The 70,328-nt window shown below is 38.4% G+C and overlaps 2 protein-coding genes across 9 annotated transcripts in view; both read left to right on the top strand.

Annotated features, from left to right (window-relative positions):
• LOC135711336 (DNA repair protein complementing XP-C cells homolog) overlaps positions 1 to 1,512 on the top strand; it is a 3,934-nt gene extending 2,422 nt beyond the window's left edge. For both annotated transcript variants that reach the window (XM_065234127.1, XM_065234128.1), the window contains exons 3-5: positions 1 to 741; positions 805 to 973; positions 1,170 to 1,512. The exon at positions 1 to 741 is cut by the window's left edge and continues 342 nt beyond it. In XM_065234127.1, the coding sequence (XP_065090199.1) occupies positions 1 to 741; positions 805 to 973; positions 1,170 to 1,462 (1,203 nt within the window). In that variant the 3' untranslated portion in view covers positions 1,463 to 1,512. The remainder of the gene's footprint in view (positions 742 to 804; positions 974 to 1,169) is intronic.
• A 13,127-nt stretch (positions 1,513 to 14,639) lies between these two features.
• On the top strand, positions 14,640 to 58,568 carry BuGZ (Bub3 interacting GLEBS and Zinc finger domain protein). 7 transcript variants are annotated; one of them, XR_010518480.1, is made up of 8 exons: positions 14,640 to 14,966; positions 15,159 to 15,472; positions 15,608 to 15,842; positions 15,908 to 16,304; positions 25,586 to 25,756; positions 25,939 to 26,077; positions 43,110 to 43,384; positions 57,993 to 58,083. XR_010518480.1 is itself a non-coding variant. In XM_065234251.1 (7 exons), exons 1-7 carry the CDS (start codon positions 14,926 to 14,928, stop codon positions 58,085 to 58,087), a joined length of 1,374 nt encoding a protein of 457 aa, XP_065090323.1. In that variant the 5' UTR covers positions 14,679 to 14,925; the 3' UTR covers positions 58,088 to 58,567. The 7 variants fall into 7 exon arrangements, 6 of the variants coding, with proteins under 6 accessions (XP_065090325.1, XP_065090323.1, XP_065090320.1 ...); XM_065234251.1 differs by lacking the exon at positions 43,110 to 43,384 and having other exon boundaries at positions 14,679 to 14,966; positions 15,911 to 16,304; positions 25,586 to 25,741; positions 57,993 to 58,567; XM_065234248.1 differs by lacking the exon at positions 43,110 to 43,384 and having other exon boundaries at positions 14,680 to 14,966; positions 57,993 to 58,567.
• The last annotated feature ends 11,760 nt before the right edge of the window (positions 58,569 to 70,328 follow it).

The raw sequence follows: 70,328 nt of genomic DNA on the forward strand, positions 1-70,328 counted from the left end.
GAACCGGTCAAAGCACCGACAGTGGAAAAATCTAAATCCAAATGTAAAGAAAGTCCCAAAGTTCTTAAGGTGGAAATCTTTGACAAGAAACTCAAAAAACGGCTGGACCGTCGAGTGCTTTCAACGGACGACGAATTTCGCAAAGATCCAGACAACAAAACCAAGCTCAAATCCGGCGTCAATCTGTGGATCGAGGTGTACGCCGAGGAGGAGGAACAATGGGTCCCACTCGATGCCGTGGGTAGCAAGGTCCACTGCCTGGAACACATTGTGAAGCAGGCTTCGTCTCCACTGGTCTACATCCTCGCATGGAACAACGACGGCACAATCAAAGACGTTTCCCCGCGTTACTGTCCGAACTATGCTACCAGCACCAAAAAGCTACGTATCGAGCAGGAGTGGTTGGACGAAACGTTGGCCAAGTTCAAGGGGAAGCGAACGGCCAAGGATATCGAAGAGGACCGTTCTCTGAATCAGGCACTGATGGAGCAGCCTCTACCAACGACCATCAGCGAGTTCAAGAATAATCCGCTCTACGCTTTGAAGCGACACCTGCTGAAGTTTGAAGGAATCTACCCGCCGGATGCTCCGACACTTGGATTCATCAAGGATGAACCCGTTTACGCGAGGGAATGCGTACAGACGCTACACTCGCGGGAAATTTGGCTGAAGCAGGCGCGAACGGTGAAGATGTTCGAAACGGCGTACAAGGTGGTCAATGCCAGGCCCAAATACGATCGGGTAAGTTTGTTCCGGGTCACGAACCAAACGGTAATAGTTTGACTCTTCTGACTTTTTCTTCAGGCCTCCAGTCAAATGCTTCCGGCTCAGCCGCTGGAACTTTTCGGCTACTGGCAAACTCAGGACTACGAACCTCCTACGGCGGAAGACGGCATCGTTCCGAGGAATGCCTACGGCAACGTGGAACTTTTCAAACCGTGCATGCTCCCGAAGAAAACCGTTCATCTGCAATGTGAGTATTTTAATCCTGGAGTAACGCGGTGTGCTTCATATTTGCATATGAATCATTTGTTTTTAATGCCATAAAAAAACTTCCCCAGCGAAGAGTGAAGATTTTCTTTTGAACTGTCTCGCACACTGGTTACATGTTCGGCTTGCACTGGAATATGACCGCCTTGCAATAAACCAATTCGATTTTTGTTTTTCAGTGCCCAGTTTGAACCGAATTTGCAAGAAGCTGGGCATCGATTGCGCTCAAGCCGTGACCGGGTTCGATTTCCACGGCGGATGCAGCCATCCAGTGTACGACGGGTTCGTAGTTTGCGAGGAGTTCAAGGACCTGGTGGTCGACGCCTGGTACCAGGAGCAGGAGCAAGAAGAGAAACGAGAACGCGACAAGTACGAGAAGCGGGTCTACGGCAACTGGAAGAAGCTTATCAAGGGATTGCTGATTCGTCGGAAGCTGCAGAATAAGTACAATTTCGACAATCTCACTGGGTAATTGGATCCCATCGAATGATCTAAATGGCATGCTCGGCTGATGATTTTTAAGTGTCGGAGTAGTTCGTAAATGTTCTTACGTTGATGCATCTTGTCTAATTAAAGATTACTACATTCGACTGAAATCACTATTCATTAGAAAGAAAAAGATCTCACGGTGGCCATCATTTGCAAAAAAAAAAAATCAGTATCGCTGTCTAACACCCACCAAACGAAATCTTTGACTGCCCTATCTACCTACAATCGAGCTCCTAGATCGTATCCATTGTCACAAGGTTTCGGGATCGACTTTCAGACATCTGTTAGGAGCCTCTGATAGCTCAGTTCACTCAGTTAAAGACACGGTGTGCATTGGATCCATTTAGAAGATGCTGAATTTTTTAAGGCCTAATATTTTTTCTTTAAAATTCCATTATCCTTAATTTCGTAAAATATGCATGTACCAGGAGCCAGTGAACCATAGAGGGCTTACATGGTCGTATAACTCGAAAGAACTAGTCATATTTTGAAAAAGGATAAATCTGGTCTCTCATCTTCCTGATCATTTCTTCAGTCTAAGATCCTAAATTTGTCAAAAATCTTTCAAGTTTGAAATCTCGACAAATTAAAAATTATACCAAATTTAAGAATTTGTCTAAGTCCAAGATTTAAAAAAATCTAAGGCTAGAATATTTAAAAAGGAAGTCTCAGATACTTTTTTTAAGTTCGCGATTTCAGAATCTGCTTGATGTTCGACATCTAGAATATTTCTGTTAGTCCCTAGAGAATTGGTTTGCTGATTCCTCTAGGGATTCATTCTACATTTTTAGTTGATTCTTAATGACACTCACAAGAATTCACTTAAATTTCTTTCAATATATTGCACAGAATCCCCTTTAAAACTATCGTAGATATATCCTTAGAATTCCCTTGCAAATAACCTCGGATTCGCTTTAGAATTATTCTAATTATGTCCTTCCTCTTCTGTGGCTTTATTACGTTTTTACTGGGACTTCATGCCGGACCTCAACTTAGTGTTATTTGAGCACTCCCGCAGTTGTTAATTGACAGCTCTTTCTAAGTCTGTACCATTTTTACATTAGTGTAAGCATACTGTATGTCCAGGTAAGTCGAAAAAATGTTCAACCCCAAACAAACCTAAACTGAGCCGGTAATTGAACCTAGCCGCCTCAAGCATGGTTTTGCTTTATAACTGCGCCGTTACCGACTGAGCTAAGGGAGGCCTAAGGTCCTCCAAATTATCCTGACAATTTCCTCGAAATGATCCTCGGAATTGTTTTGAGATCCTCCTGAGAATACCTTTGGCACTACTCTCAGAACTCTGGATCTGGGACGCAACAACACAGCGCTTCAGAAGCCTCTGATCCCTCCGAACCAGTCGAGCTGTTTGTAGATCTAATCATCAGAAGTCGTCCTGGCCCTGGTTTTGAAATCGGTGACGAGGTCTTCCAGCCTGTACTTACAGGCAAGTATCGATACGTTCCAAAACCTTCTTTTTCTGAGCCACCTTCCGCTTCCAGCAGCGAATACTTAACGCAACATCCAACCTCGCCTTCTGAAAACGACGTAGTAAGCTCGATGTCTTCTGAACTCTGGATGAACCAATCTGTTTTGCAACCGGGACGCATCGTGGAAAGCTTTATGGAAGCCCCCGGTTCCTCTAACTCAGTCGTGCTTATTCCTGTCAGCGTTCATCATAGTCGTCCTGCTCCTGGCCCTGACTTTAGATGTGGATTGGGGGTCTTCCAACTTGCTAGAACAGGCGAGTACATAATTAATAGCGCAAATACGATGTCTGATGCCGATCCAAATTTCAGCACCTTGAATGCCGCCGAATCAACTCTCGTACCTCGGAGCCCGGAACGCGCCGTAGAAAGCCTCGTGGAAGCATTAGGGGCTTCCACGAGGCTTTCTACGGCGCGTTCCGGGCTCCGAGGTACGAGAGTTGATTCGGCGGCATTCAAGGTGCTGAAATTTGGATCGGCATCAGACATCGTATTTGCGCTATTAATTATGTACTCGCCTCCGTCTCAGTCCAGCCATTTGCTGCCGCCGCTCACCATAGTCGTTCCGGACCTGTAGCCGGATGTGGAGAGGGGGTCTTCGAACCTATTATTATTATCATTATCTCTATTTAGGAGATTTTCAGCCGCAGGCTGGTTCATCTCCGGGAGCCCCAATTACATAGTTGAGATTTTGGAGAACCCAGAAGGAGTTCTCCTAGAGGTTGGTGGAGCTCCAGAAGGGAGTCCCCTTAGTACAGAGTATTTTTAAACAGAGTTCATTATAGTTCCTGTCTTGGTTCTTAGCGTGGTTGGTCTTCCAACCCAGTCACTATGGCGAGTATCCGCATGGTATTGTTAATGTTCATTCGCTGCCTGATGCTTCCGTGATTTCCAGGGAGAACAGACGTTCGATTGTAAGCCGCAAGCAGGACATCGTGATTTTCTTCCAAAACGCCGGTGGAATGAATTCTGATGTTGACGACTACCGGCTTGCTGTATCGGATCGTTGCTATGATGTGATTGTCCTATGCGAGACGTGGCTCGATTCGCGAACGCTTTCCAGCCAGGTGTTCGGATCCGATTATGAGGTTTTTCGTTGCGATCGGAATCCAAACAACAGCCGAAAACCTACTGGTGGTGGCGTTCTTGTGGCTGTCCGTTCCGGATTGGAGGCGAGAGCAATCGAAAATGAATCGTGGAACAGTGTGGAACAGGTTTGGACAGCCATTAAACTGGGCGATCGCACATTATTTTTGTGCGCATTGTACATGCCTCCAGATCGAGTTCGTGATCTTGAACTCATCGAGACTCACTGTCAATCAGTCTTCACAGTAATGGAAAGAGCGACTCCAATTGATGAGCTATTCATTTTTGGGGACTTTAACCTAGCAGGCGTTTCGTGGAGACCATCCCATAGCGGCTTCCTCTTTCCAGATCCAGATCGTTCTGTATTTCATGCAGGAGCTATCGGTCTTCTCGATAACTATACTGCCGCTCTTCGCATGTCGGTCCCATAGCAGTTTTTGTCAAAACTGAGTTTTACAATGCAAATGGTAGCTGATCACTCATATTTTCTTAATACTGGATGAACTCAATAACTTTGTTCTGAAAAAGTTTGGAAAGACAGTCAAATTGGTTGTCTCATCACATAAGAAGCAATGGTACGAATCAAGCTAAAAATGCGATTTTCTCGGCTTGCTGATTTTTGCCATGTGACCGACATGCGAAGAGCGGCAGTATAGCGTAGCAACGCTTTCTCAAATTAACCACGTAGTCAACGAGAACAACCGTAGTTTGGACCTCTGCTTCGTGAGCACTCAGGACAATGCTCCGTTTTTTTCCACAGCACCTTGTCCACTAGTTAAGCTTGTTCCGCACCACCCTCCTCTGATTGTCACTGTTGAGGACTGTTACCGCGAGGCAATTAATTTAAAACCAAAACCATAAGATAACCACATAGTTGCATCTCGTTTGCATAGCCCTAGCTGACGTTGATACCAAGGCCAAGAATATGAAATGAAAAGTAGGGCAAAAGGAGCGAGAGCTCGTTTTACATAATCTAACTGCAGTATTTACTTAGGAACGTTTCTGCGTTCAAGTAGGATAAACACGCCCACGCATGGCATGCTTGCGCATCTAGGTTACGTTTAGCTTTCCCTCTCTGTTTATCCTTAACGAAGGATATAATTATAATGTTTAAACGTTACAAATGTCTCATTCTTATTTGTAGAGCCATATCAGATCTGAGTTACAAAAAGAAATAAACTTACAAGATAACCCAAGAAATCCCAGATCTGAGAGGGCATAGTATATAAGATCCAAATAACACAAATTTACCCTTTCAAGGGCGATCGAAATCCTAACTAATAGAATAGGCAAAATTAGGTCAAAAGTCCGGTATTGAAAGGGATATGTAAAACCCTGGACGAACCAAGTAAAAGTTTTACATAATTATAAGTTGCTAATGCAACACGTAGCTGTAAGATCACTTTGTACAATTTTGTTGAATAAAATTAAGTTTCATAGGTTACTCCAGATTCTTCTCTTTTTTGAATCCGAAAGAACTTTCGGCCTAGAAGTGAAAACTTCTCTCCTTAACCGGGGAAAAAAGTAGCTCCTAGAATCGAGAAACAGTGTCTGACCTGAAAGCGAAAGACTCTCCCTAACCGGAGAAGAAAGTAGCTAAAGGCGGCGACAAGGACAATCTCGTTCGTGATTTTGATTTCTAATGACTTTCGAAAGGCCGACCATCGAAGCATTGTAGATGTGTTGTCAAACATGGACTGGGAGAAAATTCTCGATCATGACGACGTTGAGGCCCCTGCGCAAACTTTTTCCCATGTCTTGGCATATGTCATTGACAGACACGTCCCGAAAAGAATTCAACACGAATACTCTCACCCTCCCTGGCAGACGATTGAGCTGCGTAGGTTGAAGTCGACCAAGAGAGCAGCATTGAGAAGATTTACGAAGTATCGCACGCTTCCTCTGAAACATCACTACGTGAGGCTTGATCACGAGTATCAGCGAGCCAGTCGTCGATGCTTTCTGCGATTTCAACGAGGTATTCAGCGTAACCTTAAACTACACCCGAAATCCTTCTGGAACTACGTGAACAAGCAACGCAGAGAATCTGGCCTCCCATCGTCAATGGAATTGAACAGTGAAGTCGCTTCCACTCCGCAGGATATTTGTCGCCTTTTTTCTGTCAATTTTGCCAGTGTGTTCACTGATGAGAGACTAAGTGACGACCATGTTTCCCTCGCAGCCAGGAACATCCCACTAAATGGTCAAACGCTGGGTGCAATTGATGTCAACGTTGAGATGATTTCTAACGCTGCAACGCAGCTCAAATCGTCCTTCAACCCTGGACCCGATGGAGTTCCGTCCGTGTTTTTGAAGAAACATATTGCTTGCTTGTTAACTCCACTTCACCGTCTATTCCGTATGTCTCTCTCTCCAGTGGTATATTTCCATCCTCCTGGAAATATGCACACATGTTTCCTGTCCACAAAAAGGGAAGCAAACGAGCCGTGGATAACTATCGTGGAATTACATCGCTGAGTGCTGTTCCGAAACTATTCGAGCTTGTTATTATGGAACCGTTGCTCTCTCACAGCAAGCAGTATCTGAGTGCTGATCAACACGGGTTTACTGGCGGTCGCTCTACAACCACCAATCTGCTATGCCTCACATCCTACATTACCGATAGTATGACTGAACGGGTACAGACGGACGTTATATATACCGATCTATCCGCGGCATTCGATAAGTTGAATCATGACATTGCGATTGCTAAACTCGACAGGCTTGGGGTGAGCGGTAATCTCTTGAGTTGGTTCCGTTCGTATCTTACTGGTCGCCAACTTATGGTTGCTATAGGAGATTGCAAATCAGCTAGCTTCTTTGCCACATCAGGTATACCGCAGGGAAGCCATCTGGGACCGTTGATTTTTCTACTCTACTTCAACGGCGTGAACCTGGTTATCGAAGGACCTCGATTAGCATATGCAGACGACCTCAAAATATTTTTACGAATTTGCTCGATCGCTGACTGCCACAATCTTCAACATCAGCTTAATGTCTTCGCCAGTTGGTGTACGAAAAAAGCAACCGATTGTATTCAGCTATGACCTGCTTGGAACGACACTCGAACGCGTGAATCAGGTGAAAGACCTGGGTGTGGTGTTAGATTCACAGCTAACATTCAGGCAACACATTGCTTATGTCATCAATAAGTCGTCTAGGACTTTAGGATTCATCTTCAGGATAGCTAAGAATTTCACCGATGTCTACTGCTTAAAATGTCTTTACTGCTCCCTCGTACGATCGACGCTTGATTATTGTTCTGCGTTTTGGAATCCGAATTACAACAATGGTGCCGAGAGAATCGAATCTGTTCAACGTCGCTTTCTTCGTTTTGCGCTTCGTAGACTGCCCTGGAGAGATCCGCTTCGGCTGCCCAGCTACGAGAGTCGCTGCCAACTGATAAACCTTGAACCTCTCCGGATTAGAAGGGACACCAGCAGAGCTTTGATTATCGCCGACACTCTGCAGGGACGAATAGATTGTGAGGCTATCCTAAGGCAAATTGACCTAAACGTGCAACCCCGACCACTCCGTAACAACCTCATGCTGAGACTGCCACTGCGTCGCACGAACTACGGGGCATGGTGCGATTTGCGGACTACAGCGTGTGTTCAACAGAGTCGCATCTGTATTCGACTTTCACCTCACACGTGATGCGCTTCGTCGGAGATTCTCATCTGTTTTCGCCGGCCGCAGTGACTGACAGAGAAAATCAGTGTATTTCCATTTATGTTTTTTTACATTCTGACCATGTTGCTTTGTTTTTCTTTCTGTGTTTATTTGACATGTAATTTACACGGCGAATGAGAACGACTCAAATTTGAGTTTAGTTCACTCATAATCGCCAAAAGTGCAGGAACGCAGCGATGAGTTAAATTTGTCTCATGGTTTCCTGTGGAAAACCTAAAAAATCTGCCGGAAAATGAGGAAATTGACGAAAATTTTATTCAGTCTCGGAGTAGTACCAATAGACTGAGTGAATCCAATCTTTACTTTTCTCAAATTCGGGAATTTTTCCCTGGAAAAACCTGGGAAAACATGAGGCAAATTAACTCATCGCTGAGTTCCTGCACTTTTGGCGATTATGAGTGAACTAAACTCAAATTTGAGTCGTTCTCATTCGCCGTGATAACAAGAAGAACAACGATATTCCGGAGGCTTCACCGCCGAAACGAGCCAAAGCAACTAACGGCTATTGGATGCCTTCCGGAACGGGAACGTGAAACTGAAGGTCTGGTAAAGTATATTGAAGACATTTTATCGGAAAATGGTTCCGGCAGTTTGTACATAAGGTAAGTAGTTGTGTTTTGCGTTATGCGAACCAGATCTGATCTGACATTTAATTGATTTTAGTGGCCCTCCTGGAACGGGAAAAACAGCTACTCTCACCAGGATTATAAGTGACCAAAAGCTGGCTAGCAAACTTAACATGGTTTACGTAAACTGCACATCAATCAGCACTGCTGGGGGTATCTATAAGAAAATATGCGAAGGACTGAAGCTTTCGGTTGGTGGAACAACGGAGAAATTCTATCTAGTAGCTATCGAAGAATACCTGAAAAAGAAGCACCGGGAGGACTGTCTGGTGGCGATCAAGCTGCTCAGTCGCGACAAGACCTACCTGAACGAGACGGTCCGGGAGCAGCAGCTGGCTTGTTTGCTCGGTTTTGCAGGGATCGGTCGCGAAAGCTGCCAGTGCCGAGCGAGCGAAGAGGTCCAGGTGGAAGCGTTGAAGTGCTTGAGCAATTTGATTTTCCAGAGCAGCAAGTGCCAGGAGCTGTTAAGGTCCAAGAAAGGTAAGTATCGTGGTTTCAGTATTTATTCGAGTCCTAGCTTCGAATCGTAGCTGAGTGTATTTATGTGTTCTTCGCGTGGAAGTCGAATAAAGTTATTCCAAATATTCTGCTACTACTGTTAGGGAAATGTTTGTCTATGGAAGTCTTACTCAAAGCTGGCAAATCTATACATTATTGTGTAACCGAAGATGAATAATTCTATCAGAGCTGCTGTTGTGTAGATGTTGAACAACGTTTTTCCCACTTCTGATGTGCGCATTTTTAATCAACTGAAAAATTTCCGTTTCGATACCAATCATGATAAATGTGTTTCCGTACAGTAGAGCAGTCAGTATATAGTTCAGTTTTATTTATTGTCTATTGTTCTGAGCGGGGAAATAGATGCTTTTAGGTGTTGAAATTCTCCTGAGTGTCATCATTGCGAAAGAAATCGCCCTTGTTCGGATTTTTTTGTTTGAATTTTATTTATACAGGATTTTTAGATTTCACATTAATTATTTTTAAACCGATCTCAATCAGAAAACTGTAACGGTGGCAGCATGTTGCAATTGCCCCCTCCCTACTGAATAAACTGTGGTGGAGTTGGTTTCTCGAATTCGCCCGAAGCGTCTCTAAGAAAATATGACTATCAATTTTATTGTTCGATCCACTACATCTACTCGTAATACACTGCAAGTACGGTCGCGAATACAAAATACGTCGGTGCTTCGTATACAAAGTTCACGTATTCATCCTTTTCGGCATCCCACGCGAAACGCATGGACGATTTGAAGTCCTGGGAATTCTTATCTCCCACGGTCACCATGGCAGCCACTCGATACCGCTCAAAGCTGCACCGTTTGACCATATCTCGGAGTTCGACGCTGAGATTTTCCGCCAATCGCTTGGCACGTCGTGGGTTGTACTTATGATCCTCCAAGAATGAATTGAGATAACGCACTCGCTCACGATTGAACGGATGGCGCGGATATGACACACCTCAATCTGACTGCCACGGCAGCGGGTACCGCGCTTTTTTTTTGCTGGCAGTTGTGCTGTCTGTGTCACTTTTGACACCTGTTCTGGTACAAATTGCTGTCTTTTGCTCTAGTACCGGGTGCACCAGGTACACTAAAAAAAACAGCTAGGTGAACCAAAAAAAAATCGCGTGAAGGAGGTCCTTACCCTTTGGGTCCATGGTTGGTACAATCTAGTAGTAGTGGTGTTGCCATGTGGCACACTGAAAAATTGAAATAGCAGGTTAGTCACCAAAGTTTTCGAGCCGCTCCGTCTGTCACTTCGTTTGTGCTGGTACTCTCTTCGGTCCAAGGAAAAACCAATAACCCCTCATTTTACCTGTCAAACTTTCATAGTGAATCAAAACAAACATTGCGTAGTACTAGAATTTCAACTAGAATGGGGTACGTTAATCGTTTGCTTGGGACCAATAGGCTAGTCAAGTGGTGAGCCAAATTAAATATTACAATATATTACTAAATAACATAGATTAAAATTTAATTATTTTATGCTTTAACAATGTTTATACATAGATTCGCTTAAAATTTATTTCAACACTATACTAAGCTCGTATAGTAGTGAAGAATTCGTTCAGTTTATTTCGTTGATTTATTTTTGATAGGCTTGAAAAATCGTGAATTTAACAACGCATGGAAGATCGGCATCAAGACAGGTTTAAGGCACCGACGGAACTTCCAACCGAGAACGAATTAGAATCACTATGGTTGACGGGTTCCTACTGGTGCCCTGGTGTATATCAACGGCTAGTGTAAAATCTTTACGAATCTAGTCATACCTGACGATAAGCTGATTAATCCGAACAGTGGCGTCAGAATAGCAAGTTACGGTGATGAAGAAGTCTATCGGAACGTTATCCTTCAATCCAATCCAAGGAATCATTGTCGGAATTTGAAGATTGCCAGTTGTAGGTTTTGTTAAACACAATCGTAGGACAAGCTTGTAAGTGTTGAATATCGTTTTTGTCATGTTTATGTATCACACGTTGCAATCATGCGTTAAATTGGTACGCAATTCCACCGCAGCAAATATCCACATTCAACCGGAGATCGATCCAGATCCATTATCAATTGGAAAGATGATCTACCGGGTAACAATATTTGGGGGTGAGTGATGTGGTTGAATACACGACAGGATTCGAATGTTGCTTCCTGGTGCCGGATCGTGACATCAAAGATGAATACTAAGATGAAACTGTCGCAAGAAAAACTTTCTATTTTAGTGTCCACTGTCACGGTCCCATTCATCCAATGAATATCCCCCGTATGCAAGGTAATTTTGTGGTTTTGCTGCCCCCTCGGTAGAGATTAAATTTTGCACTCTTTTTTATCAAAACATCACACCAAAATCAGAGGTGTCCCATTTTTTAAATTATTCGATTAACAACTAATCGATTATTTTTTGTTCGCTGTGCTGTCATTTTTCCACCAATGAGAGTGCAGCATATGTTTGAAACGATGGGTAATGATCCTCTGGAGAAGTTAATGCTTATATCGGCATGATATAACCGATTACAAATATTTAACGTTTCGGTTCGTTAATCGATTAATCAATTATTAGAATGAAAATCGGCCATCACTAGATGAATGTGAAACGTCATTTCAAATATAAGGACCGTACATAAATAATGATACAATTTGAAAGGGACCGGGGCTTATCACAAATTGCGTCCTCACGGTAACTGAAATAAACACGAGTGTTCACCGGTTGGTGACATTGTGTCAACTAGCTGATGCTGATAAGGGAGGCAAGTCTATGCGTCTTCACAACGCAGGATCCATTTGGAGTTCAGCCCAACCCGGGGGATTATTTTGATGCGGTTGCGAAACGGATCCGGATAAAAGAAATACTCACCCTTTAACGGGGAGCAAGGATGACATTTGAGTACCATTATATCTTATTGTGTCGATAGGTAATATTGATTACAAGTAAAATAAAATATTGTAAAGATCTTTCCCTAAATTTTTGCTCCTTATACGTTTAACAAAATAAATGACAAATGCAAATGACAGCACCTGCAAAATATAAATGTAAATAATTTCCTTGAAAGCATCGAAAGATTACTTGCACTTTATACTACCCATGCATAAAGCATTTTTATACTAAGTTTGTATTCTCTCTCTTTATTCCGTATTCTGCGTCGGGAAGGAGAGTTACGATTTAGCGTTACTTTTATACTATATAAATTTGAATATTTTTTGAGTGCACATTCCGATTTATTCCGCGGAAACGCAAGAAGGAAAGATAAAGCAAACCATTCCTCGATTCATTGTGGCAAAGATTTGCTTTGCACTTTATTTTGAACTTTTGCGCACGAAACAAAACAAAACTGCGCAACGAAGAGCTCTATAGACGAGTGCACGGATGGATTTGAGTTCACTCACTAGACAAAAAGTGACACAACAGTGGGGCCTTGTTTACTTAAAATGAACACATGAATAATGCATTAATTGGTATAAAGATGGCAGCACAGCGAACAAAAAATAATCGATTAGTTGTTAATCGAGTAATTAAAAAATGGGACATCTCTGATTTTGGTGTGATTGTTTTGATAAAAATGAGCGCAAAATTTCATCTCTTCCGAGGGGGCAGCACAACCACAAAATTACCTTGAATACGGGGGGTTCTCATTGGATGAAAGGGACCGTGAAAGAAGACACTAAAATAGAAAGTTTTTCTTCCGACAGTTTCATCTTAGTATTCATCTTTGCCCGCATAAATCACAACCATACGATTACCATGTTGAAAATGGCCCGCATAAATCACAACCATACGATTACCATGTTGAAAATGGTTTATCTTCCTGTGAAAACCATAATAAAAATGGTTCAGCCAACTTTAATCGAACCATACCTAGAGAAGTTTTGACCATATTGCTTAAGGTTTTCGAAGACCCAACCATACGAACAATGGGTGGTTAAGAACGTTCACCATACGAAATCTTACTTTTTCCCATACATTTTTTGCAAAGGAACTATAGCCTAACCACATCAGAAAAGGTTCTAGTTGGATATGTAAATCCTATTCCTATTATCGTTCGAATAAGGTAGTACGGCTTAAAATCAACCATTGTTGTTAACTTCAAGATATACTATGTACGGGTAGAAATTACCATACTTATTGATGTTATAATACTATTGTAGCATATGCGGAACACAGCATATATGGGTTGTTCTTTAATTTTAATGTTATTTGCAAGACGTCATTTTGTGGCATCTCTCGGTATTATTTTTTATTGATTTAAAGATAAATGGAATAAACAAATGATTACACTCTGCAAAACAAACCTTCATTCTATTTCTAGTTGATAAATGTGCACCGGTAAAATGAACCCGCTTCGATTTCCTTTTTTCAAAATCTCCTTCTCTTGTAGACCGCTGTTAGCCATTATGGTTGGGATTGTCAAAGACCCTAAATATGTTTGTGGAAAATACATGCGTTTTTAAGGAATACTTTATACTGTAAGCTGATATTACTTACGTTATTATTTTTTCTCGACGTTAAAACTGGTTAAAACAGGTTTTCCATTTGGAGTAAGGGTTTAAAAATGCAATAACTCAGTAAAATCAACCAAATGTACTCACGACCGCCGTTCCAAACAAAAGCGTTTTCTTTTATTTGTGCCAAATGTAAAAACATAAAGCAACCATAAGCGAAACACGTAAGTGTTGTACAAGTTGTTTTCAACTTTTATTCGTAATGTTTTGTAATAGTTTAATATAGTCTCGAATAGTTGATCAACTTTAACAAAATGTAGCTGAAACATACCAGAAACAGTAACAGTAGAAAGTAGTGTTTCTTTTATGTTGATTACATTCCGTAAACCATAGCAAAACTATTTTGTATAAAGTTAACATAGCTAGTAAGGTGTCAGTGAAGTTTAAACTGTTCTAGAAATGGTTATTTTTTATGCGGGTGGTTATACCAACAATCAATACGAAACTAACGATTTTAAATTGGCTCACCACTTTAGTAGCCTATTGGTCCCAAGCAAACGATTAACGTACCCTATTCTAGTTGAAATTCTATTACTACACTATGTTTGTTTTGATTCGCTATGAAAGTTTGACAGATAACATCAGGGGTGTGTGGATTCATGCAGAACATGCAGGGGTGAGTGAAATAGCTTGGGACTGCTTGGGACCGTTGTTCTGGTATTGAGTGAGCCAAAAATAATAATGATTTTCTTCGGGACCCAGTGGTCTTAGAGTTACCTCTATGGTTATACTACACAACCGATGGATTGACCTGATTGCAGCAGTTTGGATGTAATATTCAACAACTTTTTTTTTCTGTGTAGTATCTATAATTTTAAGCTAGCATAGTAGTTTTGCCAGAATCATAGTAATTTTGTTAACATTCATAGTCAACTATAATTAATTGCTAGTAGATTTAACGGTAATAAGCGTCGTTATATAGAAAATTAGTGTTTTCTGCTAAATAGCATTCATAACTATAGTCTATAATATATTATGGTCCTTGTTTCAGTGGGAGAATTCTGTCTGAATTTTGGTAGTTTTGACATAGCGTGCAGACCCTAATAAAAAATAACCATAAACGAACGATAACCCAAATCATCGAACCATTCTACAAATGGTTTGGATGATACCCAGAACACGTCGTTAAGCAAATTAACCATACAATTTTTATTAGGGGATGGCTCCCGAATTCATTTTGAATCATCCCCCGACAAGGTGAAACGTCAAATCGAACTAAATGCCGCAAACTGCAACACCATCCGCAGGCAACTTCACTCTTCTTTCATCGAATCGTCAAAAAAGTCGTCTCCATTTTTCTTCGTGCTTGATTGAAAAGTGAAAATTCTACGCTGTAATTTTTCGATTTTATCGTGTTGAGATTCACATATTTGTAATCAAATATAGTGCGCTTTCGGAATTGGTGCTGTGATAAAAGAAATAGGCCAATTGAATTGTCCGTTAAAGTGTTACCTGAGTGTAAATAAGCATAGGAAAAAGTTACCCTTGGTGCCTCGTTCATTAGCACCAGACCAAGAGGAGTGTAGCTGCTGAACAAGCAAAGAAGAGGAGAAAAATCCGATAATGGGTCGCAAAAAGAAGAAGGCATCGAAGCCCTGGTGCTGGTATCCTTTTATAGCCAAAAATATTATTTAATAAGTCTGCTACAGTGTAGTGATGATCCCGTTTTATGTTCTGACGGGACTGGGTTATATAATGTGGAGAAATGTGCAGAATGACAACAAAAGAGCAAAAGCAGAATTTTCCTTAGCATAGCGTTCCGCCCTCGTGCGCGATTTTCCTTCCTTCCCACACAGGTACTGCAATCGTGAGTTCGATGATGAGAAAATTCTGGTGCAGCATCAGAAGGCGAAGCATTTCAAGTGTCACATCTGCCACAAGAAACTGTACACGGGTCCCGGGCTGTCCATCCACTGTATGCAAGTGCACAAGGAATCGATCGATAAAGTGCCAAATTCGCTGCCTAATCGGTCCAACATTGAGATTGAAATCTACGGCATGGAAGGCATCCCGCCGGAGGACATTCGGGAGCATGAAAAGCAGAAGAACGGTGGCACTAGGTCCGACTCGGAAGAAGACGAACCGGCCCACAAGAAACCGAAACAGGAAGGTAAGTGATTGGGTGGGAGGAGCAGAGGGTGTTGTTTGCGTAAATTATTTATTTTTAACTGGGTTTACAAACTTTCGGCTCGAGGGTGGAGTTTTCTATGTGTACGTACTTTACATGTTCATTGATTGATTGCAGCCTCTGTTTCTCAAGGCATGGTCATGCCCAACATGATGACGCCCCATATGCAGCCGTACGGAATGAATCCGATGATGGCAACAATGGGTCACATGCCTTACATGGTGCCCCCTGGTATGCAGATGATGCCACCGATGATGGGTGGTCATCCAAGGCCACTGTTCCCGGCAGCAGCTTCGGCGACAACTATTTCCGCAAACCCCGCTATCAACAAGGCAACATTCCCTGCCTACAGGTGAGCGTAATCTCTTCAATTTCTCATGATTTCCCCCTTCTTCAAGTCCGGTTCTTTGCTTGCAGTAGTGCGACGATCAGTGCTCCACCAACGACCAACTCGGTCAATGCGGCGAATGCAACCGCGGGCGATGCGTCCAAATCTACGACTGTGATACCTGCCACCGGTACAACTTCCAAAATAGTGCACCCGCCCGAGGATCTCAGCTTAGAGGAAATACGAGCTCGCAAGTCTCAGTACCAGAAAAAGATTAGTATGGCGACGCAGCAGTTGCTGCAGCAGAAGCAACAGGAAAAACATCAGGCAGCGGCCGTAGCGGCGGCCACGGCTGCAGCCCAGCAACAGCAACAACAGGTCCAAGCCCATTTCAAAGCGCTCTCTTCGGCTGCCGCGGCCAGTGGGACCAACACCATAGTCACCAGCCACCCCGGCAAGGACAGCCGGTTACTATCGCCTCATGAGGTAAGTGTTCCCAATCCAACCGACGACACACGATCCGACACATTTCAACCGTACGTACATTCTTTAACACATCCTTCTTTTTCACTCCCTAGTTCAGTCTCATTTGTTAGTAGTGTGTACCTTTTTTTTGTTTTGTTTTTATTTTTCGTAATTTACCTCATTTCCTCAAGATCTGTTTGATTGTCTTTCGTCGAGAATGATTAAGGTCACCATCCTTCACTAGAATCGAAACTGTATCAATAATTGTTAATTTTAACCATCTCTCGTAAGCGTCCCTTTCGATGCGGGATGCATTCCTCTCTGTCTGGTAGACGCACACCTTCGAAACCGCATTCTTTCGTCTGTGTGACCGCGTTCCGTGTGCGGAAGGTTGGCTTAATAACCGGTAGAATTGACACAACTCATCATTGTGCAGCTACGAAGAATTATTTATTACACTTTTGTGCATGGGTGTGGGGCGCGTAATCGAGTTTGGTTTTAATGCTTTAGGGTTGTAATAGCTTTAGTTACTTTCTTTCTTCAGCGTATGTTCGTCGCATCCGATTGTTAACTGACCACTTTCGATTGGGGTCCTGAAGGGAAGCTGGCTCCTGCAGCATTTGGAGTTTACTATGTTCCTATGGATGGATTTCCACACAAGTTCTGTTGTACATCCGTGAAAGTTGTCATCGCAAAATAGTCTTAAAATTCTTACTTCAATCTTGCTTTTGATTGACACGTAGCATCCATCTTAAGCAGACTTTCGTCATGTTCGATCAAATAAACTGATACAAACCACATTTTCCTGCCATTAACAAGGTGGTCAGCGAATCGGAAATTTGAAAAGTAACCGGGAAAAACCCAGGAAAAATCATAAACATTGATGTATGGTTACATAAACTATAAGTTGTATTTGTTCATGAATGTTCATGTTCACCATAACTGATGATGAGTTTTAATTTTGAACCAACTTATTATAAAATTTCTTCTGATCTGATGCAGTTGACCATAACACTTGGTGGAGGGTAATCGCCGGGGAAAACAAACTTAGGATGACACTGAAATGTCCTTGGGTGACGATTTCTTCGCATTAACGGATCTTCGGCTAGTGGGCTATATTTCGGATGATCGGGTCAATCAAATAACACGGTACTACACTTATCAAACTACTTTATTTACTTCTACTTGCTGATGTGCCCTCTTCGACGGTTGAACGAATACTGATCACGTTCAAACGCTTTTCGCTTGCACGGTAGCGGCCGGTAGCATTTCGCGTTGTTGTCAGTGATGCCACATTTTTTCGAAGTTCAATCTGTATTTTCATCGCAAAAAATCTTTTTAATCTGTATCTGGCTGGCAATGGTCTCAGTCTCAGTGTGGATTTACGTAAATCTCCATTAAGCAAATTCAATAGTTCAGAAGGAGTTTGTTCAATTTTTAGAATCATTAAACATTACTAAAGTTTGCTTTCTAAAGAATTTGTCTATTTTAAAAATTGAGCTGTATCAAAATATTGAAAAAAAAATCTGTATGATTACAGATAAATCTGTATACCGTATGCGTGATAATGCACCATCGTACAAATAAGGTTCCCGTTTCACCTGTGCATACAATGCCTTGGTTTTCTTTGCATGCATGTAACCTATATAGCTCATACCGTAGTAGGCTGTGTATAAAAGAAAATGATTTACTTAGTTTGACAGTTGCACCATTACGAAGTGGCAGCGTATTCGTGATTTGTCCCACGCGCAAATGGTGCAAAAAGACATTTCAATCGCCGTGGGACTGTCCCGGTGGACCGTCAAAAGGGTTTTAGACCGAGAAAAGAAAGGACAACTATTCGCGAAGGTGGCCACAGGTCGTCCGAGGGTTATCGCTGCTATCAAAAGGAAGATTCGGGTGAATCCAGTGCGTTCAATAAGGAAAATGGCAAAGGAACACGGAATCAAAGACTTTACAGCATGAAAGATCGCAAAGGAAGATTGCAGGGCGAAGTCGAGGGCACGGACAAAAAACTCACATGATTACCAACCGCATCCGGGAGCTACGAGTCGAACGATGCAAGAAAATCTTGAACTTCCTTAACCGAAAAAAATCCGGTAATCCTGTTCACCGACGAGAGCATGTTTACCGTCGATCCCGTATCAAATTCCAGAACCGACCGGTATATTAGTTCTCTTCCGGTAAAAGACGTTGCCGACGAACACAAGAACGTTTATCTGACCAAGCATCCTGCTAGCGTTATGGTGTTTGGATTGGTGGCTTTCGATGGCAAAAAAATGGACCCGGTGTTCATTCCAGAAGGCGACAAGGTCAACACGGAGGTCTTCATTGGGATTTTAAGTATGTTCTTCCATGGATCAAAGAACAGTACGGTCCAAAGCCAAATGTTGTATTTCAACAAGATGGGGCTCCGTGCCACACCTCGAACCGCACTCAGAGGTGGTTGTAGGAACATCTTCCGTTCTGGGCGAAGGATATGTGGCCGCCATCTAGCCCCGATCTTAATTCAGCTGGATTTTTATTTGGCTCCAAAATTGGAACAACTTTTGCATTTTTCCATTTATCAGGAAAGTATGCCAAATGGAAACATTTGTTAAATAATTTTACCAAGAAAGACAAGGTACTCTCTGGGAGTTTTTTGACGAGGATATAGAAAATTCCATCATCACCTGGAGGTTTCATATTTTGAAACTTTTTAGTTATAGACCTTACTTCGTCCAAATCAGTCCCCCAGGAATCATCAAACATATTTTCCCGAGTAAAAATATTCAGATAATCCCGAGCAACCTGATTCTCAATAGGACTAGTAAGACCCAAACTGAAATTATGGGAATTGCTTAGCAAGCTTCTGAGATTTTTCCAAATTTGTGATCAAAATTTTACCACCTTCTTTAAGCGCTGGAATAGGCTTTTGAGGTTTTTTCAAAATTTTTGTGAGTTTCCAAAAGGGTTTGGAACTTGGGTCTAATTAAGAAACATTAATTTCAAAATTTTTGTTTCTCAGGGCAGAGAATCGCTTTTTAATTTGTTTTTGCAAATCCTGCCAGATAACTTTCATGGCAGGATCGCGTGTTCTTTTATATTGTCTCCTACGGACATTTTTAAGACGGATCAAGAGCTAAAGATCGTCGTCTATTATAATTGAATCGAATTTAACGTCGAATTTTGGAACTGAGGCAGCTCTAGCTTCAACTATAGAAGTAGTCAGAGATTCAAGAGCATAATTAATTTCATCTTTGGTTTGCAAAGGAATGTTTGGATCGAAGTTATATTCCATAAATGTTCGATATTGCTCCCAATCAGCTCTATGGTAATTGAAAGTAGAGTTGTTGGGATTACAAATTATTTCTTGGGATATTTCAAAAGTTCCTGGACGATGATCAGAACCGAAGTCAGCATGAGTAACCAATTGGCTACAAAGTCGACATGAATCAGTTAAGACCAAATCAATAGTGGAGGGATTTCTTGCAGAAGAAAAGCATGTTGGGCTGTTTGGATATTGAATAGTGTAATAACCTGCAGAACAATCATCAAACAGAATATTGCCATTGGAATTGCTTTGTGCATTATTCCATGAGCGGTGTTTTGCATTAAAATCACCAATAATGAAGAATTTAGACCTATGACGGGTAAGTTTCTGAAGGTCACCCTTGAGAAAATTCTTTTTCTGGCCTACGCATTGGAATGGCAAATAGGCAGCTATAAACGTAATTTGTCGAAATTTTGTTTCAACAGAAACTCCCAAAGTTTCAAAAACTTTGGTTTCAAATGAATAAAGAATTTTATGTTTGATTCGTCTATGAACAATGATGACAACGCCACCACAGGGTCCATCAAGACGATCATTTCTATAAATCAAATAATTTGCATCCTTCTTAACCTTATGGTCAGGTTTAAGGAACGTTATGAACACTCAAAAAGTTGAATAGCTCGTCTTCATTATCTTTAAGAGATCGAGCATTGCATTTTTTAAATATTTAATGCTTTAAAATCCATTACTGAATTTTAAAGTCATGACAATATTGTTTGTAAATTTTACTCCAGTTTGAATAGCATCAAATATGGAGTTAGATTTAAGCATATCAGAAATCATGTCAATGAAATGATTTCTGCAAAAATTCCATTTTAGGGGCAGTAATGCTTCCTAAGTCAAAATTGTCAAAATTTCCGTTAGAATTGCGTTGGTTAGTGTTTTGATTTCTACCCAAATTGGATTTGTGGTTTTCACCACAATTTTAACATTTAAATTTCATAGGATCTTCCTTCACAGGCCAGTCGTTCTTTGCGTGAGAGGAATCACCACAATTCATGCATTTAGCTGGCATGTAGCAATTTTTAGTTCCGTGACTCCATCCCTGGCACTTACGGCACTGGGTGAGGTTTTGGAAATTTCCTCCAGTCTTCCTGAAGTGTTCCCACTTAACTCGGACATGGAGTATAAGACTAGCTTTTTCTAAGGCCTTAAGGTTGTTTAGTTCACTAGACTGTGAAGTGAACTAAATAAAAATCATTGGAAATCCCGTTGCGTGAATCGCCAGGACGGGATTTCAGTTTCATTTTGATTACTTGGAGTGGCACAACTCCAAGTAATGTTGCCAGTTCCGAGGGGCGATTCACTTGTGTATTTTCGATTCGGGCCAACGTATTGATGAACGTATTGAAGTATTTTTTATCGAATAAACGTGTATTTTTCGTAATAATGTATTATTTTGCACTTTTTGAATAAATGTAATTTTCTGTGTATTAGAAAAAATAAAAGTGTATTTTTATGCATTAATGTATTGAAAATCAGTTATAAGTTTATTATGTCATTTCAGTGTTTATGTTTACGACTCGAACCGAGAATGAAACGGATCAAACTCACAATGTTGACGTTTTGTTTGACAAATGCACAGCACACGCTAACTTTAAAATACCCACTGATGAGTAGAATTTCACACAATTTAAATAAAAGAGGCTTCACTCATAAACTCATTAGGGGCTGTACATTAACTACGTATTAGACAAATTGTCCATACAAAATTTTAAAAATGTGTATGGGCCGTGGATAATTGCCAACTACCCCCCGTAGTTCATGAACAGCCCCTTACCTCGCTCAATAACGCATTAATAAGAATCTGTTACCAAGGCTGCTACGCCTTCGTTACTTATTTTTGAGTCACAACTACTCATTAATGTTTTTTTTTATTTAATAAACGATTTAAAGCACTTTTCTTAAAAATGGGTGAAATCCTACTCATTACTGCATTGTTTTGTGATTCGAGCTCGGATTAAAATATTAAATAATAAATTTACGCATTTTGTCCGAATTCAGCATTTTGATTGTACATATTTAGAATTTTTCGTGCAAATGACAAATTATCGTGTATTTTTATAATTCGTCGAATATTTGTGTATTTTTTTCCGAATTTTGTATTTTTTTTGCATTTTTTTTGAGTAATGACGAGTAATGATGAATTTTCGTGTATTTTTTTCATTCACGTATTTTCGATTCATTTTCGAGAGCAATGAATTGCCCCTCGGCCAGTTCATCTTTGATCACAGGGCTGGTAGCAGGTCACTTTTTAGTGACTTGGTCACTATTTTGAAGCCAGTCACTAAAAAGTAACTTTTTACCCCAAAAAGTCACTAAAGTCACTATTTCCCTAAAAATAGTCACTAAAGTCACTTTTTCACTACTAAAATAAAGTGAAATTTAAAAATATCAACAAAATGTTTAAATTTAGTAATTGGCACTAAGAAAGTATACAGTAGTTTTAACAAAATATACATACCTGTTAAAAATTGAAAATTTTAACCAGTGAACCGCAAAACTTCAGAACACCAGGAAAACTTTTGGGAAATGCCTACAATTTCGATTAAAAATCGGGAAAAATATACCTCCTTTCCCAAAAAAATAAATTTTAAACCTTGGAAACTTTCCAAAGGTATTTGTCTGTGATAGATTTTCAAAAGTCTTTCAAGGATGATTAAGAACTTTAAAAAATCCAAAGTAAATTTTAAGATAATTTTAAAGGATTCTAGGGATGACACCAAGGTATATCAGAGAAAAATACGAAAGTCTTATGTAAAATTAAGTGCTCTCAGGACCGATTTCTTCTTCTCCGCTTAAATATTAAGCCAGGTTTACCTATATAGTTAAACTTGGCTTAACACATACGAGCGTCGCTTTTGATTATTGTTTAAATTATTAGAGACGCAAAAGTCAGCTCCGAAACAATTTTGGAAATAATTCTAATATAATTGAGAGTGTCTTTTAACGAGAGTTCTGAGAACAATTATATGATGATTGGATGAGGATTCTAGGTCCAATTCTAATAAGAATTCTAAATTAGTTCTGAAATTTTGCTTAAGGGGGCTCTGATGAAAATTCACTGAAAACCCCGTGAACTCCAAAGATGGTCTCTGCGGATAGTTCTGAAAGAATTCTGGGGTGATTTGTGACGATACTTCCAAGAGAATTCTAAAGAGTTCGAAATAAATTCCGAGAAGAATTCCAAAGGAATCGAATTTTGAGAATTGAATCCCAAAGGAATTCTGAGAAGAGTGTCAAAGTTTGTGATGGATGTTTGTTTTGAGAATTCTGAGGAAATACTATGGGGATTCTGAGGAGAATTCGAATTGAATTTCCAATCGAATGCAAGGGAGAAGTCCAAGATTATTCTAAGCAGAAATTTATGAAATTTCTGAAGTTAATTACATGGAAATTCTAAGCATGGATTTATGCAAGGAGCCTTCAGGGAGTTCCTAGAAGAATCAATTAAAAATCGGAAAATAATCTGCTTTAACTAATCATGTGTTATTAATTCATGCGTGAATTTAACGATTTATATAGTCGGAGATGCTTAACGTCAAATATCAGACTTAAAGTGGAAATTTTATACGATCGATTAGGAGATTCAATTATAGAGTTGACAGTTTCGTTATAGTACGGCAGTGTGAAAATTTATCTATCTATCTATCTATCTATCTATATATATAAAAATGAATTTCTGTCTGTCTGTCTGACCCTTATAGACTCGGAAACTACTGAACCGATTGGCGTGAAAATTTGTATACAGGGGTTTTTGGGGCCGTTGAAGGTTCTTATGATGGTTCGAGACCCCTCCCCCTTCTGTAAGGGGGGGGGGGGCTCCCATACAAATGAAACAGAAATTTCTGCATAACTCGAGAACTAATCAAGCAAATGGAACCAAATTAGGCATGTGGGGACGAGTGTGGGGGTATAAGGAGATAATCATAGGGGGTAGCCCCTTAGATAATAGGGGGGGGGCTACGTACAATATATCATGCTTTTTTTTAAATCGGCGCTTAAACTCAAGCTAATATTGAATCCCGAGCAAGACCGGGCACACTCAGCTAGTTGTATATACAAAGAAGAATGCGAGCAAGGACAATTTTGAGGAAGGTACGAATCGGGTAGTTGTTTACGTCAGATGGCGACTTGAGTGTGAAACAATCGATAGAACTACGCGTATCTGTCAAGGATAAGCAAATAATGTAGTGGAATAAAATGGAAATTACTAATCTTTCTCTCTCTCTCTCTCTTTATACGATAAAACTGTTTCCGCACATCGGAGTTACATGAGCAAATCGGCGATCATCCCTTTTGCCAGTGGTGGCAGGAGGAAACATCCTTCACCATCCCTCATTAACGGATGAGCTTGGTAAAGGAGATGCTCTACCCTATTCATACCTTTCTATATACAATTTTCACACTGCCACACAATAACGGAACTATAAGCTCTTTACTTTCATCTCCTCATCTATCGTATAAAATGTCCACTTTAATTCTGATATTTGATGTTAAGCATTCCCAACTACGAAAATAATCTATTTCCAAGAATATTGTTGATTGTTCTGCAAAGAATTTCAAGAATGCAATATTATGTTTGTAAAAGCTTATGTGCCTCTAAGTTTAAGGGAAGGGGAATTATTCTAAAAAAGTTCTTGAGATCATTCTGAATGAAAAGTTCTTCCATGACATATCAAACTGTATTTGAATTCCTAAGTAACCATATAAATGGTTTCTTATTTAGTATTTACAAGTCACTATTTGGTCACTATTTCCGTAATTTTAGTCACTAAAGTCACTACTATTATATCGCATCAGCACTACCAGCCCTGTTGATCTGATCCAGGGATTCACCACTGGGCAGTCCTTTAATGACAACCTTGAACACAAGTTCGTTTTGGTGTCGTAAGTAGAAAATTTGTGCTGCTTCTCAGTGAGATACTTGAGGAGACATTTAAATCCGTCCAAGGTTTCAGCCAATACACGGCATTCACCCCGACGTCCAATTTGTAATGAAAACTTAGCTTTCACGAAGTTCAAAAGTTCCATACGAAGAGCATGGAAATCGGAAGTGGTTATCACAATAGGGGGAATCTTTTCCTTCTTGGCATTAAGCCGGGAAAGTTTACTGGAATTTTTCTTGGATGGTGGATCATTCTCATCATCCGTGAGCAATTCAAATTGATAACTCAAATTAATTTCATCAGAAGGGGGATCAAGAGTTTGCCCCTTTCTTTTGCGTTTAGGTGCCATTGCGGCAGTAAATTTTTATCTAAATCGACTTCCAAGCAGATTACTATAATAATCTGAACGATCGAAGAGGAATTTTCCAAATGGATATCCAAGAAGGAATACCTCGGGTAGGGTCCAAACAAGGATCAAAGAGGAATAAGAGTTGAACAAGGTAGAAATTTTACAGGTTCAGCACTGAAAAGTGCTGTTTAAATTTGTTGTAGTTTTAGGTAGTAGTAACACTTCCTTCAGCAAAAAGCAAATAGATCCGCACGGCAAGAGAGCACGATGCGGACTGATACTGATAGACCTTATTTTCTGATTCAGAATTCTAATAACATTTTTGACGTTTTGAGTTAGTCTAACATTCTTCGAATATTCGCACTAGAGAAAAGTAATTTTTTAGACTAAAATGAAACGGATACTAGAAGCAGGCTTCAAACATTAAGCGGGTGGTCACATAGCCCTATTGGCAAAATTGTTCCACTTTCCCCTACATCCCATCGATCTGCAAAATCCGTTTTCTGATTGCAATGAAATACTAGGTAGGTATTACTGAAACCCTATTCCTATACCTCAAACAGATTTTCGATCAGCTGGCCTAAGTTTTATTTTTATTTTCTTCAGTTAGCTCCATTAAGAATACTCTCTTTTCGTTATTTCATCTAAACAAAATCATCCTATACGAAAAAAGGAAACAGACACATATGATCCCAAAAGTAGAAATTTTTTGCAAAAATGGCATTTCTCTTTCTCCCTATTATTTCACCAGCAAGCAGCCGTGATAGCGCACGCCCAAGCTGCGGCGGCAAACCACCAAAAGCATATCGACGACCTAAACCGGGCCACAATGATCCAACGGTTACAAGCAGCGAATGCAGCGGCCGCTTCGGCTGCGGCAGCTCGACCTGGAATGCCAATTGGAATGGTCAGCTATGGCAATGTGTGTGATTTTTATTAAATATTCTAGGTGTTCTATTAGCGTACATTCTAACAGTATGATGTAGTGAAACTAATTGGTAGTGATCGTTTCAAAACGCTTTTCTCTTAAGTCACTAACATTAGCTGTTAGCTGCTACATGGGGGCTAACGAAAATGTCGCGTGTTTGTTCAATCCAATTTCAGGTACCGATGTCGTTGAACGGTCCCATGCAGCTCATGAATCCGATGATGCGACAAGGCCTAGCGATGGGTCATCCGGGGGCGGCTTTAATAGGCGGAAATATGCTCCGCCCTGGTCATCCGCAAATGGGTCTTGGTCCAGGTAGGTACAACCACTACTATCGAAGATAGAGTTCCCACCTTCCGCTCTCAAACTACAACAAAAAAAAAGTTACATAAATCCACACGCGAATGGAGCTCGATTGAAAAAAAAAACCACACATTCTTTAGATTATATTAAGACTTACTCAGAAATTTTACATCTATATTTTTATTTTCACATTTTTCCTCCGAAAGTGTAACAGTAACAAAAAATGACATGAAAAGATAATCATATACAAGTAGGATTTGTAATATAGACCAATAAACGCGCCAGACGAGCAAGTTCAATCAGTAGACACCTCTATAATAGTAGAACTCATTGCATTTGAATCGAAAAGAAGCACAGGACATACGTGTGGGCGTTTGTCGTAGAATTGTCACCCGTACACTGTTAGTGAACCAGTTTGTGCATCTTACAACACACATTGCCAAAATTTTCACGCGAAAACATCATAAACAACACATTATATTCATTTCGATCACTTATCTCTAGATTGTGTCACACATTTTAATAGTGTAGTCTTCTTTTTTTACTTACTCTATTGTTCGTTAATCGAAAAATATAAATGCTCTTGATTTCTACCTTCTAAGGAAAAGTTTTTAAGAGTTTTGAAGTTTATGTAAACCGCATTATGCCATAGTGATGTAAGGACAGTTGTAACACAGTCATTCTGATATGCTTTCTTGAAACGTTCACCCCTAGCGCGTTTGTTCGTTTTTTATAATCTGCCTATTCCAGTCCATATATTTTTGTTTCTAGTTTACGCTCATCTGAAACCCAGCTTAACATAGCATCCCCAACCATCTCTGTAACGATTAATAATCCATCAAATGAATGTATCATGCAAGCAAACAAACAAACAAACAAAAAAAGAATCGAATACACGCGTAGATCGTAGCTCTGAAGCAAACAATCCCGTGCTGACTTTTCTTTCGTTCCATCCATTCGAATGACCCCAGAATATAATTAACTTAATGTTGCTGCCAGCGAACTAGCTCTTCTGTCTACCTACTACTATTAGCTGTAATATTATTGTTTATTAATGTTTATATCAACTTGATGAGGGAGAAACGCTTTCTCTTGCATACTTAACAATAAATACACAGTAAATTTAATGATCCCCTTGAATGGTGTGTTATCAACTTACAGAAACGGAAAACTACTGAGAATTACCTCCTAACCGTAACCGCCTTGTAAGAATTCATGGATGAATTTTCAAAAGGACGTATCTGCTTTTGTAAACAAAGATTCAAACGCCAATGTGTCGAACCTCTTAGCTCGCCCACTCAAACTAACACCACCATCCACCGGTTGGGGAAACTGTACCTTTGTAATGGTGGTGGTGCTAGTTTGCGTAGGCGAGCTAAGAGTTTACATTGCCGCAAATACAAATACGTCCTTTTGAAAATTCATCCTTGATATTGAATTAAGAAATAATATACAGCTTTCCCGATAAGAGGTCCAGTGGCTGAAAGCCTCTATAAAAAAGGAAAAAAAAGTATTAAAAGCTTTCCCGATGACTAAACCGATTGCAAAAATATTGGAATGGATCAGTAACATTGCATATACGGGAAATGGATACTCCAGACAACTAGAAGTCGCATAGCAATCAATGCACAGATAGAATCGTGAAATATCTCACTTCACTCAGGCACACCCCTCCCCCTAAATCAGTCTTCCGACAATTTTTTTGTACAGCATTTGTAATTTAACTCGTGAGCAAAGAATTTGATGCATGAATGTTGGATTTAGCTGTCTGTCTTCATTGTTTTTGATGCGTATGACGTTAATGGGCCCCATATGCCGAAGTAGTGCACCACCCTACTACAGATTTAAACAAAATCGCATATACGAATGAATTTCATCGCATATTAAGTATTATCGTACTGAATGCAAACTTTCGCCTTAATACGATTAACCATTCAAAGTGTTACATTCAAAGTGTTTTTATGTTACTTCATACGCGAAGTTAACGATTTTCAGAGTTGGTTGGAAATGCTAACATGAAGCTTTAAGTGTGATGATTTATTAGCTAGAGAATGATCTTTAGAAGAGGGTAGGTGGATAGTTCCGTTAGAGTACGGCAGTATGAAAATAGAATAGAAGTTGAAAATGAGCGAAGGACCATTAATGCGACAGTTTTTAAAGATAGAAGCACATTTTTGTCTAACCCGTACGATGTACGCGGAGACTTGAAGCATGTCTCCAAGTCTACAGGCAAAAATGTGCGTCCCTCTTTTTGCTCATAAACTGACTGCGGTTGTGGAATAGTTCTAGTGACGTTTTCATCACTACCTAAAGCCCCACGTTGCGCTAGAACTATTCCACAGCCGCAGTCAGTTTATGAGCAAAAAGAGGGACGCACATTTTTGCCTGTAGGCTTGGAGACATACTTCAAGTCTCCGCGTACATCGTACGGGTTAGGCAAAAATGTGCGTCTATCTTTAAAAACTGTCGCATTAACGACCCTTTACTCATTTTCAACTTCTATTCAATTTTCATACTGCCGTACTCTAACGGAACTATCCACCTACCCTCTTCTAAAGATCATTCTCTAGCTAATAAATCATCACACTAAAAGCTTCATGTTAGCATTTCCAACCAACTCATTCAAAGTGTTTTTTGTTACTTCATACGTGAAGTTTCCGATTCTCAGAGTTGATTGGAAATGCTATCTAATATCAACATGAAGCGTGATAATTTATTAGCTAGATAAAGTTCTGAAGGAAAGTACTACGAAAGTCTGAAAACACAAATGGCCGAAATACACAAAAGGCTGAATCACGAAAGGCCGAATCACAAAAGACCGAAAACACAAAAGGTGGTCCACTTGGTCGCTTTCCCGATTCGGGCTATTGTTAATTTGTTTTTAATAAATTAAATTACATTACATTACTTCATGTTACAATAATTACAATTCTGCATCTTCGAAATAAAATATAATGGAAGCTACCTAATAGCCATTAGATTTCCGTAATGAAAAAAAAAAACTTTTGAGTAGCTTTAGTTTTATGTTTGTTTCAGTGTTTAACGACGATTTAATGATAAGATGGCTTCGTTTTGTGTGAATGCGGACCATTCAACGAGGTGACTCAGTTGTAAGAGCAGAAAGGCCTCCGATGCTGAATGAGAGAGAAAGTGATAGTTAGCTTTATTATTCCAGATGTTTGAGTATTCAATGAAGATGATGGCTTCGTTCAAGATGAAATTCAATATGGGAGGTATTCTCAAATCGGAAATCGTCATTAGCAGCGATATTGCTCTTGGTTCGTTTTGCTGAACGTTCTAGTTACACACATTCAACTGCTTGCGTAACTCGTTACCCTATCAGAATGTTGTGTATGTGTAAATAAACTGTTCACCTCTATTGGCAAATCAAAGTTGGCTCCCGTGGAGAATAGAAGAACTATGAATGTGATGATGGTTTCAAAATGTTCAACGGGGAGGTATACTAGTGCGATCTTAAAATGCTTTTATTTTGCAAATGGAGCATTTTATTTAAATCTGGTTGCTGCTACAGTGGTAGAAAAGCTTAAATCTATGTATACATCTAAAAATCTGAAAAGAAATTATTTTTTTTCTATATTATATGTCTACGTTTTCTACTAACGTAGCATCAACCAAATTTTATTAAAATAACTTGTTCGCAAAGCAAATAGATTTTAAGATTGCACTCGTATACCTCACCGTGTAAAATTTTGAAACCATCGTCACTTTCATAGTTGTTCTATTCTTCACGAGTGTCAACTTTGATTCGCCAATCGCATCTTTCACTTCCTTACCCTTCTCTTACCCGCAGCTTACCACTTACTGGTTTTTCCCAAAAAGTGAGCAAGTGAGAACACCTCTCTACCTAATTTCATATTGGCTTCATTTTTTGTGAATGCAAACCATTTAACGAGCCGAGTCAGTTGTGCGAGCAGAAAGACTAAAGGCCGGCGCACAATGCATACGTTTTCGGGTTTTTTGACAGATAATGCATGGGCTAGCTGTCAAAAAACCTGAAAACGTATCTATTGTGCGCCGGCCTAAACAGATTGTTTGGATGCGGTTTTCAACAAATTCAGTTTTTGATAAATTTTCGGCCTTTTTGGTTTTTGGGCCTTTTGTGGTACCTTAGAATATTTTCGGCCTTCTTCTTTTTCTTCTTCTTCATTCCTTTATTTAACGTCGGTCTCTGTTCCGCAATCTAGTGCCAATCACCGACGGACATCGATTGCCATCCATTGACGGCAATCGAATGTGCAGGAAGGCAGCTTCCACACACACCTGCGTAGGATATCGCATCCATTCAACACACATGGGCCGGGACCAACGGCTTTACTTCCCTTCCGAAGGAAGACGTGACCAGAGATTTTTATGCCTCAGAAAAATACCACCGACCTCGGCTGGGATTGAACCCAGACCCATTGGGGTGTAAGAAAGCAGTCACGCTTACCACTACACCACCGGCGCCGGCTTTTTCGGCCTTCTGTACGGGTCTCTTCTGAAGAGGGTAGGTTGATAGTTCCGCTAGAATACGGCAGTGTGAAAATTGAATCGAAGTTGGAAATGAGCGAAGGGCCATTAATGCGACAGTACTAGTCTAACGCGCACTCCATATCATAACTCATACAATAATGGATGAGGAGACTTGAATTATCTGAAAATCGTAAACTTCACGCATGTAGTAACAAAATACACTTTGAATGTAACAACTCAAGGTGGGAGTAATCGTCAAAAATGCTGATGATTTTCCAATTTTAGGGAAATTATTACTCAAAGCTTTCTTTTTCGTAAAACATAAGTGTTTTATACATTTTTTTTGAAAATATGCTTTGATATAATAATTCATAAACTATAGGGAATTGCAGGGTACAATATTTAGGATATTTATAGCTTAATTGGATCAACGGTTCTATTTTTTAAATTACTTAACATGACGGACGGTGAAGTTTTTTGGGTAAATTAATAAAAAAAAAGAACACTTAGATTAGGGATTATTAATTACTTTGTGGTAAAATCAACTACAATCTGAAATTTAACTTAAATTTTATAGTTTAACGTATTATAGGATTTTTTTTATCTATATATATACCTATATATATATTTAGTGACCTTCAATCCACAATAAAATTTCAGCCAACTCTGCTCAATGAGCCCATTACTTGATATATTAGGGAACTGAGATCGAACACATACGGCAACTCATGTTTGACGAAAGATATAGCTGGGAAAAACATATAGGATATCGCACCCATTCAAACACACACATGAGTCGGGACCAACGGCTTTACTTCCCTTCCGAAGGAAGACGTGACCAGAGATTTTTATGCCTCAGAAAAGTCCCACCGACCTCAGCTGGGATTGAACCCAAACCCATTGGGGTGAGAAAGCAGTCACGCTTATCACTACACCACCGGCGCCGGAGGGAACGAGGGATGACATACCGAGCTGCGGTCCAATGCAAGAAGATTGGAGACCGAATAATGCAGAGTGTATAACCAACCGGTGAACACTCATGTTTATTTCAGTTACCGTGGGGACGTAATTTGTGATTAGCCCCGGTCCCTTTCAAATTGTATCATTATTTATGTACGGTCCTTATATTTGAAATGACGTTTGACATCCATCTAGTTATGGCCGATTTTCATTCGAATAATCGATTAATCGATTAACGAACCGAAAAGTAAAATATTTGTAATCGGTTATATCATGCCGATATAAGCATTAACTTCTCCAGAGGATCATCACCGATAGTTTTAAACATGTGTTGCACTCTCATTAGTGGAAAAATGACAGTACAGCCAACAACAAATAATCGGTTAGTTGTTAATCGAGTAATTAAAAAATGGGACACCTCTGATGTTGGTGTGATTGTTTTGATAAAAAAAGTGCGCCAAATTTCATCTCTACCGAGAGGGCAGCAAAACCACAAAATTACTTTGCATACGGGGGTATTCATTGGATGTAAAGGGACCGTGAAAAAGTAAAGTAAAATAGAAAGTTTTTCTTCCGACAGTTTCATCTTAGTATTCATCTTTGGTATAACTAAGAGAAATTAATTAGGACGAAAAAAAGGGTGCAGAGTGGACTCGAACCACGAACGTTGCGATTATCATGCTTGTGCTTTCTCCACTGCTCTCTCCATGCTTTGGAACATGGATAGGTTAAAAGTGAATAAGAAGCGCTTATAGTACGATAATTTGATTTCGCATGCTTTTTCTGCTGAACAAGTATTCGCTGCGGAGGATGATAGGAAATGCAACTTTTGAATGTAATCAATTTGAATTTCAATCAATGAAGTTTGATGCGCTCAATTTCAACTTCTGTTCTCAATTTCAACTCCCAACTCTGAAAATAGTAAACTTCACGTATGAAGTAACAAAACACTTTAATTACATTCAAAGTGTTTTTATGTTACTTCATACGCGAAGTTTGCGACTTTGAAAATTGAATAGAAGCTTATTTTCAACTTCTATTCAATTTTCTTACTGCCGTTCTCTAACGGAACTATCTACCCTGTTCTAAGACCATTCTCTAGCTAATAAATAAGGCTTCATGTTAGATAGCATTTCCATCCGACACTTTAATTAATTTTTTAAATAGACAGGGTCACGCTATGTCTGAAGGCACTTTTTTTGCAACATTCATGTAGGGGAATTTACGTATTCTCGGCAACCTAAGCAGCGACCTTCTTTCTATAGCCTTTTTCTCTAAGGAACGCACACATATGCAGTATTGGTTTGTTTACAATCTTTTGCTGCCAGCTGCTCTAACAATTTCAGTCGAAAGAATTGTCAAAAACTGTTTTGAAACGCTTTTACAAAGCTCCAATCTTCTCTAGTGAGAGCGAGTATTGTCGGCAACCAGTTTTTCTTCGGCAACCGTTCCATTTGAACTGCATGTAAATCTGCTGTTCTATTATCGGCAACTCGAAATCAGCTACAATTTGTAGTGCGTGTGTTGCATTTCAAGAAAACCTTGCTAGATTGCTTTTTCTCAGTGGTAAAAATATAGTCAAATTGAAGCTGCAAGCATAAAGAATCGTTTGCATGCATTCAGCGAACTGTTTTCGTAAGAAAATCCAGTGAAAATAGTGTTTCAATTTGGGTTGCCGAAAATAGTATGTCATGCCGAAGCCGTCATTTCCCCTACCTCAGTTTTTTTCTTCACAGTATGATAGTATTGATCCTAACAATCAACTCTGTGATGGTTTGAAAATATTTCATCTTGGGTTTTTTGAGAAAAGGTGTTTTGAAGTTTACGATAACGAAGGCGTATATTGGACTATTGACGAAACAAAACTATTGCGAATTGAACAAATGCAGTTAAATCTGGTTCAAAAGTTGATTGAATTAATCCAAATGGCATTAAACTTTGACTCTCAAGCAAGATGCGTATTGATTATTAATATCAGCGACTTCTGCGAACTATAGGGAACTGTAATAAATTTTAGAAAAGTTAAAGACGTTCCTCAAAAGAATCAGAGAAGTTTAACAACCTTCAGAGAAGTTCATTGATCTCAGTTCAGGAAAATTCTTCAAACTTTAAAGATGTGCTTCAGAGAAGCTCTATAAACTTCAGGAAAATTCTGCCAACTTCTGGGACGTTTTGTGAGCTTCAGGGGAGTTCAATGTCCTTCTAATAAGTTCTACGACTCACAAGACTCAGAGACGTTCTGAGAACTGGAAAAAAGTTCTAAGAACATCGGAAAAAATTGAAGAATTTCATCCAAGTTCAACGAAATCAAGGAAAAACAAAAATGGACAGGGATATGAATTGTATTTAACTTCTATAAGCTGTCTCATCGGGTCGTTGGTGGAACAACTCCCACTCCATGTGTTAGAAAACAGGTATGATAGAGAGAATTTGTTGCAATATCTCTTTCTCTTTTACACTTCCTTTATGAAATGTATGTGATCAACGGCATGAGCAGGGTGGCAGCAGGGGCGGGATGTGCTGTCAAATCGGCCTGCTGAAAGTCCACCAAAGAGATGTAAATATGGTAAAAAATCTTACGAAGATTTACTCAGCTTTAAGAAAGATCTTAATCTGAGTGGTAATAAGGTCAGTATGTACATAACTTTACACTATATTTTTGTTATGTTACATACGCTAAAATTGGCTAAACGTATGAGACATACCGATCGTCAAACTATCCAGCCCGGTCTCAAATCAGCTATGAGGAAAGACAACGCGGCCAATATTGATCCCAAAAACGCTTCAAATTATGTGGCTGCTGCAAATGCGACTCATCATACGCAATTTGGATTCGCTGGTCGCCATTTTAGGTGCCTGATAAACGTGTAGTTTTGGAAGTATGCAATTTTGATCATCAGCTAATAGTTTTGGATAATATTGATGTTATGATGAGACATTGTTTTGTTGATGAACTCATGGATGAGTGCATAGGTCTTTTTTGTGAAAGTTGGTCTACCGAAACCTTCCGGTAGCCCCAAAATTCAATATTGTAAAATATCACATTATAGATTTTTGCAAGAGTAAGTCTTAGCCTGGTTCACGGAAAAAAAAACAAACGAAGCTGTTCATAATGATTTTTCCCAAACATGTAGTATCTATAAAGCAGTGGAAAATAATTTCAGATACGACAAAAACTTGGTGAAAGTGGTGGTATCGTATAGTAGTGCTCATTTGAAGTAATCTCCTTATCTTGGTAGCTCCAAGTTTTTTTTATCATTCTCTTTAGATATTAATGTAAGCATTGATAAGAATGGATGAAACAGATGGAACTGATAATTATAGTAAATTTAGTTTATTCTCTCCATTGTAAATTATTTTATTATTTTAAACATTATGAGTTCACGGCAAAGTTACGACATCTTACGGTACCGAAGAGGAAATCTTACTGTACCATTGAAACGAAGTATTTTGACTACCTTAATCTCCAACAATCATATTCAGTTGTATTTGTTTCGCCTTCATAAAGGGTGTCCACGATGAAATTGCCACACACAAAATTGATTCGCAAAATTCGAGTTTTCATCCGATTGCCATCAAATTTTCAGGGATTGAGAAATAACTATTAAACTTCATTTTACCATTTTACTCGTATTTTATTTACAGTCCATACGCAAATGCCCGCACCTTGGCCTTAACCCCGACCATAAGATTCTGCACAACCTGTGAATCAACCGTTTTTTTGCATGTAAACCCATACTTTCTTCAGTTCCTCGACTGTCTTCACTACCTTAGGTCGTTTAAGAAGGTGCTGCTTCATAATCGCCCAGTACTTCTCGATGGGGCAGAGCTCCGGAGTGTTGGGAGGGTTGAACATTTTCGGCACGAAATTGACCTTATTGTCCGCATACCACTTCAGCACGTCCTTGGAGTAGTGGCATGAGGCCAAATCCGGCCAGAAGATTGTTGGGACGTTGTGGGCCTTCAGGAGAGGAAGCAGCCGCTTCTGGAGGCACTCTTTTATGTACACCTGTCCGTTCATCGTATCCTGGGTCACGAAAGGTGCACTCCGCTTCCCGCACGTGCAGATGGCTTGCCAAACCAGGAATTTCTTCGCAAATTTGGACATCTTCTGAGTGCGGACATGCTCCGGAACGCTGAACTTATCCTTGGCCGTGAAAAACAGGTTGCCGGGGATCTGTTTGAAGTCGGCCTTCACATATGTTTCGTCGTCCATGATGCAGCATTCAACTTTCGTCAGCATGTTGAGGTACAACTTCCTGACACGGGTTTTGGCGGACTTGTTCTGCTTCTCGTCGCGATTAGGGGCCTTTTGTACCTTGAACGTTCGAAGCCCAGCCTTAGTTTTGGCCTTCTGGACAAAACTTCGGCTTAGGTGCAGCTTCTTAGCCACATCCCTAACGGAGGCGTTCGGATTTCGGTTGAAGGCCCCAACTACGCGGTTGTGATTTTTGGTGTTGTACGGAATACTTTTTCCTTCACTTATGGGCTTCCGATCGGTGGTCAACCGTTCCTCGAACCGCTTAATCACTCGCGACACCGTGGAATTCGCGATTCCCAACGTTTTAGCGATGGAACGATGCGAGAGATCCTTGTTCTCGTGATGAATGCGCATGATTTTATCACGCACAAGCTGTTCTTTCGACTCTATTTCCGCGAGTTTTGATCACAGGACTTTAAAACTTGCAGGATGTAAATAATGCACTATGAACTAAATCCACCCAAATTTTCATTAAATTCTACCCAACGGTTAAAAAGTTAGAGCAATTTCATAGTGTGGCAATTTCATCGTGGACACCCTTTAAACGACTAAGTATACTTCAAAATACTTTTTCTCAAAAAACCCAAGATGAAATATTTTAAAACCATCACTGATTTGATTGTTAAGATCCATTCTAACTTCCTGTGATGAAAAAACTGAGGTACATGAATGTTGCAAAAAAGTGCCTTCAGACATAGCGTGAGGGTGGCCACCCAAGCAATTTTGTGAATGGTCAAATGTCAAAAGATATACCCAATTATAGTAAAAAATATGAATAAATTCAAATTGATTTAATACGAGTTTAAAAAAATAACATACCTCCAATTTTTCATATTATTGACAATAACATACGCCCTTTCAAATGCCGTAAAAAAACTTTATTATTTTGTTCGCCCCAACCAGAGATATTAACATTTGAAAAGGGCATATTTTGGTAGAAAAACGTCAACTAATGATCGGCGAAAGATATTGACATGCTTTGTGCAACAAAAATTTGCGCCTTCTAAAGATTTAAAAGTTATTTGAAGACACCTTTGCTTAGAAATTTGAAATAAGAAAACTAGAGCAAATCAACTGTTTTTTAGAGCCACCCTAACTCAATTCAAGAAAATAGCTCTAAATAGGTCAATTTAAGAGATACAAAAAAGTTTTCTTTTACAACGTTGCTTGAAATCAACTCAGCTATAACTTTGTCCAAAAATGTATACCTTAATTTCTTCAAACAAAGAAGTTAGACTTTTTTATTTTAATGATAATAAGAACCACCCTAGAAATCATTGTCATAAAAATGAGGGCCTAACTATAAGGAACACCTTTTCACAAGAGACTTTTAGTCTAAAGTTTCAATTTCATTCTCAAAACATATCCTTCCACTTAAATATGCATTCTGGACCACTGTACAGTGATTTAAGAAAATTTTAGTAAATTGTTGTGGAAAGTTTTTCAAAACACATATATTTCTAAAATGTTGATATTGGATTTTAGCTTATTCAGTGGCATCGCGTCCACATGTGCAACCTGTGCACGACACAGGTGTAAATAATATATACGTTTAGATTTTTATAGATGTTATGGTCACATTATAGCTATACTGCAATACTCCAGACCACAAGTGATCATGAATTGCTTCAAGAAAGATTAAATTCAATTCGGATGGTCTGCCTAATCCCTAATGAGCTGCTTACACTTATGTTAGTTCACTAGGGCTAATGAGCCAGCTGCTATCAAAATAGCTCACCAGCATAATGTAAACAGGGCATCAGCATCTACCAGCATGAGATTTCAGGTGCAACTGAAATTCGTGCTAGTTGGCTAGTACACTAGCGCTAGCAAAACCGCACAGATGTAAACACCCCATAATGCATTGATTTCTAAACATGTCGATATCACTACCAAGACAAAACTCGTTAAATAGTGCACGCAAAAGGGAGCTTTTTTGGTTGCGGTGGGCAAGTTTGTGAATGGTCAAATGCTTGATGTGATTGCCAGACTTTCTATCGCCTAGAGATAAAATTCATGCTTTAAACATACCTTAAATTGTTCACAGTACATGGTGGTTTACATCACTAGTCTTAATTGAAACTTTCAAGCAAGCACGCGCTAATGTGGTGTTTACACTTAGGCTAGTTCAGTAGCGCTAATGAGCTCGCTGCTAGCAATAACGGTCACCAGCAGAATGTAAACAGGGCATCAGCGTCTACCAGCATGAAATTTCAGGAGCAACTGCGAGTACACTAGCGCGACCCTAACCAAATTTGGGTATAATCCACCCAGATCCGTCAAAACTGACCCTACCCAAAAATGGGTAAACTGTGTTGGGAGTGACAAGTTGACAAATGAACAACGTCGATCGAATTCATGTCAATGTTGTTCATTTGTCAACTTGTCACTCCCAACACAGTTTACCCATTTTTGGGTAGGTTCAGTTTTGACCGATCTGGGTGGATTATACCCAAATTTGGTTAAAAAGTTTATTTAACTGAGTCTGTAAGAAGTTTGAGCAATTAATCATTTTGTTCGACAATTTTCCACAGAGATGGCGCTGTTCCGCTGGTAGGAAGTGATAAAAATCCCCATATAGAAATTGAGAAAAGTGGGAATAATTCGCTTTCGGTGCATATTCAGGTGAAAAAACTGCACGACAACCTAAAGAAATGAATCAGGGACTTTGTCGTTCAGTTTTTTCCCGGAAATTATTTTTAAACAAGCTACAAATAAATAAAAATGTTTTTTCCCCTAGTTTTACCTGATTTACTACCAGCTCCCAGAGAGCCAAAAAATTCAAATTTGAGAGAGAAAATCTGCTCTCACGACCTCAATCTCTCAACATGCCATGTATTTTGTTGACACTCGATTTGTGATTTCCCTTTCACAGATTACAAAATAGAGTACCGGAAAAAGGGGGTAACATTGATAGTTTTTTAAAGTATATTCTAAAATTTTTTTGCGGTAATGAATGTTTTTCAAGTTGTATGTTTTCAAAACAAGTACTGAGGATCCAAGAGTCAATTCGTCCGTAATATGTTCAACGAAAATTAAAGCATTTGCACTATTTTTCTAGTTTTGTGACCGAACTTCAGTTTTTTTTTTATTTGGGGTTACTTTGATAATGCTCGATGAATGTAGAAAAAAAATGAGTGAAACTCAAACAATTTAGTTCTTTAAATATGAAACTTTGAATTAGTATATAATCAGAATTATCATAAGCAATAAGAATACCACATTGAATTTGTGATGGCTATATAGGAAATACATTTCAAAAGTGATGGTTTGAGTGCTTTTTCAAACAGGCGAAAACACGAAAATTGTTTTTTAATATGTTTTTAAAATATGTAACACATACTATATAAAAACTGAATACGATATCAACGGAAATACCCTAAGCTACAATATCGAACTAACATTTCTAGTTTGGAAAAAGTGCAGCGACTAAATTTAATCTTTACATTATACTATCAAAGTTACCCGTATTATCAAAGATACCCCGTTTTACGGTACCTGACAGTACAAAACATGTCTGGTACCTCTATATATGCATTTGCTTTAACATTTGAAATCCCTCCTTTTTTACATATTCTGCGCAAAAGATACTTTATGCCCCGCCCCATACATAAAATTCAGCGGGAAATTCTGTGAGGGGTGAGCTATTTTGTGTGCAGAGTAAACAAGGAGGTACTTCGAATGTTAATCTAATTGCATATATAGAGGTACCAGACATGTTTTGCACTGCAGTGTCCTCTGTGAACAATTATAGGAAAACAAATTGTGTCTAGTTTCCGATAGATGTCACCGCAAACAACAGCAGTGACATCTGATGGAACATGAATGCAGAAGCTTGACAAAATGATCAATTGTAGCAAAACGACAAATTTGAAACTTTTTTCGTAGTGAACGGATTTCAGTTAAATATGTTGCATATAAAAGATCTTTGTAGCTACTACAGGTGAGCAAAACATTTTTAAAAAATTGGTTCTTTGCAGATCAAGAAATAGTTATTTTGAATACCGGACTTTCCCTTAAATCGATCAAACTTCAAACCAATAAAATAGAAAACTATACCAATTAATCAATTATATTTGATATTTGATGGCTTAATAATCTCGTGCTTGAACTAGGCTATCAGCTGATCCAAGCTGCCTAAAGCTCTTAAAATTTTTAGGTTAAAAAGTCTCGAGAGTTTTATAATATTCTTAATAGATTATTTTTGATTTTATAATTTGTTTATTGCTTAGGATCTTTTAAACAAGGCATATAATGCACTATTATGTATCGAAATGACCAAGTGGTTGTAATCGAATATATCAAGCGAGCTATTTAGTTGCAATGTACTTTCAGTTTTCAGTAGAAGTAGGTCCCTGTAGGGTTACAACTGAAGATGATCCTAAACAAATGTCGACCAAAAAAAATTGTACCTAGTCACCCGATCACACTTTTGTAGCCGGGAATGAATTAAGATTTATATCGCGAAAAGTGCGAGAATTTCAAAGTGAAAAATCAGTGAGTGTGACCAGTGAATAGATCACTTTTTAATATACTCATTAATATCATTAAATAAATTCAACTGGTGCTGTCAACAAATTCCAACGAACAGGAGCAACACCAAGGCTTACGTCATTTAAAAAGATTCGTTCGATAGATAAAGTTTTAGCATCAACACTCAAAATGTTATCGTTTATATAAATTGTAAAGCTTTAAAACAAGTGTATCTTAAAGGCTGGCCAAATGTATTCATACCAATGAAAAAAGTACGATTAATTCATTGCATTTTTTTTTTAGACTTTATTTTTGAGATTTTTAGCCGTAGGCTAGTTCATCTCGTTTAATTAATTGCAATAATCACTAATGATTGTAAACATCCTCAACAAATACAATTAATGGGTCTGAGGGAAAGCAGCAAAAGCATATTCCATCGTTTGACTTGATATTGATCAGTTTCTTACTTCATAACAATTTTAAAGCTTACTCTGAATTTTGCAAAATATTGACTCAATTATGAGAAGGTCGCGACCGAGTTCTCATTTTTGCGCTGGAAATAAGGCGCCACTTTGTGAGGATGTTGATAGGATGGCAAAGGCAAGAAAATTAATACTGTTAAAGCAAAATAACTTGAAAATTGAAAGTTATGGACTCCGCACCACTCAGATTAATATATGTCCGGAACAAAATCAATCCAAATCAAATTATTAAGTGAATTGGTGATAGACTTTAGATATATATTTCGATTTATTTGAGTCATTAAATGATTGTATTCTAAGAAAAAACACTAATTTACATTATTTAATAATTGACACTGATGATCTCGAAGTTGATGTTCATCAACCGTATAGTAGCACCCTTATAGTTCGCCAATTGTTGATTGTTAGCACCTCTAACAATCCATTCTCGTATTCTGCAATTTCATTTTTTAATTTATAAGTGAGTGTTAATTTATAAAAAATTTAAAACTTGCACTTGAAAACATGAAGAAACCTGGTAATTCCAACTCGTCCAACAACGACAAAAGCGCACTCTCTTCTATCGCCATTCTATCGAATTACGAATATGACGAGAAATTGTGACCATGAAATCACAAAAAACTTACTTGAATTTCACTTAACCTTCACCAGCATGACATGTAGACTGGTCCAGTCAATCAAGTGGAATTGATTACCATGTCATTGCATTTTATGTGCGGCACGTGAACCTTATTGAATTTTCAGGTAAAAATTACCTTTCCCGTTGGTTCAATGTATAATGTCAAAAAATGGTCTAGGAAATTTTCAAGCTCTCGACATTTATTCAAAAGCCATAAATATGAATAATCTTTAACCCCCGGTAGCTTTAGTATAGGTCCAAACATTGAGTAAAAAAATCTTGTCTCAGATTCTTGAGTTCCTTTTTAAGTTAATGGACTTGTATTGAATTTTTTTCCATACTAATATCACCCTAATATTCCGGTAATACAAAAACAAAAATCCAGGTCCAGGTCTTAGAAAAAAAAAATAAAGAACACTAAAATAAATTCCTACATCTCTAATTTTTCACGATCGACATTTTAAGTCTTAGACGCATTGATGTTTTGTTTTATGTCCGTGATCATTCAATCTGGGAAAATTTTCTTCGTGCCATAATAATGAGATTTTTTTTCTTAAACTAAACTGCGATTCTAGATTGTTGTCTAGATCCCAGAGTAATGATACTTTTTCTATGTTTAAGGTGTTACAGAAGATTATATTCTTGGGATGTATGGAACAAAGTGAAAAGACGATCAGTTCGTTATAGCGACTACAAAGAAGAGAAGGATGTTTTATGAATATACTCATGGCACACTTAGATCTACATACTTTTAATTCTAGACTGCAGTTCTTCATGTTGTTAAATGCATCGCTTCATATATATCCTAGATCTTCAAAAATTGCTTTCCTAAAAAAAATGTTTAAACTCGGTACTTTGAACATTCTTCTCTGTGTCTCAATTTCGCGATCCAATAACAAATTGGTGATATGCCGAGTGAGGAAACGAAGGTTAGAATTGGACCATGCTCGTGCTTAATCAATTCATACTTATTTTTTTACAACATATTTATGTGATCCTTAAATCATTTGTTTTATTTTTAAAAAGCATGAAAAATATCTTTCCGATCAATAAATGTCACTATTGGTCACTTTTTAATTGTTTAAAGGTTGCTATTTGGTCATTTTTTTTCGTAATTTTAGTCATTAAAGTCACTAATATTACATCACATACCCACTACCAGCCCTGCAATTGACGAATCGTAATTATATTTACAAGAAAATAATATAATCTGCTCAGTTTTTACCACAAAAAACACTCTAAACGGTAGTTAAGCGTCGATCGAATTGCTCCATTTTACTTTTTTATTATTTGCATCATAGATAGTTAGAAAGCTAATTAATCTAAATTACCTGAAACATATACCGTGCTACTTTTTATAGATAGTGCCGTCGAATTATAAAACCAATAGGCTGTTCCAAATATATATATTTTTTTTAATTTTCAGTTCTACCACTTTATCTGGGAAATTTTACAAAATGTAACGAAAGCTACTATTGTTCCAAAAAGTTACGCTTTAGATAAGATTGAGAATTGGTTATCCAACAATTTCTAAAATATTGAAACGTTTCACTAGGATAAGTGTGCGAGTTTTGACCCTAGGGTCAAACACAAATTTGATTTACATTTTCATGATAGTATTTGCGCTATTAGAGGACCACCGGGGCCAACATTTGGCACACCTCTTCATGTATCGATAAAATGTGATGTTCGTTTTATTTCAACGTTGAAAACATTCCACCATTACCTAATGGATTTTCTCTATCTGTCTCACATTTACTCCTGTTTACTCCCTAGGCATTATTTGAGTAAATCTGCCCCATTTTCCACACCTCTATAACCGATGAGAAAACCCAACTCAGCCACAACTTTCATAGCTACCGCATTGTAAGAAAGCATACATTTGATAAGAAACCACAAAAAATTCAAGACCTCATCTTTTCGCACCGAACCTGCTGTGTAGCAAGTTAATTTTGTTTTGTTCGCAAGACCGACCGACCAAACCTACCGAGACACGAAGAAGCGAAAATGATTAAATTCAAACAAATCGCGACTCCATTTGCCGCAGCCATGTGAGTGAATTTCCTCTTTCCGTTGTTGGTTTCATTTTTATTCAGATTCGAGTTTTCTGCCTAACACCCACTTTTGACCGTTCCTAAGTTTGTGCGCGTGTGTGTTTTCATTACTTAGTATTTACTACTACTTTCTACACATGTTTTCTTGAATTCTACTTGCCATTTGCTAGCGGTTTTGTCCTAGTTGTAATTGCTTGATGATGGTAAACATTTAAGTGTTTTTGACTTCCGTTTTTGGTTGGTTGTTGGAAGTTTGTTTCTTCCTTCTAAGACACCGAATTTGTTAGCACCCATATTTAGTTTGTTCATTGGTGTTATAAGTGACAGAAGAGAACGAATTGGTCTACCCCGAAAAACTGATACTGGCGAGAAACACATGTCCTGTGAGTTGGCTTCCACTGGGACTCCTGTAAGTTGAGTGTGTGAGTATGTGTGTGTGTGTGTAATTGTACTCTAAATTTGACAAACTCGAGATCCTACATCACTGTGGCATAATCACGTTTCACGAAATCAAGGTACAGATTTTATTAATTTTAATATATAGAATTGTTGCATGTGTTGAGAAGTTCTTGTGCGTCACATCCGTCTTTCATTCATCGTCATTTTTCAAACTGTTGTAAATATTCGTACGACTACAAGCTTAGGGCGTTAATAAGAAGAAAATTATCAAAAGTGGCAAGCGTGTTGGCTGAATATGTTGCTCATATTATAAATCCGAGGTATGATTATTTTTCATTACCGTAAACATTACTCGTTGCAGGCATTATGATAGATTTAAGAAACCACTAAATATAAACAATACATACTTGGTATTCGTATGTTCATCATTCTAATGCTTACTGTTAATGCAGGTTTTTGATTTGCGAGATCTGATTTTGATGTTTTCCTAGCCTTATTTCAATAACTAATTTGATGAAAGTGTGATTATAATGATAAATATATACATAAGCATGTAAAATATGTTTTGTTTCGATTTATTTTTGATAGAGGCAGCCGCATACTTATTACCTTATTAATCGTAGAATATTTAGTAACCAACCGTGTGGCGTAAACATACTTACCTTGTGCAAAAAAAAACAACGAAATTGTAGGAATTTGTACACCTGTAAAAACTCTGAATTGTCCTCAAAAAAGCTCGTTAGAACACTGTTAATCATTAAATTTTGATTGCACAAAGCCGAACAAAGAAGCTTTTGAGTATCTTTCCGGTGTTCAAGTTACTTTATTTTTGAGCATAGTAATCTTTTACATAGGATATCAACTGCGTATTTCGTATGAGGATCTGGGCTTCAGTTTTTAGCTTACATAAAACTAAAATCATTGCCAATATTGAAAGCTTATTGAGATGACAGACTGCTGACAATGAACCATGACAATTTGACGACAGGGCGCTGCATAAATCCAGGGGTGAATACAATTATTTTTTTCCATTGCACAGTGGAAAAACGTGTCATTTTTTAGACTATGTGTGTTCGGAAATATTTTTGATATAAAAAGCGCCATCTTTACTGCCCATAATCGCAAGTCAGTCCCATCTGTAAAAACCTGGAAATGAGAAAACAGCGTTCAAGATTTTACAAGTTTTCTGATTTGACACTTAGTTCGGAGGGATAAATTAAAAAATAAACATACAATGTGATAGTATGCATCTATGTTTACCAAAAAATATTGGATAAAATATCGTTAAATTTTTATTTTATGGCCAAAATCTGAGTGGGACTGATTTGCGATTATATTTGAGGGGATTAGAAGGAAAGGGGTGTAAGTGACTTTGATCGATTCTCTTTTGATAGCCACAGCTTTATTAACGGATTTTGCGCTATTTCGGCCATATAGTTTGATAAAGGATGTTCTCATCTAGCATCCAGAATGGCACACGAATCAAGGAATGTGATTGCAGCTGAATTATTAATGAAAGAGAAAGTCTATGAAGAGAATCGATCAAAGTCACTTACACCCCTTTCCTTCTAAACCCCTCATTTAACGTCGATGAGAAAAATTATCGCAAGTCAGTCACAATTCCACGACGATGCTGCATTAGTTTAGCACAGTATTGAACAGTAGAAAGATACTATGGGCCCATAGAAGGTTATTGAATGTTTCTGGATTTGTTCCGCTGGTTGCAGAGCAATGGCCGGAACATATTCCGGTGAGTATGGGTCTTCATCAGACCAGAGCTTTTCATAAACGTGCCAAACCCACCATGCGATAAATCAATTCACATGAGAATTCAAAATTAAGATCAATAAGAGTCATGATGAGTGACCAGCACCATATTGGCCACACCCGGACATGTTCCGGATATACCCGGGGAAGTGGTAAATCCGTTTAAAATCAAAGTCCATCAGTAATACATCAAATCACTATATTGGCCACATCCGGACATGTTCCAGATGCCCTAGGGAAAGTGGACTAAATCTGTCTTGAGACAAATCTCATGATGCGATGTGTTGTCTAACTCTTCCAATTTATCATAAGTCCGCAACATGGTGGTGGACATAAATTTTCAGCTTCTACTACTAGATATCTTTCCGGTTTCATCCATGGCCGGCAACTTTTTTCCATCTTGAATTCCAAAATGGTGCACATCGTATTTCAGGTTATAATCGCCGTGCCCATTCCGTTTAGAAAAACTTATGGCATGATTTCAGATGCGTATACGCTGTCCGTTGGCCATCATCTTGAATTGAAGTGTGCCATATTGAATTTCAAAATGGTAGCGGTTTTACTCGCCGATGCCATTCCATAGATACCCGTATTGCATGGTTTCAGATGCGTTTTCGCTGTCAGTGTCCGCCATTTTTAATTCAGATTCGCCATCTTAGATTGAATTACAACATCTTACAAATCGATTACTATCCTGATGGACTTGGTCAGGATTGTAACGGCAAGTTTGCAATGGCATAGCTTGGCCATTTCTTGATAAATTTTAAAAATTGTGGTACCTTTAGAATTCCTAGGGTCTGTAGATTATTTGATTGTAAAGAAAAAAGAACATAGGGTCGGCTAATTTTTTTTAAAGTGAAAAACGTGTAACGATTTTTTAAGGTGTGTTTTGGGTTTTTCAAGTGGCTTCTCTATAATTTAGATTGATGGGCACAAATGTTCATAATTAGCCAGAATACAGACATGATTCGTACATATGGATCCTGGAGACAACGCGGAACGGTCCTAGAGCTCCGTGGTTTTTTCGAAAACACTTAGAACTGTGCTAAACTACGCTAGGTAAAGAAAGACTTAATACGGGTTGTGCTTAATAGGCTGGAAATGGGGTAGTTAACCCTACTTGCTTAAAATCCCGATGTAGACTTCCGTGTTGACCTTGTCGCCTTCTGGAATGAACACCGGGTCAATTTTTTGCCATCGGAAGCCACCAATTCAAACACCATAACGCTAGCAGGATGCTTGGTCAGATACACGTTCTTGTGCTCGTCAGCCACGTCAAGATTTTCTTGCATCGTTCGACTCGTAGCTCCCGGATGCGGTTGGTAATCATGTGAGTTTTTTCCGTGCCCTCGACTTCGCCCCGCAATCTTCCTTTACGATCTTCCGTGCCGTAAAGTCACTGATCCCGTGTTCCTTTGCCATTTTCCTTATTGAACGCACTGGATTCACCCAAATCTTCCTTTTGATAGCAGCGATAACCCTCGGAACCCGAGCTGACCTCGGACAACCTGTGGACACCATCGCGGATATTAGTACTTTCTTTTCTCGGTCTAAAACCCTTTTGACGGTCCACCGGGACACTCCCACGGCGATTGAAATGTCTTTTTGCGACATTTGCGCGTGGGACAAATCACGAATACGCTGCCACTTCGTAATGGTGCAACTGTCAAACTAAGTAAATCATTTTTAATCATAGCCTACTACGGTATGAGCTATAGGTTACGTGCATGCAAAGAAAACCAAAGCATGCACAGGTGAAACGGGAACCTTATTTGTACGATGGTGCAAACATTATCACGCATACGGCATGCCGTTACACATTTTAGCGGAGGCATCGTGTTCGGAGTGTTAATAAAAATGAACTAAATTAACTTAAAATTATTACCATTATTATGGCATAACAAAAAGCACTACTTTGTGATTAAAGTTAACATTGGAAAATGTGGAAATCTTCCAGTAAAGACTCATAAATGTTTAGTATACCTATACACATAAAACTAATATAGGATAAATGATGGCTTCATACACTACAAAATGCGGCTGATTTCGAGTTGCTGATAATAAAACAGCTGGTTAACACGCAGTTTAAATGGAGAGGTTGCCGAAGAAAAAGAAGGTTGTGAACAATAGTCACACTCACCTAAGAAGTTTGGAGCGCTGTAAAAACGTTTTCAAACAATTCTGTCGATTGGAATGGATAGAGCAGCAATCTGCAATTATGCACTGTGGTGACCTGTAATTCGTGTTACACCCGACTACATTAGACCACATTTGCAGCAAAAATGGTATGGCAAGGTAGGTCGAAAAATCATTCCTTACCGAGTTATTGAGCAATTAATTTTCTACTGATTCAAAGTGCCTCATTTTGCTAGGGTATTCTTAATTTCCGCCACGACCCTCTAGGTCTGCCTCTGCTGTGATGTCCTGCCGGATTCCAATCCAAAGCTTGCTTGCAGATTTCGTTTCCGCTCTTCCGTAGTGTGTGGCCGACCCACCACCACTTACGTTCTCGAATTTCCTTTTCTATTACAATTAAATGTAGGTTAGAACCTGATCAAATCCATCCGAAAGTAGGCCTGTGGCGCCAATTGAATAGAATGGTTAGTAAACAAAGATTGATCATATTAGTCAAGCAATGCTTAATCCCTAGTGGGCTTTGGTAATATTCGCTAGTGCCCGAGCAAAAAGTGGTAGTGATTCTTGGCAATGTAAAATAAATAGATCAATAACTCGGTAAGGAATGATTTTTCGATTTACCTTGCCATAACTTTTTTTGCTGCAAATGTGGTCTACTTTCACATCCTGCGTAACACGAATTACCAGTCACCCTGTATTTGTTTACAAAGGTTTTGATTATTTAAATCAAAATGAGTCAGAATTCTGACTAACTGCACAATATTTTAAATTAAAATATTTTGCTAAAAAATAATATCGTTTCAAGATTTAACAACAACAACTACGAAAGAATTTCCTTGCATAACCGCTGATTTAAAATTGTACATTCGTCACTGAAAATTTTAAATCATTTGGTATAATACAAAGTTACAGCTGTTTATGTGTGTGCCATTTTACACGAATACACCCTTTAGTAGCTCAAAGCTTCTTTGTTGTGTACTTTTTCTTCTGCCATGCATGCTATCGTGGTAAGCAAAGACGGCCTAGAACTCAAAGAAGAAGTTTACTGCTTGTTGTATGTATTTTATTCGCTCCCTGTGCCGCATGGAATACACCGCTCAAAGATAAGTTGGAAAAGAGTGTGCGAAGCAAATGGGAGAACCACATATTTTTGTCGAGTGCTGTGCGATGCATGCACAAAGTTGCTTTACAAACGCTCTGAGGCGATTTCCAGCCCTGAAGTTGAGGACAGAAATCTCAATATCAACATATGTATTTTTTTTTTGATTTTATTCTCAAGTTGTAATTTAGCAATTTGAGATCATACAATCAAAATTAATTACAAAACAATCGCCCGAATACAGAATTGAATGTACTGTAAAATTGTGCTTGATTTTTCATTTGTTTACTATAGTTGTCAAACGAAACTATTGCTTTTGATGAAATTTCTCATCTAACATATGCTGCATGAACATTTCGTAAAATTTATCAAATACTGAAAACTACTTCCGATAGTTGTTAGCTTATTTCAAAGTTATCTCAAATTCCACATGTTTTCGATGTATTTTCGTTTTATTTTTTGTTTTTTGTTTTATTTAGTTGTATCCGGTGAGTACACATAAATCAAATACTATACCGATAACCAAATTAATCGTTGCAACCCAGCGGTAATTGGAGACTAGCTATGATTATTTATTTTTTCAATGTTCTCACCTGTTCAATCTAGTGTTTAACTGTTAACACGTGTAGCATTTGTTACTAACCTTTCCTAAGTGTACTATACACACTCAATAAGACCACCTTAATCATTTTTTTTTATATTTACCTTTCCATTTTTACGCTTTTTTTATGTTCAATATTTTTGTTGTCCGTTTTCTCTTTCTCTTTCAACAACAACAACAACACCGCAGTGCAAAAAGTAACCTAGGTTGAAGAATTGGCTCGTTCCGACCGGTGAACGTTCAATCCGATGCAACCGATTCGGTCAGTGTTTATCCGTTCCTTTGTTACCCTAGCGATATTTTTCCATACACTACTGTTACGCGAGATGCCGTAGTTGTTTTTTTTTTCGTGGCCTCTGATCAGCGATGGTTGATAATTGTGAACTGTGATATCTGTACAATCGAGGTCGCTGACGTAACGCAATTAACCTATATGTAACCAAATAGTGTCTTATTGAATGAATTCATTTACAATGTAGTAGGTGTCGTGATTGCGCCCCATAAATGGATGCTTTCGGTGTTTCATTTGATTTTTGTTTTCGGTATGGGTTTGTTGTTGTAGTACCTTTACTTTTGTTGCGTGTGTGCCTAACAGTTTGCAATTGACCTCATCTACTAATCCCGTTGTGTAACTTGCTTTCGATAATTGTATGAATTATTTTGTATTCCCTTGTTAATTCCACCTTCGCTATCGTCATATTACAGTTAATTTCAGCAAAACATCATTTAATAACACTTTACATTTTCCCTCATTATGAACCATGAATATTACTTAAGATTAAACGCCACAACCGAAGTGAAGTATCAACTTTTGCCTTATAATGAAATGTGCCAAATAACACGAAAAATCACTATGTGTGTCATTCGTTCGTATTCTTTCTTTGAAGCTAGATGTCACCCACTCTAACAATTATGTACGTACACCTGATTTTCAAAGAAAAAAAAAACCTCCCTTTCACTATATTGATTGGAGTTTGTTGCAACTAGTGATCACTATTACCAAGTTGACCCACTCGAAACCAAAAGCCAGAAACCAAACACACACACATTTCCCTCGAGCCAAGGTTAGTTGAAGTTATCATTTTCACCTGTTCTTTCGCGATATCAACGTAAGTTGCCTTTACTTTTATTACAACTCATTATTGTTTTGTTTTAGTTCTACTTTATCGCTTTCTTTTCAATCGGTACTTTTAAATACTGTCTGCCAACTTGATTTCCCTGTATTTATATAGTTCAAAACTGTTCAATTCGGCTCACGTTTATATTTATTTGTAATTGTAGTTTTCTGTTATGTATAAGAGTAGGAATAAGTTTTGGTTAAGGATGATCTTTTGGGTTCGTTTAAATTGATTTCAATGAACAATGAATAGATATCTTCCAAATGCACTTTGCCGACCGAAAATAAATTTAAAAATTTATTTCTTAAACGTTTACTTCTTTCCACCCTCGAGTTAAAAAAAAAGTATTCGTGTAGTTAATTGTTGTAATTACTTAACAATACATCTGACAATTACCTGCAAAACGGAGTTATTTCGATTATTTCAATCACCTTCTTTTAGATACTACCGTGGACCCCTGGTAATCTGATCGTTTTTAATATGAACACTTTTTAATTTGATCCCAACGCTGTGCAACCTAAAAATGTCGTCAAACGTCATTTATCTAATAGAATGGAGTAAAGCGAAATGGAACATTGAGAAACAGAACACACAATCAAAACAAAACAGCAAATAATGGTACCGTAATACGGGGCATCTTTGATAATGCGGGTAACTTTGATAGTAGATATAACGATTAAATTTACTCTCTGCACTATTCGATTGCTTCCATGTTGTAGCTTAGGCTATTCCCTTTGATACCGTATAGAGTTTTTTATACAGCATGTTTTACATATTTTCCAAATGTCCAAAAAAACATTTTGCTTTTGTTTTTCGTCTGATTGAAGAGGCACTCAAACAATCACTTATTAAAAGTATTTCCGATATAGTCAACACAAATTCAATGTTGTATTATTATAGCTCTTGATGTTTCTGACTATATAGGGGAAATGGATGTAATGTCGGAGGGGCCTCATAGCCTAGTCAGTAAAGGCACGGTATTACCAAGCCGGAGGCGGCGGGTTCGATTTCAGGTCCGGTCGAGGGAATCTTTCGGGTTGGAAATTTTCTCGACTTCCCTGGGCATAATAGAGTATCATTGTGCTTGCCACACAATATTGAAATTCATGCATTGGTAATTGGCATCGAAAATTCTCAATTAATAACTGTGGAAGTGCATTTAGAACACTAAGTTGTGAGAGCACGCAATAAGCTAATATGCGCTAAACAATAAGCTTGAAATGCGAATAAGAAGAAGAAGAAGAACTATGTAATGTCGGCCTAAATGCCTCTAATTTGGGCCCATACATAAATCCAGCAATCGACTAAATTTTCAATAATGACCAGAAATATCCATTAGTACCGTCCCAATGACGCGTTCATCTAGATAAAATTGATTAATAGCAGATTTTTGGCGATCGGCTTAATCTTTGATCCATAGGCTTAATCTTAGATGTTCTATGCTCTAACCTAAACTTTGATAATACTCGATGAAAATAGAAAAATATGCTCAAAAAATGTAGTTCAAGAAATATGTAACTTTGAATGAGTAGGGGAAATGGTCATTCACAAGACTAAAAAATAATAGTGCAAATGCAATAATTTCCGTTGAACAAATTACTAATTAATTGACTCGGATTCTCAGTACTTGTTTAAAAAATAAACATTAATTGTTGTAAAACATATATAGAATATACTTGAAAAACTATCAAAATCACCCCGCTTACGGTACCAGAAACACGCTGTCATGATGTCAAAATTCCGGTGGGTCCGGAGCAGGAAATGGCTGATTTTTATTTTTAACTAGCTGAGTGTGCCCGGCCTTGCTCGGGAATAAATATTAGTTTGTGCGCCGGTTAAAAAAAAGCATACTATATTTTTCTGTTCCATTTGTATGGGAACTCCTTCTTACAGATGAGGGAGGGGTCTCGAACCATCATAAGAACTTTTCCCGGCCCCAAAAACCTATACATACAAATTTTCACGCTGATCGGTTTCCGAGTCTATAAGGTTCAGACAGACAGTTTTGAAGTCTTTGTGAAATAAAGGGAAAAGTGGGACAAGTTGACCACTAAGGTCGGTCGATATTACAACCACAATCACTGCTCTTTAGAAGCGTAATGGGGTCCCCAATTGCGATTGTGCTAAATTTGAACAAATTTGATTATGATCTAAATTTGCGAGATAATTTTAAATGTTGTATGGAAAACGGAATGAAACTACAGTAACCCCTACATATATGCGGTGGGTTGTACCGTCCACCAACTGCTATTTTTTAGCTGTCCTAAAACCAATTGAGCTAATTTTATATAGATTACTAGTTTATGGTTGACACTAGTCACAGCCCAGAAACAGCGGTTTGTGGACGGTACCACCCACCGCATATATTGTGAGGTTACTGTATTAATTTGCTTGTAAAAAATCAAAAATTGATCAATTTTGACTAAACCTCGGATTGTGCCTACTATGCACCACAGCTTTGTGGAAGCCTGTATTGCATGTGTATTAGGGTGCCAATATTTTTTTTTTGTTGAAACGGACCATTTACAAAATGTTCATTGCCTCGAAAAACAACCCTATGCAGTATTTGGGCTCAATCGTACATTATTTAGTTGAACCGCAAAAGTGGTCAAAATTTGAACTTTATTCATCTGAAAAATCCCAGCACCTATCGACCCATCAACTCATGAACCGGGGACCAACGGCTTTACTTCCCTTCGTGATCAGAGATGTTATGCCTCAGAACATCCCGGCGGCGCCGACTGGGATTGAACCCAGGCCTGCTGGGGTGAGATGTAATCACGCTTACCACTACACCACCGGCGCCTTGGCGGCACTCAGAATATGGCAAAAAATTGTCATAGTCCGTATCGTGCTCTCTTGCCTTTGTTTTTTGCTGAAGGAAGTGTTACTACTACCTAAAGCTACAACAAATTTAAACAGCACTTTTCAGTGCTCAACCTGTAAAATTTCTACCTTGTTCAACTTTTATTCCTCTTCGATCCTTTTTTGGACCCTGGAAGTCTATTTGGATAAAAATTTACTGCCGCCATGGCGCCTAAGCGCAAAAGAAAAGGGCAAACTCTTGATCCCCCTTCTGATGAAATTAATTTGAGCAATCAATTTGATTTGCTCACGGATGATGAGAATAATCCATCATCCAAGAAAAAATTCTAGTAAACTTTCCCGGCTCAATGCCAAGAATGAAAAGATTCCCCCTATTGTGATAACCACTTCCGATTTCCATGCTCTTCGCATGGAACTTTTGAACTTCGTGAAAGTTAAATTTTCACTACAAATTGGACGTCGGGGTGAATGCCGTGATTTGACTGAAACCTTGGACGGATTTAAATGTCTTCTCATGTATCTTACTGAGAAGCAGCACAAATTTTCTGCTTACGACACCAAAACTGACCGTTTGTTCAAGGTTGTCATGAAAGGTCTGCCCAGTGGTGAATCCCTGGATCAGATCAAAGATGAACTGGCAAAATTACTTGGAGTTGTGCCACTCCAAGTAATCAAAATGAAAATGAAATTCCCTCGTGGCGATTCGCGCAACGTGATTTGTAATGATTTTTATTCAGTTCACTTCAAGTCTAGTGAACTAAACAACCTTAAGGCCTTAGAAAAATCTAGCCTTATGCTCCATGTCCGAGTGAAGTGGGAACATTTCGGGAAGACTGGAAGAAATTTCCAAAACCTCACTCAGTGCCGTAAGTGCCAGGTCACGGGGTCACGGAACAAAAAATTGCTACATACTAGCCAAATGCATCAATTGTGGTGATTCCTCTCACGCAAAGGACGACTGTCCTGTGAAGAAAGATCCTAAGAAATTTAAATGTTCAAATTGTGGTGAAAACCACAAATCCAATTTTTGGGAATGTAAGACTCGCAAAGCGATCCTACAATCTCGTTCTACGCGACAGGTAGGAAACGCTCCACGTTTCCGAACAGGTACAAATTACTCTGCTGTTAACAACGTTCAGCGAGGAACAAATTCTAAATTCGTACCCATAGGTACAAATATCAACCCTGCTTCAAATTTTTCATCTATACCTACTCCCCTCGCTGCTAACAATGTTCAGCGAGTTAATGGAGCTACCTATGCTACCTATGCAAAATACTAACCAACGTAATTCTAACGGAAATTTTGAAAATTTTGACTTAGGGAGCTCCTAAAATTGATTTTTTTGCAGAATTCATTTATTAACATGATTTCTGATATGCTTAAATCTAACTCCATATTTGATGCGATTCAAACTGGAGTAAAATTTGCAAACAATATTGTCATGACTTTAAAATTCAGTAATGGATTTTAAAGCATTAAATATTTTAAATTTGAATGCTCGATCTCTTAAAGATACACACTTAATTCAGATCACCGAAGTCGGTAGGAGTTTACCGGGTTTTTGAACAGCAGAATAACTCAGTAAAATTTTCAAATGACCATTACACGTGAGAAATCAAGAAAATGTATAAATTTTATTTGTCATCAATCAATGGGGTAAACTGAGCAAATTCTGTACAAGTTCGGGATAAATTTTTTAATAATTGGATTTTTCACTGAATTTTAAACTTTTACCGAACAGTTCTGTAGTTCAAAATTTACCGAACGACGGAGGCCTGGATTAGTGTGTAATGAAGACGAGCTATTTAACTTTTTGAGAGTTCATAACGTGCATATTGCCGTTATAACTGAAACGTTCCTTAAATCTAACCATAAGGTTAAGAAGGAAGCAAATTATTTCATTTATAGAAAAGATCGTCTTGATGGAGCCTATGGTGGCGTTGTCATCATTGTTCATAGGCGAATCAAACATAAAATTCTTTCTTCATTTGAAACCAAAGTTTTTGACACTTTGGGAGTTTCTGTTGAAACAAAATTTGGACAACTTACGTTTATAGCTGCCTATTTGCCATTCCAATGCGTAGACCAGCAAAAGAATTTTCTCAAAGGTGACCTTCAGAATCTTACCCGTCTTAGGTCTAAATTCATCATTATTGGTGATTTTAATGCAAAACACCGCTCATGGAATAATGCTCAAAGCAATTCCAATGGTAATAATCTGCTTGATGATTGTTCTGCAGGTTATTACACTATTCAATATCCAAAAAGCCCAACATGTTTTTCTTCAGCAAGAAATCCCTCAACTATTGACTTGGTCTTAACTGATTCATACCCATGCTGACTTCGGTTCTGATCACCTTCCAGTAACTTTTGATATATCCCAAGAAATAATTATTAATCCCAACAGCTCTACTTTCAATTACCATAGAGCTGATTGGGAGCAATATCGAACATTTATGGAATATAACTTCGATCCAAACATTCCTTTGCAAACCAAATATGAAATTAATTATGCTCTTGAATCTCTGACTACTTCTATAGTTGAAGCAAGAGCTGCCTCAGTACCAAAATGTGAGGTTAAATTCGACTCAATTATAATAGACGACGATCCTCAGCTCTTGATCCGTCTTAAAAATGTCCGTAGGAGACAATATCAAAGAACACACGATCCTGCCATGAAAGTTATCTGGCGGGATTTGCAAAAACAAATTAAAAAGCGATTCTCTGCCCTGAGGAACAAAACTTTTGAAAATAATGTTTCTAAATTAGACCCGAGTTCCAAACCCTTTTGGAAACTCACAAAAATTATGAAAAAAAACCTCAAAAGCCGATTCCAGCGCTTAAAGAAGGAGGTAAAATTTTGATCACAAATTTGAAAAAAAGCTCAGAAACTTGCTAAGCAATTCGAGAGTTCCCATAATTTCAGTTTGGGTCTTACTAGTCCTATTGAGAATCAGGTTGCTAGGAATTATCAGAATATTTTCTTTCGGGAAAATATTTTTGATGATTCCTGGGGGACTGATTTGGGTGAAGTAAGATTTATAACTAAAAAGTTTCGTTATATGAAAGCTCCAGGTGATGATGGAATTTTCTATACCCTCATAAAAATACTCCCAGAGAGTACCTTGTCTAAAACTCTAGAGAGTCTTGGTAAAATTATTTAACAGATGTTTCCATTTGGCATACTTTCCTGATAAATGGAAAAATGCAAAAGTTGTTCCAATTTTGAAGCCGGATAAAATTCCAGCTGAAGCTTCTAGCTACCGTCCAATAAGTTTGCTTTCTTCAATAAGTAAACTTTTTGAGCAGATAATTTTAAATAGAATGATGCTTCACATCAATACGAACTCAATTTTTGCAGAAGATCAGTTTGGATTCCGCCATGGGCATTCAACTACTCATCAATCAACTCTTAAGAGTTACCAATTCAATTCGTTCAAGCAAAAAAAAAAGGCTGTTCAACTGGAGTTGCTCTTGTAGGCATAGAAAAATCATTCGACAGTGTTTGTCATGAAGGTTTGATTGCTAAATAGAAAAAGTTTACTTTTCCACTTTATATTATGAAATTAGTTCTAAATTATTTAACAGACATTTAATTTGCAGATAAATTATCAAAATTCCAAATCTGATCGACTACCTGTTAGAGCAGGAGTTCCTCAGGATAGCATTCTTGGGCCTATATTGTATAACATTTTCACTTCGGACCTCCCTGATTTGCCTCAGGATTGCCACAATCTTTATTCGCTGATGACACAGGCCTTTCTACTAAAGGAAGAAGTCTTCGTGTTATTTGCAGCAGACTGCAGCAAAGTTTAGATATTTTTTCTTTTTATTTACAAATATGGAAGATTTCTCCCAACGCTTCCAAAACTCAACTTATAATATTTCCACATAAGCCTAGAGCTTCCTTTTTGAAACCTAGTCACATAGTCACTATGACACGGTGTATTCCCCAAAGAATGAAAGAGCCATACTGCGAGAAAAGGCACAAACTTTGGAGCATTTGGAAGAATCTTTTCATTGAAGCTGGAATATCGAAAATGTAATAAATCTTCTCCCAAGTGTATGAATTTCCTTTTTTTCTATTCGGCATGAGTTTATAACCTGGTTAGCACTTCCTTTAACAACCCACTGTATGTATTTCGTTTTGTCGTACTAACGGTTTCCCATAATAATTAAATAATTATTATAAGTGTGTGTTTTCATTTAAATCGATATCTCACTAGTGTGTTGTTTGGCTATTCTACCACCCTTTCACTTCCTACGATTTGGAGTTCCGTTCTCTTTCACCTTCTAGCATCGTTTTGCTCTTCCTCTCGATTGTGTGTAATCATTTTGCATCATTAGTTTCTTAGTTCTAAGTATCATTACTGTACTGTTTTTTCGTATAAATATATATATTAAAGTATATCCCAGGGAAATACGTTGCAATTGCCAAGCAATTCATTTTGGAACCTTTTCTTTTTCTTTTTGATATTGTGAAAAGATAAACTTAGTATTGAATTGTTTGAAAACAGATTTAAAAAAAAAAAGTACACATTCGTATGCTTTGTCGCCACGACTCTTTCGGTCCATCTCAGCCAAATGGTACTAATTTCCGTTACGATTTGCTTTCTCTTCCCTTCTCTGTCTTTCTCTCCGTCTCCGCGTGGTCTCAGGTGGCCTAATCACGCAGATTCCAGGAGTACCAGGCATGAGCATGATGTTCCCGGGGCCGCCGATGTTGCCGATGCTGCCGCCCCGTTACCGGTGATCACTTCAGGCACCAGTGGTGCTGCAAGCTGCAGGCCCTCTGCTAAATTTTGCCCTACCGATCGTGTTTCCATGAAAATTCCGGTAGGGCATGAGGGCCATAGAGCATACTAAATGCTTAATGCCTATCGTCAAGCAAGCAGCAGCAGTAGTAAAACCAGCAACAACAACTACAACTATTCACTAAATGGAAAAGAAATCGGAGGATCGGGGCCAAGGATCATCAGCGGCTCTCCCTACCAAGCAAGTGGCAATTTTTTCTTCTAATGTTTTATATAATCCTAATCACCTAGTGGGTAGTACTAAGATAGTAAGGCCTTACATAAATTTTCTAAAGCGTGGGTTGTTGCGAGTTTCGAGAGATTCTCTTTGCTTTCCGTTCTTGAAACCAAGTAGATTATATAATATAACCGTGTAAAAGTGTATTACGAAATCAAGATATTAGTGGACTAGTAATTTAAAACGCGAAAGGATATTCTCTATGAAATTAACGCAGCTGGAAGAGCTGTTGGCTTTTCGGTAGTGTCCATCATTCGCTCTACCGATGTCTGTATAATTGATGTTAGGATATGGTCTCATTGAATAGAATCATAAAACAGTTGATCTTCGTTGAATGTTTGTGCATCTTCAGAAGGAGGGAGAAGTGTTGCTTTGTCGTTATTCAGAAAGAGTAAAAACAAAGGTTCAATTTAAAATGAAACCCCACAGATTCGCCTTGAGTAAAGCTGACTAGAACCACAACGCAACATTAATCCCTTCCGGAAGAAGCTTACTTTAGCACCCATCTCTTTCCATACCGGATAACTAATGCAACACCCAGTAGTAGCTGTTATACCAATGATTAAGTAGCATGAAAGTCGTAACAATCCTTAACGGTAGCGTACGTATGTATATTCGACAGGTTAACTCCCCCCTCACAAGTTTCTCCGAGATATCTAGACCCACGAAACTGAACACGAACAAATAAGCAATGCTTTTGACTACCACGACCTCTGCTACCGCTACTGATAGTAGAAACACTGCTAAAACAACACGATGGCCTTCCTTTGCGTAAGTCACACAAGGGGTATGTCATTCAAATTATTTTTTATACATACTAAATTCGATCAGTAGAGAGCTTTGTATCAATTTCTCTGCCTATACATTGGAAAAAAAACTGCAACTAGAATATATGGGAATTATAGGAATCGATGTGAAGGTTACTAGGTTGTGTGCAGGAAAGTTATGGAACAATCTTAGATTTATAACACTTTTGAAGCAGGAATTTTGAAGGAAAATATGGTACGATAGCTTTCGACTAAAATGATAACCCGTTGCTCAATCGATGATCGTGATCAGTGCCACCCATATTCTTCTTCACATAGTTTTGACCCGTTTTTCCATCGAAATCAGACAGTTTTGAAACACCTCAGAAGCGCACTACTCGTAAATTTGCTTCATGCGTGAGAAAACGGTCGTATTTCTTTCAAAAAATTTTTAAGCATAGTAACAGATTTCCCTGAAGTTAATCCAAAACCAAAACAAACTGAATAGAATCCTAATACTAACCGTTTCCCCTATATAGACTTAAGTAATTTGAATCGATCCTAAGATTGCAACCCAACAATAACCGTGTATTTACTCTGTATGTTTCGTTCGAACAGACAAATTTCGTTAACCTTAGAGTATATCGAGTAGCGAATGATGATCCCCTATGCTTTGCGGAAGCGAAGTGAGAGTAAAACAAACTGAAAATAAGTAGGTACACACACGACTGTTACTGTAAGACTCACTCGACGCAAGGTAAGGGGTTCACATTATTAAAACAAAAACAAAAAACCTAATCAAAAATTCAGAATTAAGAGAAGCCCAAAAACCGTCATCCACACACACACACAAACCCACTAGATTCGATCCGTGTCCACGGGATGAAAGTGTGCCGCAGTGTGCGCAACCATCGCAAACCAGCAAGTATTCACCTAACTTTTCCTTTTGCTACCTACTATCTGCCCACATTGAACGATTTTGCACAAATCGTCTCCCTAAGTACATACAAACCTATATATTTGCCATAACAGTCACTAAAATTGTAACAATAGATCGATATCAAACACGTCCGGTTCTCAGAACTGTGTTGCATTTTCCGTTGGTTGGTGAAGGCTTTCATTGTGCGTGTGTGCGTGTTTTCCGAAAATTATACTTTTTACTGGATGAAACCCATCGGCAGTATTTCTTATTAGCTGTTCTCTTTTTTGTCTTACACATTGTTTGTATTCGAATTTTCCGTTCATCTTTTCCCAGTTTTAGTTATTTTTTTTCTTCAATGCTATGCTGTGTTTCGAACGTATAGATTTTCGAAGAATGAGTATCTGCATCACATAGAAACAAAAAGCGGCTTATTCCCCTTACAGGTTGTTGTGTTTTGGCCAACGGTGGTCGGGCTGGAAGGTTGTTTTCCAAACTCCCAAAGGTTGTGGGATACTTTTCTCATTGTTATAAATAGTAGACGGTCGCTTGGTATCAGTTTATAGCATTTCCCACCAAATCCCCAATTTCCCTGTACACCTCCATTTGCGTAGGCATTTCTCTATCCTAATTGTTTACCATCTTCCGATACTAATCAATTATTCCTCGAGCGCGTAAGTACACATCTCTTTTAATTTATTTTTCTCACACTGGTATTTATTATTTCTCGAACTTCACCATTTATCCTACGACATCACTACAGGCAAGTAATAATCTTGTAATTTTTGTTGGCATCTATTTGTATGTAATGAGTATTTCAAATGTTGCTGGTCGGTTGGGTGGTAGGACATCGGATGTGAAAGATTTGTATTGGTGATGTCCTCTGTTCAGACTGATCAGTCTGAGCTGTCACAGATGAAACGGTTGGTTTATGAGCAATAATTATTACCCTAACATTTTCAACAAAACTGAGCCGTTCCACGTCAAATGACGAATCGATGGAAATTGACCTTCTTGAGTTTGAGTTTGAGAAACCGCATAACTCCATTTGATACAAATGCTGGAAAGCAGCAACAAACCAATCCAAGGTCCAATAGCATAATCTAATTAAGCATTAATTGGTTGTTCTACAAATTCATAGTTTGGACCCTAATTTAAAATGGTTTCGCTTATGGAACTTGCGTATTTTTGTTAAATTATCAGGCAGGTTTGGGCCGAAGGTTATCAGAATTCTATGAAATTTCACCCACAGGTATAGTTAATGATCATATGAACGAAACAAAAATCAAAAAGAAATTGGAGTGTCCAATTTTTCAGGAAAACTTAAGCTGTTGTTATTGGACTTTCATTATCTCAGCAATTCATTTAAAATATAATTTGAAAAATGCTGCCACGAGAATTTTCACGAAAGAGGAAAATCACAAAAAAGCAAGAAAATCCATTTACTGAGTGATGATAAATTTTTCAACTATTTTATTCATGTTAAGTAAAACATATCTTTAACTGGTGAAAAATTTCCGATTTTGAGTTATGAACAAAGTTACACAAAAAATTTTAATTTAACTTTTCCGATTCTCCGGTAAGGGTCAATGAAGCTTATCCTGACTAATTAATTCATATTTTTTTAACATGACTGCGTCAAAATCATGGACTGCAGGACTATAATAAAATCAAAGTTATTAATTTTGAAGGTGTACAGGAATTCTAGATTTGACGACATGTCTCCATTTTTTTTATCTGTAGAGCCTTTTTACAACTGCGTCCATTACATAGAAATATTGTGGTCTGACCCATTTTATTTTGGTGCTAGTCACATATCCTCTCACAATTATGGTGTGATAGACATTTGTTGACATTGCACGCTGTCTTAATCAGGGGCACTAGGGCAGTGACCAATCATCAGACCAGTTAGTATCCGAAGATCTCTTTTACTAAGATTAAGTAAAATCCGGGCTTTTGTTATTGGTCTTATAAATCTTTTCGCCTGTCTTGATACATTTGTAGCGGCGCTCCAGTTGGATTCTACTATGGACGTTTCCCAACTTTTTAGTTCCATCCTTATAGTACACTCAGGGACTCCACAAAATAGTTCCGGACCCATGAAGTTCGATGCAGAAGTTCGTCTTGCTAAACTGTCGGCATTTTCATTTCCTTCAATGTCACAATGGCCGGGCACCCAGTATAATATGACTTCGTTCCATTCGGCCAATTGTTTTTAGGAAATAATACAGTCCCACACTAGCTTCGATCGACACGTGAACGCCTTAAACGCATTAAGAGCAGCATGGCTATCCGAGAATATACAGATCTTGGCAAACCTGTTTTTTCTTGTTAGACAGATGTTTGCTTGAAATACTGTGGGAATATGTCCCATTGCAATAATTTTACTGACTCCAGAGCCAAAGACTCCAGCTCTAGTATCTTCACCCATCTTCGAGCCGTCGGTGTAAAATACAATAGATCCTGGACGTATGTTTGGCCCATCAGACTCCCATGTTTGGCAGCTTGGTTTAACCACTTTGAAGGGAACATCGTAGTTTGTCTTTGTTACCGTCGAAACTTCTATTGTTTTTACAGCTGAATTTAGCTTGAAATCCTTAAGGTTCTTTAGATGTCCTACCATGTCACCATCTAAAAATTTAGTTTGACGGTTAAACTGTAGCACTTTTTGCTGCCTGTAGTTTAACAAATTGGTGTAAGGGCAAAATATTGAGAACGGCATCCAAGGCATCTGATGATGTGCTTCTCATTGCTCCTGTCATTGATATACAAGCAAGTCTTTGTATTTTTTTAACTTCCTTTGAGCGGTTATTTCATTTGTTTTGGGCAACCATATCAGTTAAGCATAGGTAATTTCTGGTAGAACTATGGCCGAATATATCCAGTGTACCATATTCGGTCGTAGTCCCCACGTTTTCCCCCACAGCTTTACTACAGACCCATAGCGGATTTGTAGCCTTAGTAATAACCTTGTCAAGATGAGAGTTCCAGTTCAGTTTACTATCTAAAGTAACACCTACGTATTTAACTTCATCCGCGAACTGATTTCGTACTCCATCTACACGGCAAGAAAAAAAAAATACTCAAAATTAAGTTTAAAAAAACTCAACGTTGGGTTCTATCATTTGAGGTCCGCCGTTGAGCGAATCAGAAAAGCGGCGTTGGTTAAAATTTACTCAACTATTGAGTAATAATAAATGAACTCAAATATAAGTTTATTTTCATTGAGGTTGCTCTTATGCGCCTTTAACCATTTCAGTTTTACAAGCGTTGATAGACGAGTGGTCAACACACGGGCCCCGTAATCTCAACGTCCATGGTTCGGTTCCAGTCTGCTCCGTTTTATTATTTTTTTGTCAACTTGGTCAACGATCATGATTACTCAAAATTGAGTTTTCTTCTTTAAGTTAATTTTACCTAGCCCCACGGAAGCCACGTGATGAGTGAAAGGAACTCAATTTTGGGTACTTTTTTCTTACCGTGTAGAGTAGGCTGTGTCAACATATTTTTTTCCCTTTTGGTGAAAGGAACTATGACAGTTTTTGAAGGGTTTACATTTAAGCTCTCTCTCCTACACCAATGGAAGGTCATGTTTAGGGCAGTTTGTAACCGATTTTAAATCGTGTTCTCAAACTTTCCCCGCACTAAAATGGCCACATCGTCTGCGTAACCAATCACCTCGAAATCCTGCTCCGCCAAACTTTTAAGGAGTTTGTCCACTACTAACTAAACTAAACTAACTAACCACTACTACTAAAGACCACAATAAGGGTGATAGTAACCCTCCTTGAGAACAACCCTTCATCGATATTATAGTTAGTTGCGCACCTCCAAGATCAGCAGAAATTTCTCGATCTGTGAGCATCGTCATTATCCATTCGATAATGCAGTTATCAAAGCCCCTTGCTTCCATAGCTGAACGCATTGAGCTATTTCCTTGGCTTCAAGTGATTTCTCGATTTTATTAACCAGCGATTGTAATGTCGTTATCGTAGATTTACCTGATTGATAAACGAATTGAAATTTGCTAAGAGGTAACCTCTTGCTAAACTTGTTGATTTAATTAAGTCATCCACAATTTTTTTCTTTGTCTTCAACTCCCTTTTCTTATGGTTCTGAAGGCTTTCGGAGTCGTTTTACCCCTTTTTCCAGCTTTTGGAATGAAGTCAACTCGAACCTTTCTCTATGTTTTTCGTATGTGGCTCAAAGCAACACTGGCTTTAAATAGTTCAGTTAAGAGGAGAATGAGTACTTCTTTTCCCTGTTGAAGTAATGCTGGGAATATTTCATCTTTCCCGGTAGAGTTGAAAGGTTGAAAAGAACTCAACGCCCATTCAAGTCTAGATGGTGTGAAGATTTCACAAGCTTTCAGATAGGCATCTTCAGACCATGCATGTCTTGCCTTGTCAAAGTCCTGTTCTTCAGCCGCCAAAGGAGTCGACCATGGGAAGTGAGTCCTTAACATTTATTCCAATATTTCAGAAGAGTCAGCAGTAAATTTCCCATCTTCTTTTTTGAGGCTAAATGGTAAATTTCCCATCTTCTTTTTTGAGGCTACATGGTCTTGAATGCTCTTTTGTAAAAACTGTATGCATCCTCATTTTAAAGACATTAGAAATGCTGTGAAGAGTTTTTTGTTTCTTGCTGACATTTTGAACACATTTCATGTTTTGTGACGATTTTTTTTAAACAGTTGATGTTGAAACAGATTTCAGAAGGTTTTTTTAAATTTCAAGCAGTGTTGATTTTTTGCTATGGAAATGAAGATATGGACTTCAAATTTCAAACTTCTTTTCGATGATGATTATTAATAATGTCCTGATAAAATATCTACACTTAACTGAGATCGTCGATTATTTGGAGATCTTTTGAATACATCCTGATCAACCTACAATTTTGGAAGAATATTTTAGAGATGTCAGTTGTATTTTCTAACAGTTGGAGATCTTCAGAACTTGACGTACCTGAAGTCTTGGAAAAAAAAATTTCCTGCTGTCTTGTGAGGATGTCTGGAAGAATATCATGTAACTTATGCATAGTTCCCTGAACATTTACAAAACTCCCTGAAGTTTTCCAAACATTCCTCAAGGTCTACGAAGTTCCCAGAATTTATTCCAAATTTCACATTTATTCTAATCTCTCTTAAAGACTGTTCCATTTAGAATTTGTTCGCACAGTATGGATTCTTTCTCCAAGAAGAAATAACATACAAAACGCTAAGGGTATCATTTTTTAGGTTTTTTATTTAGCTTTAAGGGAAAAAAAAACAAGAAAAATTATTCGTCAGCTGAAAACAGTGACTTTTCGCTGAATACATCCCATCATGGCTTGCACACTAGTACTGTCAACCTTATCTGCCATCTTTTTCCACCATTTCTCCAAATCAGAACGTGTTTTGATTGATTTGCCACATTTCTTCAGTTTACGCTTGATTCGATGGGACGATAATCTGGAATTGGTGGATTGATACTTTTTCAATAAAATCGACATTATTTTTTAAATATCATTCAACGACATACCTGGTGTAATGACAGGTGTCTAAGCTGGACCAGAACTTCAAAGGACCATCGAATCACTGAATGTTATTCTCTTCTGGCGCTTCCTTGTAAAGTTGTCCATTCCTAGTCGCTCCAGTTATGAAAAACTTTGTTTTATTTCCACAACTGCAAATGCCTGGCCAAATCATTTACTGCTAAGATAAATTTGAACTTACCCAGAGCATCCCTCTTTTTTTTCTCCTCTGTTCGGAACATAAAAGTACTGCGACCAGTAATTTTATCTATTGTAGTATATCCCGTGTCCTTAGTTTAGTGCATGTCGTATTATTTCATCGCTATTGAGAAATGATGAAGTATTCGGTTTTGATACAGTTGTCATTCTTGCTTTCATCAAGAATGACACCGATAGCGACCATGCATCAGAACCCTAGCCTTAACCACTTCAAACTAGGGAACAACGAATAGAAGATTAGGAATCACATAGATGAAGACTAACTAACTCATTTTCCTTGTTTCAAGATCATCCTCGGTCCAGGCAACCCGAGGACTTATCACTACCAACAAGGCATAAAAAGTAACAAGGACTAAGATGTGTTCCTTGGATTACTGAAAAATCCTGTTCCCCTAGTTTGAAGTAGTCAAGACTACGAATCGGTGGTAGATCTTACATCTAGTAACGTACCACGAAAAGGTGATCTACCCACGTTACGGGGCTAGCAGAACTTTGAGCATCCCTCTTACGTTTGGCAAGGTAAAAATTTTGACACGGAATTTGTCCAAAGTCCATTTTTACGTAAGTTTCATCGTTATTCTTGGTTAGAACTTGCCCGTACAGCTTCCTCGCACGGTGTTTGGTAACCAGGTTTTGTTTCAGCGTCCTGTTGGGATGTTTGCTGGCATGGTACGACCGACAATCTTCTTGCATACAGATTCGCCGAACTGAACTGTGCGCCGCATTGAACCTTTTCACCAAATCACGTCCGGAGATCCCAGGAATCCAGGGCCAGGATTCTTTTGGACTGCCCTAATGATCTTCGCTCGTAATTTTTGGACATAAGTTCCACTTCTATGTTTGTTTTGTTTTGCGTGATCATCCAACGTTAGTGGTTCTCGTTTAACGTTTTGTCGATTTTCGAACCTTCTGACCACGTTGGGTTTTCAACGTCAGTGCATAATTTTGTGTCGTCTCTCGCGTTCCATCTTCGATAACTTTTAAACGTGTGTATGCATCCTGATAACAGTTTCTTGCTACGACAACTAGGGATGCTACAGTAATTTAAAGGAACCGGCCAAATACTAACTGGAACAGACTTTATTTCATCGAAGATCTCTGATCATATTTGAACTTCAGGAAAGACCCCCATCATCTACACATATTCTTAAACATGGTTTGGAAAGTTCCTTAAAATTTAACAAAACTTCCAAGAAGTTCATTGAGTTTTTTTTAAGTAAGATCTTCAACAAACTGCTACAAAGTTCTCTAACTAAGCGAGGATCCCTGATGTTCTTAAAAGCTTGCTGAACTATTTTTAGATCTTCTATACAATTCCCTGTACTTTTTCAAATCTCCCTGCACTTACCTATATACAGTTTTAAGCAGCTCCTCAAAATGCTACGAAATTCGCAAAAGAATCCATATAGTTTGAAGCACTTCTATGATTCTCATTGATTTTTTGCGAAGTTCCGCGTGAACTGGCACCATTCCCTGTCCATGAGGTTTAAAGAAATTCCCCGAAATTATATGGAGCTCCCGAACAATAATAAGCTTCCCTGATATTAAATAAAGTTTCCACTTCTACGTAGTTTTCTGAACTTTTCTAAAGTTCCCTGAGTTTTTACGATTTTTTCTGAAGCTCTATGAAGTTTTCAGAATTTCTTAATTCCTTAAAGTTTTACGAAGTTTCTTGAAGTTAAAGGAAAATCTCAGAACTAATTTGACTCAATTTCTCTTAAGTTCGTTAAATTTCAAAAACGTTCAATAAAGTTTGACAAAGTTCACTGAACTTCTACATAATGTTTTGGACTTCTGCGAAGTTCACTGAAGTTCGGTAAACTTCTACAAAATTTGCTGCACTTCAAGAAAGGGTCCTTAGCTTTTTCAAAGTTCCCTGATGTTCTCCGAAATTGTTTGAAGTTCTACAAGGTTCTCTAAATTTTACTAAATTTAAATGATGTTACCGGAACTTCTGTAATAACTTAATATTATATATCTCAACACATTGGAACCCCTAGCAAATTTCAAAAGTAGCCGTTAAAGACATGAAAGACATTTGGACCATCTTGATGCAAAAAATTTCTAAATACACCTGGCATCCCAGCTTAGATGAACACAGGCCGCTTCCACTATTTTATTTCGTGCTGCTCGCTGAGCGGCTAGTGATTTTAGGTCAAAGGATGTTCAGATGATCTACACTCGGTAAATCTAATAAATTGGCCAAGATTACCTATATAATCGTAGTAAACCCCTTCAATATTCCGAGGAGTTTTTGGATAGATGACATCAGTGTTGGGAAAAAAAAAATCAAAAAAGTAAAGCCGTTGGTCCCCGGTTCATGAGTTGATGGGTCAACAGGTAGGGTCCAGGTGTGGGAGCTGCCTCGCTGACGTCGTTAGCATTGGTGCTCAGCACGGAAAACAAATCAAGGAAAAAACGAATGAAAACATACTTTTTTCTACTGTGATTTAATTTGGGGAGAATCGGTCAATATGGATCACCAACAATCAATTCTTTGTATATGTTTTACATAAGCCTCATCTAATTAAGTACGATTACGAGCCAGTATTTTTCCACTGTGTATTTTGTAATATTCCCACAGCTCTATCAAATCTGTAAATTCTGGGACTTTTTAAAATTTTCTGGAAATATTTAGTGAAATGAACCGTGGACCTTCTAGAACTTTCAAACTTCAAAGAATACTAAGAACTTTTAGGGAGTATCTGTTTTTCGCATACTGGTTCAGGGATGCAAAATATCATGACACTCACTCGACACTCGTCAACGCATCAACCGACTATCGCTGACAGAACGTTTTGTCAAGCAGGGAGAGGTAGAGCCATGGCAAACAAAAATCACCAGTAATGGTCGCTGCTCACAGGCAAAATGTAACACTCGCTGCTGATAATGTAAAGCAAGCATAACGAAAACAGTGAAAACTTCTGCAGTACGATGATGAGAAAAGGGAAATGACAGAAGAAAATGAAAAAAAAGCTGGCAAAATTAAACGGAAGCTCTCTCACCAACACACTCACATAAGCATACAAAGCAGCAACTGCTTCAAAACGAACACAAATGAGTGTCGTGATTGTCGGGAATGACCAGATCGGTGATGGATCACCACCGAAGACGACATTCACCAGTTGCTTTTTACTTCTTTCGTCAATTTGATGGATGGTCATGGAGAGTGCTTCGACAAGCACATTGATAGAAATGTACTAAGCGTTACTACCATCAGCTGTTTGGCGATCGTGATTGTGTTAGCTCGCAACTCTGTATTGGTTTCCTGCTTATCAATTGGGTTCTTTAGGGGCATTGAAGTAATCTCGTGTTCGTAATTTGCATTACAATGGGATCCGAATTCCAATATTTCATCAATTTTGGAGCACTGGAATTATTTTAAATAAGTGCGATTACATTAGCAAAAATCACAATCTTAGCGCCCCTCGGAGGTACTTTGTATGGAAGCGAGCTGTCAATTTGTTAGTGTTGTGTCAAAAAGCGAAGTGTTTATTTTGCTTTAAATCGAGATGGAAGTCTATGGGATCGAAAAAATATCGCTATGCTCAGAAAACGAAGCGCTGTCAGATGATGTATAGTAGCTAATATGTTTTTCAAAATCAAAGAACCCAATTAACGCTATGTTGCTATCTTAAGGTCACATTGACCCCTTTCCGTTGCAATTCTGACAAAATTGGGATAGTATTTTGAATGACCATCGCCCAACTCCTACAGTAGATTTGTGTCTTATCCCAAACCTTTGCGCCATAGAAATTACTATGCATCAGACAGCTATCGGAAAGACCTAATATTTTCAGATACATTGCAACAACAATTGAAATCTTCATCGTGGTGACGCACTCCATTGAAGCAGTTGAGTTCTCTTCAGTAATTATTCACACATTCCCATCTCTTGTAGCAGGTGCTGACTCGTGAGAACATTCGAGAGAGCGTTTGCCTCACGAAATTTGAGAGTAGAGAGCGTATACACAACAGTTATCTCTCAAGTAAGGTAGCAGTCAACTTTAATGCTGTGTACTTTTTAATCTTCTCGCTTTACTCACAGAAGATTCTGGGTATTCCAAATAAGGCTAGACTAATGGCTTTCACTGTAACCGATTCATCTGTGACATGATAATGGAGAGGCATAAATTCCTTATAGATATCGAAACCAATCCACCCATACCAAAAAAAAATAAATAAATGGCTTCTATACGTAGTGATGTATGAATTTCAAAATTGATATACCAACAACCCTAATCAGGAACCACCAACTCACTTCAACTACTTTCTTTTGCTTTTATTTCTTCCTCTTCAAGATTAGTCTGTGAGCGCGCGTACTTTAGCCCTTTCGAAACAAAGCCAGACTCTGATTATGTGTGCATACTGAAAAAAAAGTCGGATAGTGGCGCAAATGTGCTCGAACCAAACCGATAAGTACCTCACATTATACTTATTTTTTTCTTTCTCATAATTTAATTATTAATACACCCCCCAATAGTGGCTACCTGTAGACCGATTGGATGCCGGAAACGGATCCTTCGTGTTCGATTTTTTCGATTACTGAACAGGTGAAAAACTATTGC

Source organism: Ochlerotatus camptorhynchus, unplaced genomic scaffold (genome assembly GCF_037179485.1).
Source record: "Ochlerotatus camptorhynchus isolate MF236.1 unplaced genomic scaffold, CSIRO-AGI_Acam_v1.1 ptg000432l, whole genome shotgun sequence".
Lineage (NCBI taxonomy): Eukaryota > Metazoa > Arthropoda > Insecta > Diptera > Culicidae > Ochlerotatus > Ochlerotatus camptorhynchus.

Bases quoted from the DNA above. Each gene is read 5' to 3' on its own strand.
- BuGZ (XM_065234248.1), top strand. From the start codon at position 14,926: ATGGGTCGCAAAAAGAAGAAGGCATCGAAGCCCTGGTGCTG. The intron at 15,473-15,607 runs GTAAGTGATTGG...GATTGATTGCAG, and splicing joins CAAGAAACCGAAACAGGAAG to CCTCTGTTTCTCAAGGCATG. The intron at 25,757-25,938 runs GTGTGTGATTTT...ATCCAATTTCAG, and splicing joins GAATGGTCAGCTATGGCAAT to GTACCGATGTCGTTGAACGG.